The sequence below is a fragment of the Hyperoodon ampullatus genome (genome assembly GCF_949752795.1).
Source record: "Hyperoodon ampullatus genome assembly, chromosome: 14".
Taxonomy (NCBI): domain Eukaryota; kingdom Metazoa; phylum Chordata; class Mammalia; order Artiodactyla; family Ziphiidae; genus Hyperoodon; species Hyperoodon ampullatus.
The window spans coordinates 55,390,956-55,445,816 of NC_136927.1; the positions used below are offsets into that span (position 1 = coordinate 55,390,956).

A 54,861-nucleotide genomic window follows, 5' to 3' on the forward strand; every position below is an offset into this window, starting at 1 on the left:
TTCACATTCTAGGTTTAAGCAAGGGAGAGAAAAAATATAGGTACTTGGTGAATGTATAGAGTTGGAAATTGAGGTACCTGATTATGAAACGAAATATCAGATTTTCAGAGGGCATGAAATAGAATGACAAGATCTAATCAAATACTTCATTGAAGATTTTATAATTAAAAATTGTTGGCATGTTCAGATTAGCACAACAGTAAATATCCCAAGGAAATTATTACAAAGTTAAAAAAGTGTTGCTTTTGTATTGGGGTGATTTGTTGGAAAATTAACCTAGCCGTTTTTAATTGTTTTCAAAGATCCAATGGTAGAATAAGTAGATTACTTTTCTTACCTTATGAAACAAATGTATGCTTTTCTCATCTTTTACAGAGGTGAACAATGACCCTAGTTGACAAAGCTTCTGAATCTTCAGACTCATCAACCTGTCAGAACCAGCCTGGCAGTTCTGAGGCAGTCCCACCTGGAGACATGGATGCAGGTTCTGCCAGCTGGGGTGCTGTGTCTTCATTAAATGATGTTTCAAATCACACGCTTTCTTTAGGACCAGTACCTGGTGCTGTAGTTTATTCAAGTTCATCTGTACATGAAAAATCAAAACCATCACCACAAAAGGATCAAGGTACTACTTTCTAAAAGAATCACTACAAGAAACTCCTGTATAAATGCTGTTAGTGGGTTGGTAGTTTCAGAGAGGGGCTTATTTAGCAAGATACACTGCCACCTGAATGGCCAGCAGAGTTACATTATTTGACAGGCTTCATTTTCCTCTGCTGCTTGTTCATGATTAACATATGTATCATATAGCAAGGTAAGATTATTTTTAGTTACTATGAATTTATTTGTAGTTGAATTCCTAATTTTTTGAAGGATAAACTTTGTCTTGGTGAGAATTGAGATGGGCAAGCATTTCATTAACTTGTCAGTTAACTATAGTGCCCTAAGTAAATGTCTACCTTTTAAAAATTTAAAGATTTTTTTTTAAGATTTTTTTTTTTTTTTTGCGGTACGTGGGCCTCTCACTGTTGTGGCCTCTCCCATTGCGGAGCACAGGCTCTGGACGTGCAGGCCCAGCGGCCATGGCTCACGGGCCCAGCCGTTCGGTGGCATGCGGGATCCTCCCAGACTGGGGCACGAACCCGTGTCCCCTGCATCGGCAGGCGGACTCTCAACCACTGCGCCACCAGGGAAGCCCCTAAGATGTTTTTAAAAATGGTTGCCTTTTGACAAATGAGCTCCACCCAACTTTGTTTTTGTTTGTTTAGTTTTTGCCAGTTAGAGTCGTCTGTAGAAATAAAGCTCTTTGAAAGCGAGCAGATCATGTAAATGTTACATTATGTATAAAGCCAGGTTAATGTGGTTTATTTGTTAAAACCCATCCTGATAACTAAGACACTGACACTTTAGTTGGTACTCCTGAGACTTTCGGATTTGGAAGCTTTGAAACCTTAAGAGATTAGTTCCCACTCAGAACGTTGTTTGGTTTAGAATAATTTGGCTCTCATGTTGTTTTGAGTCTTCCTAGTGCGTGTGATATTGTGATGTGGAGGTGGGTGGTACGATTTGCTGAAGGTGTTTTGGGTGAGGGGACATTTACATCACAAATCAAACAACGTAACTGAATGTTATACAGAGAGGTTTAAAGACCTTTATAAGCAGGGCATTCCCACAGGACATCCTCTCACAGACTCCAGCCTCCTGTCACCTTGCTGGGGCTCCTCTCTCTTCCTCAAGATTTAGTTTGTATCACCCCACCTGGCTCTTTTGGGGGCCCTTGTCACGCTCTTTGAACATCCATTTCTCCTTTGCTGATTTTGCTCTCCCTTCTTCAGGAAGCTGAAGCCTGCCTTTTTGCATGCTTCAACACTCAATATTGCTATTAAAATAGAGAACCATCTATTGGGCATCTCAGTCTTTGGTAGTACTGAGGAACTGCCAAACTTTTGAAAACACAGTCTTGCTGTGGATGATTTTTGACCTTTCCTAAATAAATTGTTTTTGAGCCTCACCGGAGTATCATTAGCAATCTGTTTCTAAGTTTTAAAAATAGATAAGAAGGGCCTCCCTGGTGGCGCAGTGGTTGAGAGTCCGCCTGCCGATGCAGGGGATACGGGTTCGTGCCCCGGTCCGGGAGGATCCCATATGCCGCGGAGCGGCTGGGCCCGTGAGCCATGGCCACTGAGCCTGTGCATCCGGAGCCTGTGCTCCGCAACGGGAGAGGCCACAACAGTGAGAGGCCCGCGTACCGCAAAAAAAAAAAAAAAAAAAAAAAAAAGAAAAATTTTTAGACCCTGTAGACTATACTTATGAGTATGTATAGTGATGCCTAACAGCCTGTTTCCCTGCTGGTAAATTTGGGATGACATCACTACCAACCTTTAGAATTGAGAGTATCCGACAGCTAGTGGGGACTGAGTAGGTGAGATGATGGTGAGGATGACGTGCTGGTGGGGGTACAGAATATGAGCATCCGTAGCACATATTACAGGGAATCAACTTTCCTGCACTTTTATTGTGATGTAGTTTATTTATTTTTAAAACTATTTTAATGAAAAATTTTAAGTAGGTGCAGAAGAGAGAATAATTATAATGAAGTCTCACGTGCCCCTCAGCCAGCTTTGATGTTTATCAGCTCCTGGCCAATTATGCCTCCACCCATTTACTCCTCTCCCCACTCCCCATCATTTTAAAGCAAATCCAGGGCTTTATACTCCATCTATAAATAGTTCAGTGTGTATATTTAAAGAATTCATGTCTGAAAATTAAAAGCTTTTTATATTAAAAGTCCAGTCAATGTACAGATTTCCCTGGTAGTTGTATAATTTTTTTTTTTAACAGTTGGCTGTTGAAATCAACCTCCAAACAAGGTCTATGCTTTGCATTTCGTGAATATCTTTTAAGTTTTTTTTAATCTGTTAAATGTTGCTCCCCCCCCACCTTTTTTTGTCCTTGCAATTTGTTTATCAAAGAAACCAAATCATAGAGTTTCCCACATTCTGGGCTCTTTCTTTTAAAATGTCCCTTTCTCCCCTGTATTTCTGGTTAGCTGGTCATAAGAATCTTGATCAGATTCAGGTTTGATGTGTTGCTAGTTACTCAGCTTCGGAAGTATACAAAGCTTTCTTTTTAAATATTTGTTTATTTTCCTAGCCCTAGGTGATGGCATTGCTCCTCCACAAAAAATTCTTTTCCCATCTGAGAAGATTTGTCTTAAGTGGCAGCAAACTCATAGAGTAGGAGCTGGGCTCCAGAATTTGGGCAATACCTGTTTTGCCAACGCAGCGCTGCAGTGTTTAACTTACACACCACCTCTTGCCAACTACATGCTATCACACGAACACTCCAAGACATGTAAGTGTTCTCTATTGTGTTATGTGTGTAGTGTTATGGTATGCTAACCTACTTTCATTTTTTTTCTCTGAAATGAAAGTGAAGATTTAAGCCAAGAATTTGATCATCACTAAGGAGTTGGTTTCTTCTTTTAGAAATCATGGAGGAAGACTCTTAAAGATTTACATTCAGGTTGCATAAAAAACATTTTGCACATAATTTGACCTGTAGAATTATTTAAAAAGAAACATATTTTATCAGCATTTGGCATTTCTGAAGCCCCTGCTGGCTTTCTACACTTGCTAAAAAATGTGACATAAATGTCTACTGCCAACAGCTTGGGACAAGCAGGGCTAAGAATCCCACTTCTCCTGGCATCCATCCTTTGTTGAACGCTTGATTCATTTACAGGCTTTAAGCATTAATGGAGAGGAGCCTCTTGTCACTGGTCCTCACCTCCTGGAAATTCATGCAGGACTTTCCCTTTAGTGTGTGAGAGCTCGGTTTTCAACCCAGAGGGCAGGAAGTTAGTTAACACACGTTATGTCTTTAATTAGGTGAGAGCCAACTCCATGGTCAACTAGTGAAATTCAGAATTTAGAACATACCCGTTTTTTGAGGTCTTGACCTTCTGCATATAGTATTGTACATACTCTTCACCCTTAGAAGTGAAATCTCCCTCTTCTTTGATCTACATTAATGTGTGTGTGTGTATGTTAGGGTGCTAGTCCTTCATTATTAGGGTGAAAAAAAAAGCCCCTTGGTTTATTTTTGCATAGCTCTTTACTTTTTTGGTTTTTTTTTGCGGCTTGTGGGATCTTAGTTCCCCCACCAGGGATTGATTGATTGATTGATTGATTGATTGATTTGGCTGTGCCGGGTCTTCGTTGCAGCACGCGGGATCTTTGATCTTCATTGCGGCGTGCGGGTTCTTTAGTTGTGGCATGTGGGATCTTAAGTTGCAGCATGCGAACTCTTAGTTGCAGCATGCATGTGGGATCTAGTTCCCTGACCCGGGATCAAACGGGGCCCCCTGCATTGGCAGCGTGGAGCCTTAGCCACTGGACCACCAGGGAAGTCCCCCCACCGGGGATTGAACCTGGGCCCTCGGCAGTGAAGGTGCCGCGTCCTAACCACTGGACCACCAGGGAATTCCCGAATAGTTTTTACTTAATGGAGAATTTAGACCCACTCTTTTAAAACTTTATTCCCCCAAAGAGCAAAATAATGGTTTTAAAGAATTTGGAAAGTACAGAAAATTTTAAGGTAACCAAAAGAAAATCACCTAGAATCTCACCATCAAGAGGTGTTTCTTATGCCAGGGCTTCAAATTACAGAAGGAAGATTCTGTTTGCCCTCATTTTCTTCCTTTTTAAGTCCATAATTCATTCCCCACAGACAGCTTTCTTATCACTTTTGCACTTAATGAAAGTAGGATGTGGATGAAAACCCAGCACTGGCACCTGGACAGAGAGAGAGAGGATGGAGACGAAAATGCAGATGCTCGGGATGTCCAGAATTAGGTGTCTTGTCTTTTTTTTTTTTTTTTTTGCAGTACGCAGGCCTCTCACTGCCGTGGCCTCTCACGTTGCGGAGCACAGGCTCCGGACGCACAGGCTCAGTGGCCATGGGTCACGGGCCCAGCTGCTCCGTGGCATGTGGGATCTTCCCGGACCGGGGCACGAACCCGTGTCCCCTGCATTGGCAGGCGGACTCTCAACCACTGCGCCACCAAGGAAGCCCCAAAGGTGCCTTTTATAGGCCATTGGTAGTTTTCTCTTTCTCTCTGTTTTCTCAGCTTTATTGAGGTGTTGTTGATAAACAATAAATTGCACGTTTAAAATACACAATTTGATGCATTTTGACATTTGTGTATACCTGTGAAACGATCACCACAGTCTACATATGGACATATTCATCACCCCTCTAAAGAGTCTCAGTGCTCCTTTGAAATCAGTCCCTCCCACCCTTTCCTGTCCCTCATCCCCTCCACCCCAGGCAACCACTGATATGCTTTCTGTTTGCTACAGATCAGTTTGTATTTTCTAGAATGTCTTATATGTGGAATTACACAGTATATATTTTTATATTGCCTGGCTTCTTTCACTCAGCACAATTATTTCAGCATTATTCCATGTTGTTGCATGTATCAATAGTTATTTTTTATTGCTGAGTAGTATTCCATTGTATGGATAGATGTACGACAGTTTGGTTCTCCATTCACCTATTGATGGACATTTGGGTGATTTCCCATTTTGGGCCATCACAAATTAAGCTACTATGAGGACTTCCCTGGTGGCACAGTGGTTAAGAATCCACCTGCCAATGCAGGGGACACCGGTTCAATCCCTGGTCTGGGAAGATCCCACATGCCATGGAACAGCTAAGCCTGTGCGTCACAACTACTGAGTCTGCGCTCTAGAGTCCATGAGCCACAACTACTGAGCCCACGTGCTGCAACTGCTGAAGCCCGCGTGCCTAGTGCTCCGCAGCAAGAGAAGCCACCACAATGAGAAGCCCGTGCACCGCAACGACGAGTAGCCCCCGCTCGCCGCAACTAGAGAAAGCCTGCACGCAGCAATGGAGACCCAACACAGCCAAAAAACAAAACAAAACAAAACAACAAATTAAGCTACCTTGAAGTCTTTGTAAGGACATGTTTTCATTTCTTGTGGGTAAATATCTAGGAGAGGAATGGCTTGGTCCTATAGTATGTGTGTGCTTCACTTTAAGTTACTTCCAAACTGTCTCCCAAAGGGATTGTGATATTTTACATTCCCACCAGCAGTGAATGAAACTTCCATTTGCTCCCTATCTCCCCTAATACTTGGCGTGGTCAGTCTTTCCAATTTTAGCCACTCTAATAGGTGTGTAGTATGATAGTATGTTACTGTGGTTTTAATTTGCATTTCCGTAATGAATAAGGATGTTGAACATCTCTCCATATGGTTCTTTGCCATCTGTGTGTTTGCTTTGCTCAAGCGCCTGCTCATATCTTTTGCCTGATTTAAAATTGGGTAGTTTTCTTATCATTGAGTTTTGAGAGTTCTTTATGTATTCTGGATAGAAGCCCTTTATCAGATATGTAATTTGCAAATGTTTCCCAATCTGGAGAAAATAGTCTCCTCACACTGTCTTTCAAAGAGCATGTTTTTAGTTTTGAAGAATACTGCTTCATTATTTTTCCATTTTTATCATCTGTGCTTTAGGTGTTGTATTTAAGAAATCTGCCTAACCAGAGGTTGCAAAGATTTTCCCTTTATTTTTTAGCAGTTTTATACTTTTAGTTTTTATATTTAGGTCAGTGATACATTTTGAGTTAATTTTTATTTGTGGTGTGAAGAATGGATTAAAGTTCATGTTTTTCAATATGGATATCCAGTTGTTCCAGCACTATTTGTTCAAAACATAGCCCTTTCTCTACTGAATTATTTTTGTACCTTTGTCAAAAATCAGTTGATCTGGGCTTCCCTGGTGGCGCAGTGGTTGGGGGCCCACCTGCCGAAGCAGGGGACGCAGGTTCGTGCCCCGGTCCGGGAGGCTCCCACGTGCTGCGGAGCGGCTGGGCCTGTGAGCCATGACCGCTGGGCCTGCACGTCCGGAGCCTGTGCTCCGCAACGGGAGAGGCGCAGCAGTGAGAGGCCCACGTGCCGCAAGAAGAAACCTCCCCCCGCAAAAAAAAAAATCAATTGCTCATATACATAGGGATCTATTTCTGGACTCTGTTTTGTTACACTGATCCACTATCTGTCTTGACACCATAACACAGTGCCTTGTTACTATATATTTAAAAGTTTTGAAGTCAGGTAACTTTTCCAACTTTGTTCTCCTTTTTCAAAGTTGTTTTGGCCATTCTTGGTCCTTTGCATTTCCAAATTAATTTTGAAATCAGTTTGTCAATTTCTACAAAAAAGCTTCCTGAGATTTTGATTAGGATTGTGTTGAATCTGTAAATCAGTTTGGAACGAATGACATCCAAACAGTATTGTTTTCTGACCCACAAACTAGGTATTTATTTAGGTTATCTTCAGTTTTTCTTAGCTGTGTTGCATAGTTTTCAGTATACAAGTACAATTTGTACATTTTTTAATCCGATTTATCCCTAAGCATTTCATATTTTTGAAAGCTATTATAAATGGTAATAGTTTTTGAATTTCGATTTTTGATTGTTCATTGCTAGAATATAGAAATGCAGTTGAACTTCGTTTATTGATCTTGTATCCTACAACTTTGCTAAGCTCCTTAATTCTAGTAGTTTTTTTAATACAGTTATTTGATTGATTGCCCTTATTATTTAGAGGCATGTTTTTAGTTGCGAGATGATTGGGGAGTTTTCGGAAATTGTCCTGTTACTACTTTAATTCCATTGTGGTCAGAGAAGATACTTTTATTGTTTGAATCCTTTGAAACTTGAGACTTGTTTTATGCACCAGAACGTGGTCTGGCTTGTTAAATATTCCACGTGTACTTAATAAGGATGTGTATTCTGCTGTGTTGGTTGGAGTTTCTATAAATGCTGATTATGTTTAGTTACTTGATAATGTTGTTGAGGTTGTCTTTTATGTCCTTTTACTGCTTTTCTGTCTACTTGTTCTATCGAATTTTGAGAGAGGTATGTTGAAATAAAATAAATTTTTGAATTTGTTTCTTCATTCTGTTCTATCAGTTTTGCTTCATGTACTGTGAAACTCTGTCACTTAAGGTTATTATGACCTCTTGGTGAGCTGACCTATTTATAACTTATGAAATGACCCTCTTTATCCCAAATAATATGCTTTACTCTGAAATCTGTTTTGTCTGAAATAGAGCCACTCCAGTTTTCTTATTAATGTTAGCATGGTATATCTTTTTCCATCTTTTAACTTCTAACCTATTTGTGTTTATATTTAAAGTGGATTTCTTGTAAACAGCCTATAGTTTGTTCTTGTTTTTTAATCCAGTCTTACAGTCTCTGCCTTTTAAAATATAAATCATTTATATTTAATGAGAGTATTGATATGATTGGTTTTACATTTACCATCTTGCTATTTGTTTTCTAATTGTCCCGTATTCTTTGTTCCCTTTTTCATTGTTTTCTGCCTTCTTTTGGAATGAGTAATTTTATATTTCTTCTCCTTTATTGGCATATTTTCTCTAACTTTGGTTTCTCTTTTTAGTGGTTGCTTTAGGGTTTAGCATACATTTTTAACTTACCATAGCTTACATTGAGATACTATTCCATTTCTTGTGTAGTATAAGGACTTTATGACAATATACTTTCATGGTCTCTCTCTAGACATTTGTGCTATTGTTGTCAAACATTTTATTTTTACTTAATTTGTATCCACATAATATATTGTATTATTTTGCTTTAAATAAAATTTAAAAGTTTTATTTTAAGTAGTTTGTTAAGGTTTCTTTACCAGTCTTTTATATTTACTTACTCTTTTATCATTTCCACTGCTTTTAATGCCTTTGTGTAGATCCAGACATCCATCTGGTATTTTTTCATATGCCCCCACCTCCTCCTTAATCCCTGGCAACTACTAGTTATCACTTCTATTATTTTGTCATTTCAAGAATGTTACATATATTGAATTATATAGTAGGGATTGGCTTTTTCACTCAGCATAAGTCTCTGGATATTCATTCACTTTGTTGTGTATATTAATAATTTGTTCCTTTTTATTGCTGATTAGTATTCCATGGTATGGATGGACCACAGTTTGTTTAACCACTCATCCATTAAAGGACATCTGGGTTGTTTCCAGTTTCTGGATATTATGAATAGAGCTGCTGTAAACATTAGTGTGTAGAGCATGTGTGTGAACACAAGTCTTTATTTCTCTGGAATAAATGCCCAGAACTACAGTTGCTGGGTCATAAGGTAGTTGCATGTTTAGTTTTGTAAGAAACTGCCAAATAGTTTTCCATAGTGGCTGACCAGTTTACATTTCCACCAGCAGTGTATTGAGTTCCAGTTGCTCTGCATTGTTGCCAGCATTTGGTGTTTCACTATTGTTCATTTTAGCCATACGGTAATGATGAGTATAATGATATCTCATTGTAGTTTTAATTTGCATTTCCCTAATGCCTAAAGGTCTTGAACTTCTCTCCATGTGTTTATTTACCATCTGTATATATCCCCTTTGGAAAATATCTCTTTGTGTCTTTTGTTCATTTTCTATTGTGTTCTTTGTTTTTATATTGTTGTTTTGTTCTTTATATATTCTAGATATTAGGTCTTTCGGATGTGTATTTCCAACATTTCCTGCCAGTTTGAAGCTTGTCTTTTCATCCCCTTAACAGGGTCTTTCACAGAGCAAAAGTTTTAAATTTTGGTGAAGTCCGATTTTTCCTTTTATGGATTGTGCTTTTGCTGTCAAGTATAAGATCTCTTTGCATAGCCCTTGATCCTAAAGATTTTCTCCTATTTTTTTTTCCTACAAGTTTTATAGTTTTACATTTAGGTATGTGATCCATTTTACGTTAATTTTTGTATAGCATGAGGTTTAGTTTTTCTGTCTGGATGTCCAGTTGCTCTAGCACCATTTGTTTCAAAGGCTGTCTTTCCTTCATTAATTGCTTTTGCACTTTTGTAAAAAATCACTTGGGTGTATTTGTGTGGGTCTATCTCTGGGTCCCCTATTCTGTTCTGTTAAGGTATGTAACTGTCCCACAACACGGTTGGTCTTTGTTATTGTAGCTATATAATAAATCTTGATATCAGGTAGAGTGAGTCCATCCACGTATTCTTTTTCAAAATTGTTTTTTTCTATTCTGGTTCCTTTGTCTTTCCATATAAATTACAGAATAATCTTGTCTATATGTACAAAAAATATTTTTGGGATTTTGATAGAAATTTTGTTAAACCTGTATCTCAGTTTGGGGAGAATTGATGTCTTTACTATGCTGACATTTCCAGTCTGTGGATGTGGTATGTCTCTGCATTTACTTAGATCTTCTTTACTTTGTTTCATCAGTGTTGTGTAGTTATCAGCATGTTTGTTTTGTGAGATATACACCTAATCCTTTTATTTTTTGAGGAATTATAAGCATCATTATATTTTTAATTTTGGTGTTCACATTTTTATTGCTGGTATATAAAAGTACATTTGATTTTTGTATATTGACCTTACTGACTTCACTTAATATTTCTAGGCTTTTTTTTTCTTTTGGGAGCCCTTGTATTTTTCTACGTAGAGAATCATGTCATATGCAGATAGGGACATTTTTACTTACTCCTTACTGATGTGTATCCTTTATTCCCTTTTCTTGCCTTATTTCACTGGCTAGAACTTCTAGCAATATGTTGAATAAGAGTGATCAGAGCTGCCATCCTTGCCTCATTTCTGATCTTAGGGGAAAAGCATTCAGTTTGATGTTAGCTGTAGGTTTTTGGTATATCCTTTTTATCAAGTCAAGGGAGTTCCCCTCTATTTCTTTCTTTTTTTTTTTTCCTCTTGTTTTTCTGTTTTACTGATTCCCGCTTTTTATCTTGAATGAGTGTTGATTTTTGTCAGTAGGTTTTTCTGTGTCAAATTGATATGATCATGTGAATTTCTTCTTCAGCTTAATATAGTGGATTATACTGGTAGATTTTCCAATACTGAGTCATCTTTGTATCTCTGGAATAAACTCCGTTTGGTCATGATGTTTATTTTTATATTTTGCTGAATTTTTGTTAAGGATTTTTACATGTGTTCATGAGATATGTCGGTCTGTAATCTTCTGTTTTTGTACCACCTTTGTTTGGTTTTGCTATCAGGGTAATACTAGCTTTATAAAATGAATTTGGGATATGTTAACTCCTGTTTTTCGGAAGAGGTTGTGTAGAATTGATGTAAATTCTTATTTAGTGTAGAATCCATCAGTGAAACTATCTTGGCCTGGAGATTTCTTTTCTGGGAGTTTTAAAATTGAAAATTTAATTCCCTTAATAAGTATAGCACTATTCCAATTATTTTATATTGGGTGGGTTGTAGTAGTTCACTTCTTTTGAGGAATTGGTCCATTTTTCCAAAGTTGTCAAATTTATGTGTGTGAAGTTATTTATAGTATTCCCTTGTTATCCTTTTGATGTCTGCAGGGTTGATATCCTTGTTTTTGCTTCTGATATTGGTATTACTGTAAATTTCCCTTTCAACACTGCTTTAGCTGTGTCCCAAAACTTTTTTTAAATTAATTAATTTAGTTATTTATTTATGGCTGTGTTGGTTCTTCGTTGCTGCACACAGGCTTTCTCTAGTTGTGGTGAGTGGGGGCTACTCTTTGTTGTCGTGTGTGGACTTCTCATTGCAGTGGCTTGTGTTTTTTGCAGATCACAGGCTCTAGGCACATGGGCTTCAGTAGTTGTAGCATGCAGGCTCAGTAGTTGTGGCTCGTGGGCTCTAGAGCGCAAGCTCAGTAGTTGTGGCACACAGGCTTAGTTGTTCCACAGCATGTGGGATCTTCCCAGACCAGGGCTCAAACCCATGTCCCCTGCATTGGCAGGCGGAGTCTTAACTGCTGCACCACCAGGGAAGTCCCTGTGTCTCCAAACTTTTGATATATTGTCTTTTTATTTTCATTCAGTTCAGTATATTTTTTAGTTTCCCTTGAGACTTACCCTTTGACCCATGGGTTATTTAGAAGTGTGTTACTTAGTTTCCAGGTATTTATAGACTTTCTTGTTATCTCTCTCTCACTGATTTCTGGTGTTTTCCATTGTGGTCAGAGAACACACTTATTATGATTTCAGTTGTCTTATTTTTTGAGGTTTGTTTGTGGCCCAGGATATAGTCTATTTTGGTATATGTGCTGTGAGCACTTGAAACAAATGTGTTGTTGGGTGGAGTGTTCTATAAATGTTGATCAGATCTCATTGGCTGTTGGTGTTGTTGACTTCTTCTGTATCCTTGCTGATTTTCTGTTTAATTGTTCAATCAATTGTTGACAGAAGGATGTTGAGGTTTCCAGCTCTAGTTGTGGATTTCTCTATGTCTGTTTTCAGTCCTATCAGAGTTCAATTCATGTATTTTGCAGCTTTGTTGTTTGGTACAAACACATTTGAGATTGCTTTGTCTTTTTGATGGACTGATCCTTTATATAATCTCACTTTCTCTGGTAGTTTTCTTTGCTCTGAAGTCTACTTTATCTGCTACTAATATAACCATTCCTGCTTTCTTTGGGTTAATGTTTGCATGACATATGTTTTTCCATCATTTTTCTTTCAGCCTGCTTGTATCATTACATTTGAAGTGAGTTTCTTATAGGCAGCATATAGTTGAATCATGTTTTTAAAGCTGCTTTGTTAATTTAAGTCTTTTAATTGGTGTAATGTTTATTGATATTTAAGGTGGTTGTTGATATATTAGGACTTAAGTTTGTCATTTTGTTTTTGTTTTCTGTTCTGTTTTTCATTTCTGTTTTCTTATCTCTGCCTTCCTGTGGGTTATTTGAATATTTAAAAATTTGTTTTTTTTAATGTTTTTGAGTGTATCTCTTTATACAGTGTTCTTAGAGGTTGCTCTAGGTTTGCATTATTTATACATAACTTTTCACAGTCTACTGATGTTGTTATTTTACCAATTCAAGGGAAGTGTAGAAACTTTCCCTTCTATCTCCTTTACTCTTCCCTAGTTATCATGTAATTAAATATTTCCTCACATACATTTGGAACCACATCAGACAGTGTTATGATTTTTATTTCAACTTTCACATAATTTAGAAAACTCAAGAGAAGGAAAGCCTATTGTATTTGTCTGTATTTTTGATTACCATGTTTTCTTCTTCCTTCTTGATGTTCCAGGGTTCCTTTTTTAAAAAAATTACTTCCTTTTTGTTTAGAGAACTTCCTTAAGTCATTCTTTTAGGGTAAGTCTACTGGCAACAAATTCTCCTTGTTTTGCTGCATCTGAGAATGTCTTAATTTCACCTTGATTCCTGAAGGACATTTTCACTGGGTATAGGATTCCAGGTTGACAGTCCTTTTCTTTCAGCAGTTGAAAATTATTCTGCTACTTCCTTTGTCTTCCATAGTTTTTGATGTGAAATCCACTGCCATTCAAATAGTTTTTCTCTTATAGGTAAGGTGTTGTTTTTTTTTTCCACTGCTTCCAAGATTTTTTCGATGTCTTTAGTTTTCATAAGTTTAATTATGATGTGTCTTGGCATAAATATCTTTGTTCTTTTTCCTGTTTGATGTTTGCTGTGCTTCCTGAATCTATAGAATCATATCTTTTGCCAAATTTGGGAAAATTTCAGCCTTCATTTCTTATAATACTTTCAACCCAGCCTTCTCTCTCCTCTCCTTCTGGGATTCTGATAGCATGTGTTAGATATTTTGTTAAAGTCCTAAAGGTCCCTGAGGCTCTGTTCATTTTTCTTTCCCAGTCTGTTCTTTCTGTATTGTTCAGAGTAGGTAATTTCTGTTGTTCTGTGTTCATGTTTATTGATTCTTTCCTCTGTCAGTTCCATTCTTCTACTTAGCTTATCCACTGAGCTGCTTACTTCAGTTACTGTGTTTTTCATTTCTAAAATTTCCATTTGGTTCTTTATATCTTCTATTTGTTGAGTTTTTCTATATTGTTTTATTTGTTTCTAGTATGTTCGTAACTACCTGTTGAGGCATTTTTATCATGGCTGCTTTAAAATTTCTGTTAGGTAATTCTAACATATCTCCTATCTTAGTGTTGGCATCTATTCATTCATTGTCTTTTTTCACTGAGTGAGAAATTCTTGGTTCTTAGTATGATGAGTGATGTTCAGTTGAAACCTGGACATTTTTGTGTTATGTTATAAGGTATTGGATCTTATCTAATATGTGTTTTAGCTGGCTTTCTCTGACACCATTCTGGCAAAGGAAGAAATATGAGGTGGAGATAGAAGTCCACGTTCCCCATGCAGTCTGTTGACACCCAGGGTGGGGTTTGGGGCTCCATGTTCTTCCTGGGTGGGGGTAGGAGTTTCTTCTCCCCACATGATGTCCACTGACACAGCAGTGGCTTTTTACCACTGGGTGATAGTGAAAGTCCTGATTCTGACGCTACCCACTGGGGAGTTCGAGGGTTGCTTCTTTCTTTCTTTTCTCTTTCTTTCTTCCTTTCTTTCTTTTTCTTGCTCTCTCTCTCTCGAGGTATAATTGATTTACAGTATGATATGTTACAGGTGTACAGTATAGTGATTCACAATTTTTAAAGGTTATGCTCCATTTATGATTATTATAAAATACTGGCTATATTCCCTGTGTTGTATACTATATCCTTGTAGCTTATTTTATACATAATAGTTTGTACTTCTTAATCCCCTACTCCTATCATGCCCCTCCCCCTTCTCTATCCCCACTGATAACCACCAACTTGTTCTCTGCATCTGTTACTTTTTTGTTATATTCACTAGTTTGTTGTATTTTTTAGATTTCACGTGTAAGTGTTATCATACAGCATTTGTCTTTCTCTGTTTGATTTATTTAACTTAACATAATAAGGAGGGATGCTTCTTTATTACTGGGTTTGTGGGTGGAAATCCAGGCTCTTCATTTGATCTTCACTGACATTGTGGGACGGGGGTGTGGTTTGTTATCACTCAGCATGGATGAAAGTTCCCATTCCTAATTTACCTTTTCTAACACTACCCCAGTGGGTAGGTTGGGATGTAAGTGGAAGACTAGGCTCCTCACTTGGCCATGGGTAGGTGTGGCACCACAGTTTTTCTGTGTGTTTGACTAGGGTAAAGCAGTTTTTGTAAGTTTTCTGCCTTGCTAGGCTGCCCCTTTCCTGGTCCTTTGGCTAGAGATAGCAGGCTTTCATTGTGGCTTTGTTCCCTCCATTTGTTGGTGTTTCTAGGTCGGTGGCTTCTTCAGCTCCAAGTCCTGGAATATATGAAGCAGAAAGAAATCCCAGGGAACTCATTGCCATGTCATTCCTTGGGTTCTGAAATTGCTAGCTTGTCTTTCACAGCTTATGTTTGCTTCATATACAATGTCCAGGATTTTTTGTTGTACTTAGTGGGAGGAGTAGGGAAAAGTAGCACTAATCCATCTTCCAAGAAGTGGAAGGTCTCGTCTTTGGTTTTGAAAGATGTTTTCATGGGGTATGGAATTCTCTGTTGACAGTTTTCTTTTAATACTTGACAGATGTTACTCCACTGTCTTCTGTCTTGCATTGTTTCTGACAAGAAGTCTGTTGTCAGTTTTACCTTTGTTCCTATATACATAATGTTTTATTTCTAACTGCTTTAAAATTTTTCTTTTTATCACTGTTTTAAGTAGTCTTTTGTTTGGGGTTTGTTGAGGTTGTTAGATCTGTAAATTTACTGTTTCAGATTTGTATAACTTTCAGTCATTTAAAAAAACTTCTATTGTTATAATTAACATAAAGTTAATTTCCTTAGTGTACAGTCCTATTAATTTTTGGGGGGTCAGTTTTACGAATTTTAATACAGGTATAGGTTCATATAAACCACCACCTCAGTCAGAATACTGTTTCGTCACTCTAAAAAAACTTCCTTGTGCTATCCCTTTGTATACAATCATTATTTCTTAAAATATTTGTTCTGTCTTTTCACCTTCAGACTCCAATTACATGTACATTAGGGACAACTGGACGTAGTCCCACAGGTCACTGATATGCTTAATTTTTGTTGTTATTTTGAGAGGTTTTTTTTTTTTTTTTTAGGTTTGTGTGTGTGTGTTTCATTACAGATAACTTCTGTTGCTAAGTCTTCAAGTTCACTAATCTTTTCTTTTGTTTCTAATCTGTTATTAATTTCACCTGGTGTGTTTTTCATCTCAGAGATTCTACTTTTCCGCTTGGCTCTATTTCCATATCTCTCCTTAACATGCTCTTTTTTCTACCTCGAGCATAGAAATTATATATATATTAAAAAAATGTCTTTTTTAATGTCCTTATTTTTGAGTCTTATATCTGTGTTATTTTCAGGTCTGTTTCTGTTTATTTGCTCCTTGTTATTGGTCATTTCTGATCTTTCTGTGCCTCATCTTTGAGTATATAACTCAGTTGTACTCTTCAATTAGAATTTTATGTTGTTGCGTGCTGGATTTTCTTTTTACTCCTATAAATATTTTTGAGCTTTATTCTGGGGCACAGTTATGTTAATGGGAAATAGTCTAGAACTTTCCCGGTGGTGCAGTGGTTAAGAATCCACCTGCCAATGCAGGGGACATGGGTTTGAACCCTGGCCCAGGAAGATCCCACATGCCACAGAACAACTAATCCTGTGCGCCACAACTACTGGGCCTGCGCTCTAGAGCCCGCGAGCCACAACTACTGAGCCCACATGCTGCAACTACTGAAGCCCGCGTTCCTAGAGCTTGTGCTCCGCAACAAGAGAAGCCACCGCAATGAGAAGCCCGTGCACTGCAAAAAAGAGCAGTCCCCACTCGCCGCAACTAGAGAAAGCCCACGCGCAGTAACGAAGACTCAATGCAGCCTAATAAATAAATACATTTTTTTTTTTTTAAAAAAAATGAGGGCTTCCCTGGTGGCGCAGTGGTTAAGAATCTGCCTGCCAATGCAGGGGACACGGGTTCAAGCCCTGGTCTGGGAAGATCCCACATGCTGCGGAGCAACTAAGCCCATGATCCACAGCTACTGAGCCTGCGCTCTAGAGCCTGTGAGCCACAACTACTGAAACCCACACATCTGGAGCCCATGCTCTGCAACAAGAGAAGCCACCGCAATGAGAAGCCTGTACACTGCAATGAAGAGTAGCCCCTGTTCGCCACAACTAGTGAAAGCCCGTGTGCAGCAACAAACACCCGACATGGCCAAAAATAAGTAAAAATAAAATAAATAAATAAAATTTTAAAAAAGGAAATAGTCTGGACCTTTTGAGGCTTTTAAAGCTTTGTTAGGCAGGTCTGAGCAGCCTTTAGTTTTAGGCAGTTTCTTGACTTCGGTGTAATTGACATTTAGGACCAGGTAATTCTTTATTGTAGGGGCTGTCCTGTGTTTATTGTAGGATGTTGAGCAGCATTTGTGGGCTCTACCCACAAGATGGCAGGAGCACCATTTAGTCATGAGCTAAGAGTGGTTTTCATTTTTTTTAAAAGTTGTTAAAAAAAATGCAACAGAGACCACTGTATGTGGCCAAGAAAGTCAGAATACTTACAGAGATTTTGAACCCCTTGTACAGGAGACATTCCTTTACTGTTTGAGACAAATGGTAGTATAAGAAAAAAAATTCTTATTTTTTCAGTATAGACAATAGTTAAGAGCACCGGCTTTGAAATTAGAAGGGTATGATTTGAGTCCAATTATGTGTCTGCCCCTTAATAACTATTTGACTTTGGGCAAATTTTTAACTCTCTGAGCCTTATTTTCCTTTCTTGTAAAGTAGAGCCAGTATATACTTATCACTTAGGTTTGTTGGAGAATTAAACGAAAATGAATAAAAGTATATAGCTCAATACATGACACATAGTAACTGTTATTCTTTTTTTTTTTTAATATTTATTTATTTGGTTGCACTGGGTCTTAGTTGCAGCTTGCCAGCTCCTTAGTTGCAGCTTGAACGCTCTTTAGTTGAGGATCGAGGGCTCCTTAGTTGCGGCCAGCAGGCTCCTTAGTTGTGGCATGCGAACTCTTAGTTGTGGCATGCAAACTCTTAGTTGCGGCATGCAGGTGGGATCTAGTTCCCTGACCAGGGATCAAACCCAGGCCCCCCGTATTGGGAGTGTGGAGTCTTAACCACTGCGCTACCAGGGAAGTCCTGTAACTGTTATTCTTATTTCAGGAGTGTGCCCGTTATTTATAATACCCCTTGATGTATATATAGAATCATATTTTGCTAATTTGGAGGATTATCATCTGTTATCTTTCAGGTCATGCAGAAGGATTTTGTATGATGTGTACAATGCAAGCTCATATTACCCAGGCGCTCAGTAATCCTGGGGATGTTATTAAACCGATGTTTGTCATTAATGAGATGCGGCGTAAGTATCCTCTATAGTAGTTTATATTAGTATTTGTTAGCTAATTGGTCTTAATGGTCTAACTGGTAAATGATGAGCTCCTTGTGTATTACAACAAACAGTTTATTGTATATGTATATGTATTTAATGAATAACAGGTTTTTAGTAATCTATTTACTATATAAACACATTTTGAAACCTAAAGTAAAAGATGACAATATAGTAAAGAAGGTGGTATTCAGTTTAATATATAAACACATTAAAAATTTAAAAAAATTCAATTTATTAATAAAATCATTGATAAGTTTTACAGTGTTTTTCTCAGTTATTTGGATTTCTATGCTAATACTAACTCTAATATTGCCCCACAGGTTTCTTTAGTTTTCAATTAGTTTTAATTCAGTGAATGAGTATTACACTATACATAGCTGATGGGAATTATCAAAATAAAGTTAATTATTCTTTTAAAGAAAATTTTATACTCATAACTTAGCAAATTTGTGGATAGATTTCAGTTTTTCTATACAATTTTTAAATGACTTTAAAATTTCCTCTTGAATTGTAATGATCCTGATAGGTCGCATGAAATATTTTTATGTATGTACTTTCTGTATGTTTTTTGCAATAAGCTTTTACATCATCTTAATTAGCTGAGCTGGAATAAAAAATGCTTGCAAATAAAACAAAAACCTAACTCTTAATCTGGTATCTAGCTGGGTAATTATAGGGGTGGATAATTACACAGTGACAATTTATAATCTTTTTGCCTAAAAAGCTGCTGAAGATAAAGAGGTATTATATTGGCCCTTGGTACTATTAACAGGCCAGATTAGACAATGCAAAAATTTTTTAAACATTGTAGGATCCTGGCACAATTTTAGCCAGGGGTGATTTTGTTTGTTTAATTACGTGTATATATTACACACACACACACACACACACACACACACATATGGCAGGCATGTCTAATATTTTTAAACTTAGTCTTTAAGAGAATGTCACTGTGTGTATATACATACATCCATGAACATACACCGCCTGCTAACTCCAAACATATATGGTTGAATAATGAAATTGTCATTTTTGTAGGTCAGAACTGGTAGAATATTGGCAATTTCATATGATTCAAGTTAATATATATTTATATATATTCATACACATTAAAATTCTATGTATATTGTTTATACTTTTGTGTTGTTTTTCATTATTATGTAATTTTGTCTTGCGGCTGTTTAGTCAATTAGAAATAGGACCAAGATGATACTCAGTGGAGAATATAGTATGTTCTCTAGGTTATTGGGATAGAATTTAGATAGGTTCACACGTTTATGTTTTACATGGATTCTCTCAGGGAGATCTAGGGCCAGATTTAAGATGTGTGCACTGACATAACATTTGGGACAAAATTTTGAAACAGTGAAGCCAAAGTTGAATTTACTCAGGTATCATTTTATTGCTGAAGACATAGAGTCTCTGGGCTCTCAGAAACTCTAGCCCATGTGGACTTTTAATGGTCTAAAGGGCCTGTCCTAGCTGTTCTCAGGGGAGCTTATTAATGCTGTTTCCTCATAAAATAATTATCGGGTATTTTCTAACCAACGTATTGACATAAGATGTAACTTTGGGGGGAGTACAGCCTGGCCTGTCACGTGATGATAAAGCTTTGTCTTTACTCGAACTTTATAGGCATAGCTAGGCACTTCCGCTTTGGAAGCCAAGAAGATGCCCATGAATTCCTTCAGCACACTGTTGATGCTATGCAAAAAGCATGCTTGAATGGCAGCAACAAGTGAGTACAACACAGCATCGGTCAACCCCCATTCCCACCCCCTGCCCACCTCACTGGCTCACCAGAACTCAGTCTAGCCTTTTACGATGGGTGTGCAGAGCTCTCTTTTGGCCTTAACTTTTGACTTTGCGCTGCCTCTTCCTCAGGTGATTGGCATTATTTTCAAATGGTTGAAATTTTAAAAGGTGTGCTTACTATAATAATTTGGATTTAATTACAGATGTCAGGACATGAATATTGGTCTTGACATTATTTAATTTCTGAGTATCATCATCCCTCTGCAGGTCAAAACTAACCAGTTCTCCTTTCTTGTGTGCCAACGTTTTCTGAGTTGATGTCTAGGCTTTGAAATCTGTATTTGTTCCCTGTGTCTTTCTCACTCTGGTCAGTTACCAGTTTCTGCAGTTTCTTCTTTAAAATCTAAATGTGGGCTCAAGAGGAAGATTGGAGAAACAATTAGATAACAAGTCCTAACCCACTTGCTATTGCCTCAACACACCCAGCAAGTCTCCCATTCCCTTCCCACTGCCACCAGCACTGCCTTGGCCAGGCTTTCCTTGTCTGGATGACAGTAGGCTGCAGAACAGGGGGAAATGCTCTATGTTCCCTGCCTTCACTGGCAAGTCCTCACACTCGGTGTCACAGTCCTGCTTTAGGGTGACTTCCTCTTACTACTTGCTTCAGGGCCAGATTCCTGACTTAATTTTGAAGTCCCTTCTTAATACCATGCTACCTCTTTTCCTGCCTCACCCCAAACCCTCACTGTGTTCTGATGAGGCAAGGCTATTCTCTGGCTGTCACACATACTGTGCAGCTCTGCTGTTTGAATTCTCATTCTTTTATAGATGTACATGCTTTTAAAATCTGGTTATAGCCTCTGTCATTTTTGTAGAACTCTTCTCTCATTTTACTGTTTGACTTTTTCAGATTAGACAGACACACCCAGGCTACCACACTGGTTTGTCAGATATTTGGAGGATACCTAAGATCTAGAGGTAAACTCTGTTTAAAGTTTGATAAGTGTGATACAGTATGTGGTTTAAAAAATGCAAAGGATAGGTAACGGTTAATAATGGCAAGTGTATCTCCCTTCCAGCCCAGACTCCCATCCCCCATCCTCAAAGGCAGCCCCTGTCCAGTTTGTGGTTATCCTTCCAATAGTTTCCTGTGCATGAGCAGACTGGCTTCTTTTCACATTGGAAACCTTTTTACATTTCAGCACATATAGGTCTAACAGAGTCTTTCACAGTCGCAGCAGTATTCCATTTATTTTAGTTCCCTATCAGGGAATTTTTAGATTGTTTCTAATTTTTGTTGTTGTTACCATCAGTGCTTCATTGAACGTCCTTGTATACACATGCCTTTACGTCCATGTAAAAGTGTACATACACAGGATAATTTGTTAGAATCTCCTTATCAAAGGGTGTGTTTATTTTAAACTTCGACTCTGCCATGTCACTCTTCCAAGAGCTGATGCCAGTTTACACTCCAGCCAGCGGTGAACATGCATCACATTTGTGCCTCTCACTGTGTAGTAGTAAAATTGTTTGCCCAATGTGATAGAAGAAAAAAGTACCTTGTGTTTTTTATTTTGTGATAGTATTTATATGTTCTGTCATTTCAGTAGTTGGTATTGCCATACTGATTATACTTTACTATACTTATACTATACTGATTATACTGATTATCCTTTGCATTTTCTTTTTATTTCAGTCAAATGTTTAAATTGCAAAGGTGTGTCAGATACTTTTGATCCATATCTCGATATAACATTGGAGATAAAGGTAAGTTTGATAGTTGTTGTGGTGGTGAAGTTAAAAAAAGTCAGTCATACTTTATGTATTTATAGTTCACTTATAATTTAGACTACACTTGTTAGAGAATATAAATTGAAAAATTTAATATGCTAGGACTTTATTTAGAGGAGATTATTTAAGCTTTGTATTAGGCATCATAAAAAACTTAAAACGTTTAATAATTTTATTACCCTTTGACTTAATCTTAATAAAACCAGATTCTGATGCCTATATTAGCCAAATTTAGGTGGTTGTTATTCTTTAGATACTGTTTTGCTTCTTGCATTTTCTAAACTCCTATTTTTTTGTTGTCTTAAGCTTTTGTTTTTCTGATTACAAGTGTAATACATACTAATGATAAAAATGAGAAACATTGGGCTTCCCTGGTGGCGCAGTGGTTGAGAGTCCGCCTGCCGATGCAGGGGACGCGGGTTCGTGCCCCAGTCCGGGAGGATCCCACATGCCGCGGAGCGGCTGGGCCTGTGAGCCATGGCCGCTGAGCCTGCGCGTCCGGAGCCTGTGCTCCGCAATGGGAGAGGCCACAACGGTGAGAGGCCCGCATACCGCAAAAAAACCCCAAAAAAACAAAAAAAAAAACATTGCAGAGACGCGTGGGATCCTGTCCCTCAGGATGTACTCTTGTTAACAGTTTGATATAAACTGCTTCCAGAGTATTCGTTTACTGTTTATAAAAATGAGTTTATACCTTCAGTCTGTTTGGCCACTTCCTATCTTCATTGCATTTTGCTTGGGCCTTCTGTGTGTTGTGCTTCAGCCAATTTACATGCCTGATTCCTTGCTGGTAGATACTTCATTTGTTTCCAGTTTTATACTATTTTAAATAATGCTGCAGCAAGCAGCCTCTTCACATATTTTTGCTGACTTTAATCTGCTCTTTTTTTTAATGGGAGGGGAAATAGCTTGGTGTGTACATGTATTAATATAAAACTGAACATCATAATGAAAGAAGATTTTCTTTTTACATAAAAATTCACATTTGCTTTTATACTTTCGAGTCGTCTTTTTTCTTTTTCCTAACAAGCGGCAATGAGTGGTAATGTGGTGTTGGTGCTGCTCTGTTCCCAGGCTGCTCAGAGCGTTAACAAGGCATTGGAGCAGTTTGTGAAGCCGGAACAGCTCGATGGAGAAAACTCGTACAAGTGCAGCAAGTATGATGGGTGATGCTGGAGGCCGCATGGGGGGTGGGGAGGCTTGGTTTGAAAGGGTTCGGTGTGTCTGCGTAACCCAGGGCTAGATTCCCGTTACCGTCAGGGAAGACTCTGGGTCTCTCTTCCCCAGGGGCCAGGGCACGCTGTGTCTCCATGTTTACACTCTTCAGAGAAGTGCACTGAAGAATGGGAGATGGGGCCTCGCTCCTGGGGAGGTGGGTGGGAATGGAGAGGTAAGGAGGTAAGGTCATCCACTCACCACAGGCTAGCGCTGCTGCGTGTGAAGCTTGGCCGTGGCGGCGTGTGTGTCGAGCAGCACTTACATGGACTCCCCTGTGTGAAAGGGTTGGGGTGGGTGGGGAGTGACTTTCTCCCAGAGCAGTTCAGGGTCTCTTAACTGCTGGCTGTCTCCCAGGATTAGGGGCAGTATCTGCTAGAAACCTCGAATTTAAGTTATTCTTTAATGTTTCCCCATCGAGTCAAGAGAGCCTATTTTTTTTTAAAGGGGGGCAGTGTCTTTCTTCCTTCCTTCCTTCCTTCCTTCCTCCCTCCCTCCCTTCCTTCCTCCCTCCCTCCCTTCCTTCCTCCCTTCTTTCTTTCCTTCTTTCTTTCCTCCCTTCCTCCCTTGTTTTCCTTCTTTCTTTCTTTCAAGATTTATTCATTATTTATTTATTTAATTTATTTTTGGCTGTGTTGGGTCTTAGTTGTGGCATGCAGGATCTTTCATTGCGGCTCACAGGCTTCTCTCTAGTTGTGGCGTGTGGGTTTTCTCTAGCTGTGGCACACAGGCTGCAGGGCACGTGGGCTCCGTAGTTGTGGCGTGCAGGTTCCAGAGTGTATGGACTCTGTAGTTTGTGGCACGCGGGCTTTCTAGTTGAGACGTGCGAGCTCAGTAGTTGTGGCGCACGGGCCTAGTTGCCCTGCGGCATGTGGGATCTTAGTTCCCTGGCCAGGGATCGAACCCGCGTCCCCTGCATTGTAAGGCGGATTCTTTACCACTGGACCACCAGGGAAGTCCCAAGAGAGCCTATTTTAAGAAAGCCCTGTTTCATATGTTTTAAGTAGATTTTCATTTTAAGTCAGGTAATACAGCTAAGCGTTGTTATTGAATATAGGCAGACTTCAGGGATATCGCGGGTTTGGTTCCAGACCACCACAATAAAGCAAATCTTACAATAAAGTGAATCACATGAATTTTTTCGTTTCCCAGTGCATAGAAAAGTGATGTCTATGCTGTACTGTAGTCTAAGTGTGCAATAACATTATGTCTAAAAAACAATGTACAGACCTTCACTTAAAAATACTGTTAAAATATGCCAAAATAACTAGAATAGGAACATCAAAGATCACTGATCAGGCTTCCCTGGTGGCGCAGTGGTTGAGAGTCCACCTGCCGATGCAGGGGACATGGGTTCGTGCCCCGGTCCGGGAAGATCCCACATGCCGCGGAGCAGCTGGGCCCGTGAGCCATGGCTGCTGAGCCTGCGTGTCCGGAGCCTGTGCTCCGCAACGGGAGAGGCCACAACAGTGAGAGGCCCGTGTACCGCAAAAAAAAAAAAAAAAAAAAAAAAAAAATCACTGATCACAGGTCACCATAACAAATATAATAATAATGAAAAAGCTTGAAATATTTCGAGAATTACCGAAATGTGACACAGGGACACGAAGGAAGCAAATGCTTTTGGAAAACGGTGCCAGTAGACTTGCTCCATGCAGGGTTGCCACTGACCTTCAATTTGTGAAAAATGGAATATCTGCAAAGGGTAATAACATGAGGTGTGCCTGGGTTCATTTTGTGGGGGGGGGAGAAGGCTCCCTTTCCTCCCAAGACCATAGGGATTTCTCCTTTGTTTTAAACTTCAAGGACATTTCTAGTCTTTACTTTCTTCCTTTTGTATCTGGGCTTAGTTTTCACAGTATCATACCAGTGAGTTTTTCAGTTTGTTTTCCATTGAGAGAAACTTATATTAATCTAATTTTGAAAATATCAGTGACCTGTCATACCTGACATTTCAGAACTGTCCTTTTTCTTTCATGCTAATTAAGCAGTTTCCCCCGTACTTTAAATTTTAATATTTTCACTGTTGGTTGAAAAAGGTGGTATTTCTCATCTCATAGCCTTCTTTTGGAAACTTAATTTAGAATGTTTCAGAGGAATAACAAGGGAAAGATGAAGAAAAACCCATATTAATCTTCTTAAACATCTGTTTCTGTTTTTTTCCAAGGTGTAAAAAGATGGTTCCAGCTTCGAAGAGGTTCACTATACACAGATCTTCTAACGTTCTTACACTTTCTCTGAAACGTTTTGCAAATTTTACTGGTGGAAAAATTGCTAAGGTATGTAGATAACATTATTAATAACCGTTTATGCTGAGCCTTTCAAGGCTTAAGTGTCAGCAACTAAATTGAACAGTTTTATTATTTGATTTTCTAACTTCTTCCAGCACTTGGTAGTAGAAAAAAATGTCAAAGAATTGAGCTAGTAGTTTGGTATGTGTGTTTATGAGTGTATGTGTTTTTTTCTATATCCTTTATCTGGCTAGACTTTCTGAAGATAAATTATCTTCATTTGGGCTTCATAGTCAGTGCAGGTGACGAGTGGCTACAGGGAGTGAGCTTGTGTCATTTGAATCCAAAGAGGGTTCCCAGTCAGATCTTGCCATTCTTTCATCAGAGCTTATTTTGTTTATTCATTTGTTTTCTGACTGGTAGTATACTGAATTTTCCCATTTTCTTCCCACTTTCTGGAGATTGAAAGTGGTCAGAAATCCAGTAACATGCAAAAGAAATCTGTTCCTGAATTGTTAAAAATAAAAATAAGACTGTCTGGGGGCTTCCCTGGTGATGCAGTGGTTGAGAGTCCACCTGCCGATGCAGGGGACATGGGTTCATGCCCCGGTCCGGGAAGATGCCACATGCCACGGAGCGGCTGGGCCCGTGAGCCATGGCCGCTGAGCCTGCGTGTCCGGAGCCTGTGCTCCGCAACGGGAGAGGCCACAACAGTGAGAGGCCCGCGTACCACAAAAAAAAAAAAAAAAAAAAAAAAAAAAAGACTGTCTGGACTCTCAAATCCAGAGTTGTGATTGTTACTGTCTCCTTTGATGGATTTGGAGAATTCACTTACTGTGGATCCTTATTTGTTTAAAGGAAATAAAGAATACAGTGGGATTGCATTAAACACACTTAGGTTCAGGTGTGCTCCAGGTTGATTCTGTCTTTTGAAACGAGGTTCAGTGTGCTGGTTTTCTGCCAGAACATAGGGTGCAGTGCTCTGGGGTCTCCTGTGCCCGTGCACATGGGATGACCTGCACCTTCAGAAATGACGTTCCTTTTTCCTCTTTCCATTCCTTTGTAGGATGTGAAATACCCTGAATATCTTGATATTCGACCATATATGTCTCAGCCAAACGGAGAACCGATCATTTATGATTTGTATGCAGTACTGGTACACACTGGTTTTAATTGCCATGCTGGACATTACTTCTGCTACATAAAAGTAAGCTCTGTGGATTTTGCTAATAGCTATTTTCACAATACACTGTAAGATAGCCCTGGCATTTTTGGGAGGAAAGGTGGGGCTTTTACGGTTAAAATATGAAAGCCCATTTTTCTTACGTCTCTGGATTGGTGTTCCCTATTTACCTAATTGTATCTAATATCTCTTTTATTGGCTGTTTTGCAGGCTAGCAATGGCTTCTGGTACCAAATGAATGACTCCATCGTATCTATCAGTGATATTAGATCGGTACTCAGTCAACAAGCTTATGTTCTCTTTTATATCAGGTATTGTCAGGAAAGCAAATTTTCATCTTTTCTGTCATGTCATCTCTCTTCCTCTCATCAACATATTTAAATTCAGTATTGTCTGTTTAAGCAGCATCTCGATGGTGGTGGTGTTCAGTGCGGATCATGAGTTTGCTTTAGCTCCCAGCTCTTCGGCAGGTTAATAAAGAAATGTGCAGAAGAAAGGGAAGGCCGTAGTCTCAGAGGGTGGGCTGCTGCTGCTGGTGGCAAACCGGGTGGGCCAGGGGGCCTGGGAGGCAGTGAGCGGAGGCCTGGAGAAGGGGACTCTTTGAGTACCTGGGTGTGGTCACCTCTCAACCACTGAGCACAGGCAGCCAGCCACCTCCCTGGGCCAGGCCTGGGCCAGCACCAGCACCCCTGCTGCTGCTGCATATTCTGACTCGCTAATTCCATTTCTGGAAATGTAGGGCCTTGGAGCAATCTGATGTGTGCTCCAGTGTATTCATTTGTAGTAGCTGGAAATTAAGAACATCATGAAATTTCCATCAATGACAGAAGATCATGTAAATTGTAGCATATCCATATGATGAAATACAATGCAGCTGTTAAAAGTGATTTTTATAAAGCTTTTTAAAATGATATGAGAGAGTGCTCCATATGTGGAGGAAAAGCAGTTTGAAGTTTTACACACTGATACTGAAGAAATCAGTACAGGCTAAAGCCTGGAGGAAAATCCACTAAATCTGAATAGTAGACGCCTCGAAGCAGTGAGGGGAAGCACAGTGTTTTTGTTTGTTTCTAACTTTTCAGGATATTACAGATTTTTCTACAATGGTATGTATTTATAATTAGAAAAATAGAAATAGAAAAGAAAAATAGCTTTCAAAAAATTAAAAAGTAAAGAACAGTAGCTTTCAGATAGTGGCATCCTCAGAATACACAGTTCAAAATACCGTTTGCCCAGTGACCCTGTTATCATCTCCCGATCTGAGCACCTGGCGTTGGCCTGGACTTGATGGGAACCCTGCGTATAGCTCTGCGCATCGTGTCACCTGTTACCTGAGGGTGGGGTGTACATGAATCTCTTCTGGGGAGATGTCCCATATCACCTTGAGCACTGTCACTCTCTGTCCCCAGGTCCCACGATGTGAAAAATGGAGGTGAACTTACTCATTCCGCCCATAGCCCTGGCCAGTCCTCTCCCCAACCGGTGATCAGCCAGCGGGTTGTCAGCAACACACAGGCAGCATCCGGGTTTATCGGACCACAGCTTCCTTCTCACCTGGTGAAGGTAACGTTCCACGGGTAGAATGTCATCCTGATGTTCATCTTTCCAGCCCTCTAGTCAACATTGCAGTAGTTGTCATGACCTCATCTACAACTGAATTTCTTGTCCAAAAAGTTTATTCAAGCTGTTTATTATATTTCAAATATACAGAAAATCTCTGAGTATGAACATAATGATCAAGAAGAAAGTCTGGTGTAAGTCTCTTTAAACGCTAGAGATTTTAGCTCCCACCTTGGACTTCCATTCACTTAATGGATTAAATATTTGGGGATTCTTGATTAATGCTGGCCTCCAGGAAAGTGATGCTTTTACAAAAAGAACACTTTAGTCGTATCCGTTTAGCCCTTTCAGGAGTGTGGCATTTTCTCTCTGCCGTCCGGCCAGGTCTGATCACGCTCCCTCGTGGCTTCTCAAGGGGAATGGAAGGTATGCCTGGTTTGTGTGAAGCTCCGAGTCCTCAGTGGAGGCCTGGCTTTTGCTTGACGTAGGTGTTGAGATTGTGGACATGTTGGACTTGTTGGAATAGCCTGTATACACCTTGGAATAATCCTTTCACCTGTGCCATAGTGTCATAACAGCCTTCAGTTTGATAGGGAGTCGCAGATTCAGTGCCTTAGGGAGCTGGACAGGCAGCAGGTCCTGCACTGGGCTCTGCCTGAGTGAGACCTCAGGACACAGCCAACTGGAGAGCACATGCCCTGTGTGGAGGGGCCACTGCTGTTGCTTTTTCAAGAGGTTTTTTTGTTTTTGTTTTTGTAACTATGAAGCCTTCCAGTGTTAAGATAGCACCTAATTCAGATATTTAAGAAAACATTTTGAAGACCAAACAATTTATCTGTGAGTCAGAATTCACCCATGACTACCAGTTTGCAACTTCTGGGTTATAGCAGCAAAAGTTGGGATCTGGAGCAAAATAACTGCTGAAGTAGGAGTCGGAGATGATGGGGGCAGGGGTGGCTTAGTGTGTCTGTCCACGTGTGTGTCTCCCTCACTCCCTTGGCCCATGGGAGTTCCCTGTGGCTGGCACTCCCTTCTGCCCGGACTGCAGTGGGCTCCCAGGAAACCATCCAAGGAGAACCTGTGTGACTCTATGCCCAAAGGGACCCGCTTCTTTCTGTCAAATTGGAGCAGGAAGAATTTGGTCTGGGTATTGTTCTCTGACAAAAAGAGTGGTCCCTGTTCACCAGAAATTCATTCTCAGAAAACTGTGCCCTGTGAAAGGTCTGTGGTGGGCAGGCCCACAGGAGAGGGGGAGGGCTTTCTAGGTGCATGAAACTTGTTATTCACAAAAGAAAAAGATAACCAAAATGGGAGAGGCCTATGGCCTCAGGTTTCTGAGTCTGCGACTATTTCTGGAGCTCTCACCTGGCTGTGGTCTGCTTGTTTCCAGAACCCACCTCATCTAAACGGGACGGGACCCTTGAAGGAAACGCCGAGCAGCTCCATGTCAAGTCCTAACGGGAATTCCAGTGTCGGTAGGACTGGCCCTGTTAACGCCTCAACAGTTCTAACGCCAGTTCAGAACTGGTCGGTTAACAGGCCCTCATTTATTCCAGAACATCGCAAGAAAGAGAAAATCACCATCAATATTCACAAGTTACCTGTGCGCCAAGTTCAGTCTCAGCCTGCCCGTCACAGCAATTCCCTGGAGAGCCCTAACAAGCCTGCCCCCTCGTCTACCATCACCACTTCAGCACAGTCTACCTCGAGTGCCCCCATGATGCCCGCGTCGGGTAAGATAACAAAGAAGATCACCCTGAGGGCGTCCGGCCCTCAGCCTGTGATGAACAGCAGGTCCAGGCTGAGCTCCGGCGTGCTGGTCCCCTACGGCGCCGAGTCGTCCGAAGAGTCCGACGAGGAGGCGAAGGGCCTCGGCAAGGAGAACGGTCTCGGCCCCGCCGAGAGCGCACGCGCCCCTGCTCCGGTTGCCGAAGATGTCGGGGCCTCTCCGCACGAGCTCCGAGAGCCTGTGGCTCTAAACAGTGCTAACAGTACGGACGGCGACCCGAAAGAAAATGGCCTGCCCTCGGGTGCTGCCCCCTGCCAAGTCCAGCCTGGTCTACTCTCAGAAAACCCCTTTTCTAAGGCAAACGGTCTCCCTGGGAAGGTGAGCGTGCCTCAGGCGGGGCTGGGGCGGCCTTTGCTTCCACCCTCGTGTCCGGAGGGTCACGTGGCTGGGTTTCAGGTGGCCCCCGGAGCTGAAATCTCTCTGTTTTTTTTTTTTTGGTAGTTGATGCCTGCTCCTTTGCCACCTCTCCCAGAAGACAAAATCTTAGACACCTTCAAACTCAGCCGCAAAGGGAAAGGCTCCACAGATGAGATGAGGTAAGATACCGTCCCAAGGCCGTGGGACGTGGGCTGGGGAGTCACAGCAGGGCCTGTGGGTACGGCTGCTCGTGGAAGTCTCAGGGTGAACCTTTTGGACCCTGGAATGATTTGAATAACGATCTGTCGAACTCGTTCATGTTCCTTTTAAGAAAGTAAACACGTACAGGGTCTGTTAGTCCAGCTGACGCCCCCCCTCCTGCAGCGCCCCTCCTCTCTGGGACCCCTCCTCTCGGGGGCTCCTCCTCAGCCCCCGGCTGGGCCGGCACCGTCCCACTCAGCCCCCCGCGTGACAGGCACCTGAGGAGGTGTGAAGGGGTGGCGCAGGGCTTCTCGACTGTCCAGTAGCGAAGACTTTGTTTTGCTCCCTTCAGAATTCTGAAATTAAATTCCTAGTTAAGATAGTCTGTCTCCACACTTAAAAAAAAAAAAAAAAAGTCAGTGCGTTGACCTCAGCGTCATGTAATGGGAGTAGAAGGAAGGGTCAGAAGGCAGTGGCGTGTCGCCATGTGAACAGCCCGGGAGACGGTGCCACTGCAGGATGCGGGGTGGGCCAGCAGCTTGGCGCCACGCACAGGTCACATCACTCATGTCAGCGCCGTGACATCCTCCTGGTAGATGACTTATGGCCAAGCTCTGACCAACCTGAGATCAACACCCTAGTGGTGTCTGTCAAACGGCCAGTAATAGAGCCGGGGTTTTCACCCACATGAACGTTGGGACATGGGCTGTTCTGTAGGACCGCCTGCCTCGCCCCCGCCCACTGGTGCTTCTGAGGCTCCCCCATCGTGGGACTAACCCAAAAATGCACCCCACGTTTCAGAAGGGCCCTGCGGGGGGCATGCCCTCACCAAGAACTACTGTTAGGAATGCTCACTTAGAAAAAAGGGGGCACTTGAACACTCAGTCCCTGGCAGGATGGCTGTCCTCCTTTCTCTATCCTTGTCCGGCTTAGTTGGTCTTCAAATGTAACGTGCGTGAGAATTACGACAGGTGATTGTATAAGCAGTCAGTGCCCAGCTACGCACGTTTCCTAACCTCACGTGCGGCCTTGAACACGTCACTGCCACGCTGTAGATCACACGTGTCTTCTCTCTCCCAGATATTTTCCCGCTGCAAAGCGGGCCCGCTTTAGGGTTTTTCTTGCTTTCTGGCAGCTTTCATTAACTTCGAGACTCCATCAAAAGCAAGGCAGAGTTCTTTTACTACAGAAAGTGTTTCTAATGCCTCAGTGATTCCTCACAATTTGTTGGTAATTCAGGGAGCTCTTGGCTCTGTCTGGAGGTAGCTGCTTCAGCTCCAAGCCTCCAGGAAAATTCAGAGAAAAGGGATCCAGAGGAAAAGTAAGAGCCCCATCATTATTTGACTTTTTTGATGGCCCGGACTTAGTTATTAAGAAGAATTAGAAGTATATCTGAAAACAGAAGGCGCCTAGAATTGCGGAATTATTATTGCTGAAAAATGGGGTAGGCTTGATACAAATTTTTACATTTTTATTTAGTGAGAAAATTTGAAGTTTCCAAAAATGATAAGCCCAGTTTTAGGTTTAAACCAGATGTAGTAAAGCCATAAAATATTTAGTAAACAAACGATTTGAAGTGTTTGTCCCTGTAAGCCAGAAAGCAAACAAGTAAATGGCTGATTTCTTTCTTTCTTTCGGTGGGGCTGCAGTACAACTGGGACAGAGGAGAGGCCTCTGCAGGACCCTGAGGCTGAGCTGGAGGCTGGAAGCTGCGCTCCCGATTCCCTTGAGAACCTGGAGCTGATCACGAGCAAATTCAAGAAGCTTTTGTTACCCTCGGACCCCAGCATCAAACCTACCCAAGAAGTCGTCTCTGAAAACATTTTGGCAAAACCCGAGGAGGCTTTGCCGAGCATGAACACCTTTTATAACACCAACAAGGATACCCTGGGGGATGATCAGCTTCCTAAACCGTGTGACCCTGGGACCGATCAGAGCAAACCGTCCCAGGACGTGAAAGGGGCATTACCAGAGCGTCCCCAGGACCCGGCGGCAGCAGAAGCAGCGGGGAGGCTGAGCCCGAGCCCCTTATCACGTACCGAGGGCGACTGTGAGCCTGAGCCCTTGGGTCACAGCAGTCGGGACAGAGGCACGGATGTGGAGGGTCCCCCTAAAAGCACAGGAGTGTCCGCAGATGGGGTGCCCTCTCCACAATTAGGCTGGATTGCAGAAAACCGTCCAGAGGGGGTCCCCGAGCAAAGTAACGGTGAGAGAGGTGAAGACAGTAAGGCCGGGCAGAAGGTCCAGGAGGCTTGTTCAGTGCAGGAAAAAATCAGCAGCCTCAGAAAGGTTGACCGAGGACATTACCGCAGCCGAAGAGACCGATCATCCAGCAGCGAGCACGCGCAGGACAGCAGGAGCTGGACGGAGGAGAAGCCTCGCCGGAAGCGGCCCCACCACGAGTGGGAGCGGTCCCGGTCCGAGCGGCCCCAGCCCGAGCCCTGCACCGCGGCCCCGCATGCCCCCTGCCCCGGATCCCTGGCCAGGTCTGGCCACCTGCACTCCCGGAGCATGGGGGCCCCCGACCAGGAGTGGGGCCGCTACCACCACGCTGAGGCCGAGCACGCCTGGACCCGGGAGAAGTACTACCCGGATGGGATGCGCTGGGGGCGGTGTGGGTACCACCACAACAGGTACGCCCTGTACCCGGCCCGCGAGCCGTGGGAGTGGAGGCCTTTCCACGCCGAGCGAGAGTACGACCGAGCCGGGCCCTACGGTGGCCGGCCCCACAAGGACCACTACAGAGGCCGGAAGGGCTACGAGCCGGCGGCCAAAGAGAGGGACCGGCACCGTGTCAGCAGCCCCCGGACGGTCCTGGCCCACGCGCCCCCTCCGCACCCTGCTGACAAGTACGCCCACGACAAGGCTGCACTGGGGGCTGAAGCCAGAAGCTGCGACCTTGCCGGTCAGTTTCAAGAACACAAAAACGTCAAGTCACGAAAACGGAGGTACAGTGGTGCAGAGGATAATGACAGCCATGTAGAAAAGAAAGCCTGGAGAAGCTTACAAAAGGCTCCTTTAGAGGAGCCTAAAGTGAAGAGGCACAAAAAATCAAAGAAGAAAAAGAAATCCAAAGGCAAACACCGAGACCGGGATTCCAGGTGAGGGTGTATGTGCTTGGTGACAGGTGAAGGGCTGTGTCCTGTGTATGTGACTCTGATTTGTACTTTTTATCTCTGTGCGTTTTGGACTTCCCTGTTTTTCTAGATTCCTAAAACTTAGCTCTGTGTTAAGCTGAGTTTTACTTCATGGTATTTTAAAATGCCCGAAAACCATCTTTTAAGATGATGTTGCCGTTTTCAGTTAGTGCTTTTTAACTTCTAGGAGTAAGTGTGCAGTGTTTGGTAGATAGATAAAACTTGGGATTCTTTGACTTCACAGTGATTGTTAATATATTTATTCACAGATGTAGTTATATTTTCACATTTGCTGATATTTCCTTCAACCTCAGAGACTGCTGCCGCGTGGCAGGAAATGGGAGGCCGCCGTCCAGTTGAATGTGCCTGTGACCCAAAGGGCTGAGACACATCATTTGTTGCATTTGCCTCTGTCTAGTTTTCTGTCTCCATTTCTCAGTTTGAAATCTCACTGGGACATTTGTATTTTTAAAAAGCTAAATTGGTCAGTAGTTTTCTTGAAAATGACTTCTCCACGATGAGAGGGATGAGCACAAACACAGTTACTGCGCATTGTGTACTACACATTGGTGTCTCTTACAATCGAAACCCTGGGAAAAGGTTACCAGAAGGCATAGGTAAATAGTGGTTACTTGAAGGTAAAGGAAATCAAACCTCCTTCCCTCCTATGTGCCTGAGACACCTGGCAAAAATATTTTTTCCTTCAGCCGCTAGTTTCAGGAAAAATTGACGAAATCCTTCCTCTGGTGTTTTGGCCATAGCTCCCCTCCCAAACAAAGCTGAAGGGCATCGGTGGGGAAAGGTTGAAATTGGTGAACTTATGACCCCAGACTTAAAAAATTACTACAGTGAAGACAACGCATTTTTCATTATATAAGGGTTTACCTGTGTTCACGTAATGAGTGTCAACAGTAGTGAGTATAAATCAAAGTCAAAGACCAGTTCTCTTTGGGGTGGTTTGCTTTTCCGGTGGTTTGAGTTCTGGCTTTTTCTTCCGCAGGCATCAGCAGGACTCAGACCTTTCGGTAGCGCACTCTAATGGTGACCTCCACAGACACAAGAAGAAAAAGAAGAAGAAGAAGAGGCACTCAAGGAAATCAGAGGACTCGGTTAGAGATTCAGAGCCACACTTGCCCAAGGCTGCCAGCTGTGAGACTGTGGACCATTTCCAGAGAGCGGTCAGCGCTTTCCCCCTCACAGACAGCCAGCCTCTGGACGGTGTGGGACCTTGCCGTGAGAAAACAAAACATTTCTGGATGGAAACCAGGGATGACAAGTGTCATCTGTCTGAGTGTGACCAGGGTAAGAGGACATACTTGGAACTGCGAATATAGAAACTCTTTTCTTTGGAAAGGGTGGTTAACACAGGGAAGGAGCCTCAAAGGGCGTAGAAGGTGTAAGTCCCCTCTGAGCTCCCCGCCCTGTGTCCTCTGCCCGACGGCTGGCCCGAGGCTGCTGTGGCCGGTCTCGACGGTTAACCGTGCTGCCGCAGCGCTTACTGGAGACCTGAGTCATGTGGAACCGGGAACCTCTGGAATTGATGGCTCTGAGTGTCTGATTGTGGACCAGAACTTCTGTTTTTAAGCCATTTTTGATAGAAATGTTGTGGTACATTCTTTCTCTCCAGAATCCTTAAGCCTTTGGCATTGTGAGTAGAACCTAGAACTCAGTTTGGTGACTGGCTCGCTGGACGTCATGCTTCAGGCCTGGGTTGGTGAAGCTCAGGTCCCTGACGGGGTTCCCTGGGTCACTGCAGGCCTCTGGGCTCTGGGATTCTTGTCTGCTTTGCACAGTTCTGCCTTCCCTTGTAACTTCCCAGCCTTTTCTACTCTGATTGTTCTGAAAGCAGAGCCCCCCTTGCTTCCTCATCTGTTCCGATGACCTTCGACCCTGGAAGGAGTGCTGAGCGTTTTTGAGGGGGCCGGGGGCCTAGGACAGGGCTGGACTGGCCGCCGCCTTTGCGCGGCCTGACGGTAAGGAAGGATTTGACGTTTTTAAATGGTTGGAAGAGTTAAAAGAAGAATATTTCATTTCACATGAAAATCGTGTGAAATTGAGGTGTCAGTAGAGCCGCAAGGAACCCAGCCCAGCCCGCCCGTCTGCTCGTCCACGGGGACAGGTTTGCTGGCCTCGCCCTGGACCCCTGAGGCGCACCCTCGCGACCCTGTCCGCTGTCCTAGATGCCCAGGGGCCACAGGGTTCTCGACTGCATCCTGGACCCGGGTGAGGTATCGTTTGTTCGGGGGCAGCCCTGTCCCTTCCAGTGGCCCAGTCCCATGATGGGGGAGGAGGGACAGATGGCCGCACAGTGCACTGGCGTCTGGGAGGGGCCGAGGGCAGAAGGGGGGGTGTTCCTGAGTGGCGGGGGGAATGCTGGGGCGTGCGGAGTGGGTGAGGAGTCGTAGGGACGGCAGGAAAGGGAAGCTACCGGTGGGTTTGCTCTGTGTGTGTGTTAAGGGGAATTATTTGCATTTCCGCATTGGTTTCCCATGAACAGTTCAGTGATTCGGGGAAGGCGCTTGGTGGGGATGAGTCCCTTCTGATGTCTGCTTGGTGCTTGGGGTGAAGCGGAGACGGGCTGTTCGTGTGCATTCTGCGGAGGTCCGCAGGGATTCTACGTTTTTGCCAGAATCTTCCCCTTCCGGCTGCAGGTCTCCACCTCCACAGCTGGAGGCCGCCAGTGCACCCGCAGAGCTGGCTCGGGGGACAGTAGGTGGTGTGCAAAGCCCAGTAGTGGGCATGTGGTGGCCCAGACGCGCGTCTCCAGAGGCTGCAGGCGGGGTGGGGGGGCGGTGTGGCCCCTTTCCTGTCCTCGATCTGATGGCGCCCAATGACTGGTGTGCTCCTGGCTTGGGTGCCCATCCCGTCCTGACCTCCTGGGAAGGGCCACCTGCTCGGGCCCAGGCCAAGCATCACTGTTGGCTGGTGGAGGCCGGACCTCTTGGCCTGCGTGTGTCTTTCCTGGTGCCTTGACCACTGACCTCTCTTCCAGACTCCTGTCCTCTGGCGTCATCAAGCTCTTGATTTCTTTGGCCTAAGATCTGTTCTCACCTAATGTTGAAATGCTGATGGGTTTACTGAGGTCAGAGTGGACTGTTGCCGAGGGGACGTGACCCTCAGTTATCACCTCAACTCTTGTTTTCAGTGAAACGCTTGGAGGCACAGCTTGTGTAGGACTGATTTCAGGCAGCAGACATTAAGCTACTGAGGACTGCTTTTGAGTGTAATCACGTAACGCACACAGAGCATAGGCACTAAAATTTTTGCAAAACCATCATTAAAATGTTTCCTAACCTTTGCTTTCTAGGTGATTGAAAACGTGGCCTCAAAACAAAAAATTCACTAGTTACGGTAAGCTCTTTTCGTCTCTGTATGTTCTTCCTGTTTGTAGAGCCGCTGAGGGGCCCTGAGGAGGGAGCTTTGGGCCTCGGCTTCGGGGGTAGCAGGTGGAGAGTCAGTCCTTGTGGGGGGAATTTGGGCCCCGTAAGTCAGAGAGTTGCTCTGCTCCCTCCCTCCCTCGTAAGAAAGTGAGGCCAGGTCAGAAGCTTCAGAATCAAGTCATTTGGTAAACATTTGAAAGATGGAGAAGCCATGTCCTCTCGCAGCCCCACCTGAGGGGCCGAGAGAGGGGAGCCCTTCCCGTGCCCGCCGCCCGCCCCGCACACCGAAAGGGCTCGGGCTTGGTTTGATCGGAATGGGTTTTGGGTGCTTTTTTACAGCAAATCAAAACCTGGAGTGTCATTTCCTCCTGGCCTTGTACTCAGTGGCCCCGGGAGGTGGGGTTGGTGTCCTGGGCGCGCTGCACCTGCGGGGTTGCTCTCCGGAGGGAATTTCGTCCAAACGTGTAACTTCTGGTAGTCGGCAAGGGGGGTTTAAGAGAACTGTCTGCAGGAGATTAACTTGCAGTTGATTAACACGCTTTACAGCGTGTCCTCAAATGGGAAGACCGGAGCTGCATTAAGGAATTAGCCTCTTCCTACCTAGAGCAAGGGAATCACCAGGTTGCGGTGGCTCCACGGCGGCCGGGCTGGCGGGACCGCGCCCAGCAGAGGGCGCCCTCCCCACGGGCCTCCGCGCCACCGCCGGCTCCCTCACCGCCCGCGGGGAAGCAGGCGGGCTCCCCGCAGAGACCTGGGGGCGCCTGCTAAGGGGAGGGCATGAATGAAGAAGAGAAGCCCCGCCCGGGGCTCACAGGGCTCTGGGCTCCCACTTCCTGCCTCTGGACCAACTAACGCCCGCTGCCTCTTGTCTTTCAGGTTCAACGTGTTCAACAGAAGCCATCCCCAACCCAGATTAAATCCTGATTAAATTATAAATATAGAGAAAATAACTGTTCAAATCTGCGTGGTGCTTCTTTAGTAAATACTGTACAGATTTTACCATGGAGGACTTTTTTTTTTAGTTTTTACCTTTTCTTAATTACCCTTATTCCAAATGGATGGACACTTTCTACAACTGCTGACCATTGTAAAATACTGTGTATATAAATCACATTGAAAATAACGCCCTGGACTAGAACATCTCAAATGCTGCTTAATCACAGACTCAGGTTGATCACTCGTATTCCATGTAATGCTCCTCCAAGTTAGACATCCGGTGCAAGACCGACCGGGAAACCATGGAATTATTAAAAGTACAAACTGACAGCGTGTATATTTAATTTAAAAACTTATTTAAAGATTCACAAGCTCTCAACTAGACTTTTGAGAGCAGTCTGTTTTCTGTAATGTCTGATACTAGAAACTAATTTGCTTCATATTTTAGTTGTATTCAAGATTTGAAGATTTTATAGACAAGTTCTGTTTTTGAACTTTGTGGAACTATTCCAATCAATTTACCAGTTATGATGAGTATTTACATTATGAATGTATAATCCGAACATTATTTGTAAGGCCTACAGTATGTTTTTATTACATAACACTTTTTTATACAGTGTCTCTTGTCTTGACTATGATATTGGAGTCTGAGTTGTCAGCTTGGTCCCTTAAAGTTTCTAGTTACAGACAAAAATCATACTGTGATTTTATTTTTAATATGGATATGCTATCAAACTGTGATACACTTATAATTCACTGGTCCTGCATCAGGAGTTGGAGTGGGGAAAACTGTATTTAATACAGTTTGTATCTGAATAATCTGTATGGTTTATACAGTTTGTGTTGTTCAGAGACGTCTAAAGTTTGATCTTTGTTTTTTTAAAGATTAAAAAAGCACTTGCCCCACTGTAAATATACAGCATGTAAAATTTATATAGTATATAAATGGCAGCAAATTAAACCTTTTGTGTGTTATTTTTTACTGCTGTTTTCCCCATTTGCTTACAGACACTTCTCATGGACTTCTTTCTCTTTGCATTCACTTTCCTAAAACCTCTAAAGCTCAAGCCACGGGCTCTCAGTCCCAGACTGAGAGGTGCAGACCCCAAATGGGTGAGGGAGAGTCAGGTGTGGGCTGCTGGACCCGACAGTCTCCCTACTTTAAAGAACCCAGTCACGGGCAATCTTGTTTTAACGGTGCGTTTTTTATTTAACCAACACAGTATTTGCAATTTGACAGCCATACACTCTCCAACTTCACCATCCACTTTACAACAAAATATCAATAGATATAGGGTATTTCTTCATGCAAGTTGGAGTATATACACTGAATAACACTCCAGAAGTCATATTATATATGTACATTATTTACATATTAACTCTATTTACTGTAAATAGAAATGTTTTCTAAGAAAAAAAACAAGAAATCACAATGTGTGGTTTCTGGTCTACAACAGACGTAACTTCTCAGCAACTCTCCAAATTGATCTACAGGTTTGACACAATACCTATCAAAACTCCAGCTGGATTCTTCAGAGAAGTTGACATGCTGATCCTAAAATTCATGTGAAAATTCAAGGGATCCAGAATAGCTAAAACAACCTTGGGGAAGAAAAAGTTGGAAGACTCATACTTCCTGCTTTCAAAACTTAATGTAAAGCTACAGTAATGAAAACAGTGTGGTACTAGCATTTGGACATACAGATCAATGGAACAGAATTGAAAATCCAGAAGTAAACCTTTATATTTATGATGAATTTGTTTTTGAGAAAGATGCCAAAACAATTCAATAGGGAACAGATAGTGTTGCTGAGCCCAAACTTGTTCTCTTTGCCACAGGACAGGCCAATAAATCAGGAGATGAGCTGTTGGAACAGGAATAATGCTTTTAATCAGGAAGCTTAGCAGACCAAGAAGATGGCCGACTAGCCTCTCAAAGAACCATCTTACCTCAGTCTGAATTTGGGCTCCTTTTATATACAAGAGGGGGAGGGGCCACTGTGGCACCGACCAATGGCTGAGCAGGGCTGTTATAGCTCACGCCTGCCTCGCTGCTATTGCACCCTGAGTAGAAAGGTGCGACACCAGAAAGCAGCCAGGTCTGAAGAAGTACCAGGCTGCCAGCAACATAGTCCTCCAGCTTGCGGTGGAGCAAGGCCCACAAGCGGCAGTAACTGCAGTGGCCACGTGGAGGCAGTTGATGCGTGCGTTACTGGGATCACCATCTGAGGCAGGGGTTCCCTGGGATCAACCTGTCCCTGGCTTCACTGGTCAGTTCGTGACCCATGAGGTGGCCTGGGAGCTGGTGTCCCAGAGCAGAGCTTCAGTGGGTGGGCGGCAGGCACCGGGCCAGTCTAGTGGGCTAGGTGCGGCCAAGCAGGGAGAGGAGAGGCGAGCGACCCCTGCCTTAACCGTGCGCGGGCCAGCACCAGGGAGGGAGGAGAGAAGGGCCCATCATGCTTCAGGTTCAGGCTGAGGAGGCTGCTATTACAATAGTCTTTTCAACAAATCGTGCTGGGACCACCGGATAGCCACCAGTAAAATATAAATTTGTACCCCTATTTCATACCATATACAAGAATTAATTCAAAATGAATCAAAGACTTAACTATAAAACTTTTAGAAGAAAAATTGGAATAAAATTCTGTGACCTTGGATCAGGCTATGATTTCTTAGCTATGATGCTAAAAGCACAAGCAACTAAAGAAAAAATAATGGACTTCATCAAAATTAAAAATTCTGTGCTTCAAGGGACACCACCGAGAAAGTGAAAAGTGAAAAGACAGCTCACAAAATGGGAGTAAATATTTGCAAATTATATATCTCATAAGATAATTTATCTAGAATACATAAATGACTCTTACAACTCGACTTAAAAATCCCAAACTCCAACTAAAATATGAGTAAAAAATTTGGATAGACATTTCTCCAATAGCCAATAAGCACATGAAAAGATGCGCAACACCGTTAGTCACTAGGGAAATGCAAATTGAGAGCACAATAAGATTCCACTCCACTAAGATGAATGATACCGCTACACTAGGATGGCTGTAGCTAAAAAGACAGACAGAAAGTGTCAGGATGGGGGAAAAGGAATGCTTGTAGATTGCTGGTGAGAATCTAAAATGGTGCAGGCACTTTATAAAACTGTTGGGTGTTTCCTCAAAATGTTGAACATAGAGTTACACTTTGACCGAGAAATTCCACTTCTAAACGTATACTCAAGAGAAATGAAAACCTACATCCACACATAAACTTTACATGAATGCTCATAGCAGCTTTCATAATAGACAAAGGGTGGAAACAGTCCAAATGCCCATCCATTTATTTATGGATAAATAAAATGTGGTTTATACATAAGATGGACTATTTTTCAGCAATAAAGGAATGAAGTTCTGATATGATTCAATAAGAACAAACTTTGAAAACACACTAAATGAAAGAAGTTAATGTAGAAGAGAAGATAGTATAGAAGAGACCACATGTATGATTCCATTTATAAGAAATGTTCAAGTTGGCAAATCTATAGAGACAGTAGATTACCTTGATAGTAGTTGTTTAGGACTGGGGGCATCTTGGTGAATAGAAATGACTGCTAAGGGGTACAGTTTTTCTTTGGAGTGGTAAAGAAGTTTGAAAATTATATTGTGATGGATGCACAACTCTGTGAATATACTAAAAACCAGTGTACATTTTAAATGGATGATTATATGGTATGTGAATTATATCTCAATAAATCTGTAAAAATACAAAAAAGAGAAGAAGAAAGAAAAGTGACCAAAGAGGCTATGGATGACCCCTAGGCATTCCCCATCCAGGCCCCCTCTCCTGCCTGATGTCCATCTGTCTGTCAGCCCCTCCAGGATCCCAGGGTCCATCCATCTGACAGGCAGCTGGTAACACTGACAGGCAGCAGTTGGCCATTCAATTGGTCAGGTGGGCTGCATGGCTCAGCCAATCAGGATCATCCAGCATTTAGTTCCTTAGAGACAGAATCAGTTAAAGTGACAAAGCCTCCATCAGACTCCTCAGTGAGTCAGGACTATTTGTTGGTCTAGGCTCAGTCAGGAGTGTAGTTGAGGAATGTCTGTGGCCAGAGAGGCAGTGGAAGGTGAGGCAGTGCAGGGACAGAGTGGGAGCATACCCTGGGCCCAGAGAAGGGCAGACACCTGGCTGCGTGTGGGCAGGCAGAGGAGCTTCCAGGAAGGAGAGTCCCCATCTGCCTGGTAGGAGGTGACAGCACACAGCAGGGATGGGGCAGGATGAGTGCCCCTCCCAGAGCAGGCTGTCTCCCAGGGCTGGACTCCCTCCTGTAACCTGAAGGAGGACAGGCCTCCTTTGGAGCAGGCTGGGGACAGGCTGGGACCTGGGAAGAAGTGGGAGGAGGAGTTCTGGGCACGGGGATTAGGACAGGATCCTGGGATCTGAGCTGTTGCGGTTGAGGGGGGGCTGCCTGGCCCCTGGGGAATGAGAAGAGCACCCACCGTTGCTGTTGGGGATCACGGTCTGAACCTTGATTTTGGTTTTACCAGATTCCTCCTGGTGGACACAGGTAAAGGTGCCACAGGAACCGTGGCCTGAATGAGGTGGGACCCCTGGTGCTGAGTGCAAATTCAGCCTTAAGTGCCCATCCTGTTGTCCTCCTTGGAGAGTGGGCTGCAGGGACCTGAGTACACCTGGATTGCATCTGAGTTCTGTCATGACCACAAGGCCAACCTGTGCAAGTGATGTCACCTCTTTGTGCTTCTGTTTCCTCATATTTAAATGCCAGGAACAGCCCCTCCCTCGGGGGATCACATGCAGTCAGGACAGTCCCATTCTGAGCAGCCAAGCCTCATCCTCCTGTAGGGGCTGCCCCAGGGCAGGGACAACCTTGGGGCCCCAGGGCTGGTGTGTGGTGCCCAGGATGACACCGCCTCTTCCCTGAGAACCCGAGACACCGCGTCACTGCAGCCCCGGGAGTCTAGTAAGACAAGTGGGTGGACCCTCAGGCAGGTCACCCAGGGCTGCTTCCTGTTCCTCTTCTGGCTGTCAGACAGACACCTGATTCCGGTTTGTTTTTGCCAGAGAAAGACACATAATATAGAAAACACTGTCACTTTGGTCGTTTCTTTCAACTGGAAGAAAAACAGACCCAGTTGGTTTTTCCAACTCCAGGAACTCCAGTGACCAGAGAGGCCAGATTGCAGAATCTCTAGGTTAAGAATTAGGTCTGAAAATGCGGGAAGGAGATGAAGGTGACATTGGGGCCAAGATCTGCATCCTAGATGCCTTTGTCCCCTCATCCAAGTCACCCAACTGATCTGAGGTAAAGACAGGGCCCGAATGAGCTGGCCCGGCACTTGGAATGGCTTCCATGGTCCGCACAGAGGAGAAGGGAACCAGCTCTGCGTTAGACGGCTGGGTTCCAACACCAGCTCCCCCATTAGAGACCCCCGGGCCTGGAGCATTCATATCACTTCTCTGTGCTTCCATTTCCTCATCTGTAAAGTGGGAGCGATGACAGTGTTTCTGCATGGGAGTGAGTCGAGGATCTGGAGTTAGTCAATGGAATGGGTTTAGAGCACTACCGGGCCCTGGGAAGCACCCCACGCATGTCAGCAGATGATGTAAAGGAAGGAAGCAGGCACAGAGCATCCTGTGGGCAGGACAGATGCATGTTGCTCAGAGGTGATGTGGGAGCCATCCCTGGACATGGAGCTACTGGCCTCTGTACTCTGTGTGGAAAGATGCTGTGTGGAATGACTTGGGGCAGAAGGTGAGCAGAGAGAGCACAGCCACAGGCAGGCCGGTGGGGCCCTGGGACAGTGGGCAAGGTAGGCACAGTCCAGGGCCACAGAACTTAACGGGCCCGCAAGGATGGTTTCCTGAGCTGATGAGAAGAATCAGCTGGGCACTCAGCTAAGAGGTGGTTTGCTGAGCCTGTGCCCACAAACCACAGAAACGTGAACACGTGCACGCCGATAGCAGACACACACAGACATGGTCACAGTCAGGCACACCCCTGCTCTCCTCCCTGCAGCCCAAGAGCAGAAGGAGGCCACTGGAATGGCTGATGTGTTCCCCTGGGATGAGGACAGGGGACCAGTGCCCTCCCCAAGAACCTCTCAGATCTGCATAGACTGGGACAGAGGTGCAACTCCACATCTGCTGAAAGGCCACTCCTGCCATCTAGGGGCCCATTTTCCCACATGAAATACCTGATTTCTGCCATCCCAGGTGGCCATAGGATGCAAGCCTCCCCACCACCCACCTGGGCCTGGGCCCTGCAGTTTAGAAAACGGGAATATGGTCACTGCTTTCCTGACCCTTAGGGGACCAGAGTCATGGAAACAAAATGAAACTTTTGTTCACCTGCTGGTTGTGATGTTATTTTTTTAGAATCCTCCTATGTCTGAAAAACCTAATGCTCAGGAAACAGGGAAGGATTTGCAAATGTAACAGTCAGCAGGCAGGCCTCAGACTGACCTTGTTCTTGCTGATTCTGCTCCGGCTGGTGCTCGATGGTGTTGCATGCATCAGGTGGTCAGACTCCAAGAGGGACGGTCAGAGAGGGTTGTCCCAGACACTGGACCCAGGTGACTCCTGCCTGAGCAAGTGACTCTGGCCACTCTGCCTGGGAGAGGAGGGAACACAGGACTGGTCCTGAGATCTGCTCTCTCCACTACCTGCCCTGTTCATCTTAGCCTCTCATTTTGACAGAAAATGAGGAAGGCAGGGAAAGACCCATGGATGGAACCAGCAGAGACTTGGTAGGGGCAGACTCGGGCCTTTCACACTCTCCTCTTGCCAATTCACAGGTGTTGAACCAGTTTGGATGCTGAGGCAGCTGATGGTGGCTGCATGGCTGGCTCCCTCCTCCCAGAAGGGGGATCCATGCCCCTCCTGGGGCCTCAGGTTCAGGCTCCCACGCTGAGGGAGGCCGTGGGTCCCCAGATGCTGCCTCCCACCTGGGTTTGGCTGACCCCGGGGAGATTCTGCACCTTCTGGCTTCCCCTGGAAATTTCTGCCCAGCAGGACTCCCCTCTGCTGCCACCCTGGCCTTAGCCCTCATGTCCACAAGGAAAGGACCTGGACTCAGAGAGAAATCTGGATTTTGGATGCAGCCCCTGCTGGGCCTGCTGGGTCCATTTCTGAGCTCTCAGACCTCAGCCTTCTCCTCCTCCTCCTTCTCTGAGTCGTGAGCCCAGGGACAGTCTGAGAGTGGGACAGAGAGCTGGCAGGGCAAGGAGTCTGAAGAACCAGCATTTTCCAGATGCTGCTCATCAGATGCTGACTTCAAAGGCTGGCTGGGCCACTCGCTGGCTGTGTGCCCTTGGGCAAGTTTAACTAACCTCATTGTACCTTTATTCTCCTCCCCAGAAGGGTAATAATAAGAGAACTGACTCCACTGATGTGCTGGGGGGTCTATACTGATCTCCATGCAAAGACCCTGGGCAACACCGGGGGCTCTGGGTGAGCTTTACTCCTCATTGCACCTTGCTGCCAGTAGGGACTTGGGGCAGGATGACTTCTCAGAGCTTGGCCACAGTTGTACAGCTTGTGAGGTCAAATGAGGTAAAGGTCAAGTACCTTCTTCAACAGCCACCCAGCCGGGCAAGTGTTATTCCTCCAGACTCTCCAAGTCAGAGTACTTTGGATGTAACCAGTGGGTCCATTTCCCAAGTGAGAATCACCAGGCAAAGTTATTGGTGTGCTTGTTCAGGTTTGTTTTAATTACACGAAACAAAATATGTGAATGTATTTGACGTACGATTACGTTGTAATCGAGTTATAATCACCTGGACATGAAGTGACGCCCACCTTCAAACCGAAGTTACCTTCTAAGCCCATCTCTCTCATTAAAAGGGGAGAAGGTCATTGCAGGTGGCACAGGATGGAGCAGGGGACCTTGCCAGTGTCTGTCTTTGGCCCAAACGGTGACTTTGGGTTTGAGGACCTCTCTGGAAGGGTTTCATGACCAGATCGTCCTGGAGATGTTATCACAGGTTTTGGTCTTTGAAATATTTCTCTTGCTGGACCACGACTTTCATTCTCTGCCCTCTTCCATTCCCATTGTCTTCGGAGCTCATTTGCTGGTTGTCCACAGGGTCTTACAGAGTAATTATTTTCCAGTGGCTCACCTCCCTGGAGAGCTTATGCTCACCTCCTACCATTCTTTTCTGGAATCTGCTTTTTTGCATGAGCCATGGTGATCTTTTCAAAAGGTTCCTTACTGGTTTGTCTTTTTTTCATAATCTGATAAGATCTTAATCCCTTTTTGTATTTTGTGGTGACATTTTTGAGCTTCTACTAAATCCATTGTTGATCCCCTGCTATTATTGTCCATTTATGGAATTTACCAAAAGAAAAAAATGGTCACTGTAGGCTCTCCTGAGACTTCAAACAAAGTTGGCCCAGGTCTGTGAGCCAACAGCCACCCAATCTTACCCTCTCCATCTGCAGATTTCCAATGAGAAGCCTTCCAGGTTTAAGGTGAAGCTTTGGTGTTTTTGGCTCTAATGTGATCAAATACGTCTGAGCTCTAGGCACTTCCCCCTGAAGACTCATGTTCTCGTGTCCTCTCATATTTCTCCATGAGTGAGAGACCTCATTTAGTTCACTTACTGATGTTTCCATCCTTTCTTCTCCATGTCTTGGTGATTAGGGAGTGTCACTAAGTAGTTGTCATCCAAGGTCCAAGGCGTGGCCAGGGGAACAAGACACCCTGAAGAGGGCATGGACCTGCTGTATTGAGCTTCACACTGAGGCGCCGCCTGATGCCCTACTCATCCCCATGGCTTCTCATCTTCTTGAAGCAGCCGTTCTCACCCTGGCTACCCAGGCCTCCCAGCACCCTGGTCACCCCAGGTGGACTCAACAGCAGAGTCACATTTGTAGGGTGTTGGGAAGAAATGTGTTAGAAGGAGTGTAAAGGCTGGAGAGAATCTCTGTGCCCAGACTTCTCTCTGCCTTGTCCCAGGGTCTGGCATGAGCCTTTTATCTCCTCTTAATGACTGCCTGGCCACAGGCAGCTCCTGCTCTGATTGGGTCTCACTGAGACCTTTGCACCCATTCCTCCCTCTGTGACTCATCCACAGACATCTCCCTGGATCTGCTTGCTCTCTAAGTCCGTGCCACCGAATGAAACATCCCGACAATGTTCCTTGTTTCTTCCACCTGGGCCTGTCTCTCACTCCATCCCACCTGCCCACTGTTTCCTATGGAGTCAGGAAATGTCCCATGCTTTAGAGGTAAAAAACAATTGGACTCAGAGAGGATGGCCTTCTCAAGATCACATGGAGTTAGTGCGGTAAGCCCTTGAAACCAGGGCTCAATAACACAGGGGGCTTTCTCCCAGGGATTCTTAATGTCCAAGAGCACTCCCAGTGAGCTGGGATGAGCACGGGGCTTGAGGAGGGCTGTCTAACGCTGCCACCTAAGCCACACCCAGTGCCCATGGCCTGAAGCTTCCATGGTGATGGTAAACAAACGTCACCTACTGCCTCTTCCATTACTGCCATGTCCCCTCTCATCCTGGTCCATGTTGAATGTCCAGATATGAGCAACAGAATCAAGGGAGAATGGAGCCTTGAGGTTACAGGGCAGACCCGGGGTGGTGGCACTGGAGTCAGAACAGGAGCTGGGGCCTCTGAGCTCTGGGGCTTCAAACCTTGGGAGCAGAACAGCAGTGCCCAGGGGAACCAAGTTTATACTGGGAAAGAAGAATACAGGCATGGTTTGGAGAACCCTGATGTTCCTGTGGCCTGGGCATGCAGAGCTAGGACTGGCTGGAGGAAAGACAGGGAGCTAGAAGGTTGTCTGAGAACAAGGCAGACACCTGGATCAGTGTGGGGTCTCCCAGGCATGGGGGCCCAAACACTGTTGCAGGGATAGTGCCAAGGGGACTCAAACATGGGGTGGGGGTAGGGAAGGTGCATTTTATCATTTTCCAAAACCCAAGTGACAAATTCCCATGCTTTTAAGATGCAAATAGCTCTACATGGCACACAAAGAACTTCCTCTTTTCCCCCAGCTGTCTGCTCTTAGACTAAAGTATTGTTAGTAATTTGATCTTTTCCTATTAAAAAAAAAACTCCTTCAGCTCTCTTTTCATCTCATCCTTTACCCCTAATATTTCTTCCCTAGTCTCAAATATCTCTACATTTGCCTCTTTTAGTATTAATTGCTTCATAAACTCTGTAATTTGAAAGTATTTGGTCATATTTTCTTGCCTTGTGGCAACATTTTTTTAAAAAAATGATTTTCCTGTCCTCCTTTTTCAGGTCTTATTAAATTTTGGGCTCAACCTTTTGTGATAACTCATATTTGAATGAATTGAGTTTACCTGTGCTAAATTTTTTAAAAATTTCATGTGGGCTGTGTCTCAGGTCCTAATATACTTCACTGTAATTCAAGGTTTTGTGTGTGGTTTCCATGTGAAGGAAAATGAAATATATAGTATATATGAGAGGTCTTATAATATATATAGTAAGCTACAGTGACTAATAAGTCAAACTGTGTGCCCACCTCTCAGATTAAGAAAGAAACCACCATTATCCTTGAGATCCTCTGTGCCCCCACACATCATAGCTCCCTCACATGTAGGGTAACCACTATCTAGAACTTTATGTTTATTAATCATTTGCTTTGCTTTGTAGTTTTGCTACATTTTTTGGTATATTCACAGAATTCATTAACTGTGTTTGCATGTCCTAGAACATTACATATCAATGATTTTAGTCTGTATGTCTGTCTTAGGTAGTTAGTTCAATAATGCTGCATAACAAACCATCCCAAATCCCAGTGGGATGCCACAATGAACAAAGTAAATTTATTCAATGGCTGTGTAACTGAGAGGTCAGGGGGCTCATCTGGGCTGGGGTTCAGGATCCAGGCTGTGTCCAGAGTTGGTCCACATGTCTCTGATCTATTTGAATCTATGGCTCCTCAAGGCAAGCTCTTTGGGTGGCACAAGAGAACAAGACCAAACATGCAAGGTCATTTTAGCTTATGTTTGTGTCATATCCACTAATTACATTGGACAAAGCAAGACATATTGCATAATAAAAAGTCAAATAATGTCAAAATTACATTGAGGAATTATGCCATATTGGAATATGTAGATGTATTTATTCCTTTTCATTGATGTATTGCTCTCTTAACATTTCAGTAGTTTCTAGATTTTGCTAATGAAGATAATGCTGTTTTGAACAATCTTGCAAATGTATCCAAATGTGTCCAAATAAGGCAGGTGTGCAAGAATTGCTATGGATTATGTGACTATTTAGCATAACTATCCAAAAATTTGAAGTAAAATAAGAAGATGATTGTGTGACATTTAATTAAGCCTCTTCATAGGTCATCTGACTCTCATGGAATGAAACTTTGTTGACTTACTTTTGCAGTTGGTTAGGGCTCTAATGTTAAAGGTGAACTTTGTAGAAAACTGGTCAGGTGTATTTTTAAAGTATTTAATAAAGGAGATAATAACACAAAGCGTTAAAATATTATTGCCTTGTAGGCCAGTAATCAATTTGGTATAGAATTTAGCAATTTTATTTCAGCAGTTCTTTTTCAATAGATTATATAAATACTAGTTCTCATGTCCTTGTTGAATTAATTTTGCATTATGCTGCTTCCTTCATTAATGGGTTAAATAACATTATGACATATACTTACCATTTATTTATATGAGAATTGTTTTTAGCAATTTGAGAATGACCCTTTATATATCTAGGAACAGAATTGCTGGTTCACAGGAAAGATCCACATTTAATTTTACACCCCCAACCCCAGAGTAACAGACCTTGCTAATAGTGACAGGCAGCTGTAGGCCTGTTCACAAGAATAAGCTGACTCCCTTTTCTCCATCAAGCAAACTACTTCCCACCAATATCACTGTCTCTGGAGCCTCACGGGGCTCTCTCTCCTCTGCTGCTGGGTGCCAAGTGAAGGGAAGTACTTACAGGACCTGTGTACCCCATGCCCCATCTTACAAGGAAGCGGTTTGGTTTTACAGCTCAGGATGCCTCCCTCGTCTTGGAGGGATACACCTTGCAAGCTCCTGCATCCTTGAGCATCTTCAGTGCTCAGTTCTACAGTTTTGGCTCCTCTTCCACTTATTCTATGGTTCAGCATTTCCATTTGAAAATGGAAAAGTAGGTGGATCAGAGCCCTTGGCTGGTATCTTCAGTGACAAGGCAGAGAGTCACACCTGTGGGCTGGCTGTTGTTTGGGGTGGGGTGGGGTGAATGGAAGAGGTTTCTGATTCACTTGTGTGCTTTCTGCCTTTGACATTCCCCAGTCCACTTGCCACAGGCTGCTGCATTCCTCTCCACTCCCGTGCCCCAAGACCTGCCCTGTGTTGTCCTCTTCCTTAGATGTTTAGTTCACTTCTATTCCATCTTGTCTTATCCTGTTCTTTTCCCATTCTATTCTATCCAAGACACATCAGCAAATATTTAGAGGGCATTAACCAAATTCCAGTTGTGAGTGAGCTCTGAGTCCTGCCCTCAGCAACCTCCCACTCCCTGGAGGTGATGTGGCCTTCCATTCCTGCTCCATGCCTCCAACCCAACCCATGTCCAGCCTTCCCTCAGGCTCAGCTCCACTGGACCCTCACCACCTCAAACACCATCCATGGCTCCTTTGCCTTTAGTCAGAGTATAAACCAGCTCTAAAATTCTTGCTGTTGGCAAAGGATGCTTGAAGCCAGAAGTTTGATCAATAAGATCATGATTCCTAATCTCCATCTGGTCATTAATCCTTCTGCCCTTAGTCCCCTTCCACCTATATGGCTGTACTGGCTCTCTGAGCACTGAACATTGTGCCAACTTGTATCCAAGAATCTGTGCAGAAAATGGAACTAGAGATGTGATAGTAGGAAGGAGGATTCTTTAGTAGTTCTCATTCTTTTCCTGGTTGAAAATGTAGGACATTCCAGCTTGGATTTTGATCACCCAGCAAACATCCAGGTACCATTCCTCTTACAGTTGGTATGGTGTTCAAGTTGGCATTATAATATCAAGTTCAATGAAATATTAAGAAGATATATATTTTAAAAAGTATTAAAAATATAAAGTGGGGTCTTCCTCCATCTTGGCTGCTCAATGGTGGCATAAAAGAGACTTTGGATTAATGTATAGATTTAGAATCATAGACGAGGATCCTTACCTACACACTAATGGCTCCCAGATTTCTACTTCCAGCCCTGACTTCTCTCTTAATCCTACTTGAGCCAACTGTCTACTTGAGAGCTCCACTTGGTTGTCAAATATGTATCTCACATTTTTCAGTTTATCCTTCATCAAGTTACTAGATGTCAATGGACATCAGTTTTCTCATTCAAAAATGAGACCCACAGAACCACCTACATCATAGGGTTACAGGGACAAATAAGGAAATGCCTGTAACATACTTACAAAGGGGCTAAGCACATAATAAATGTTTATGGCAGTCTGGGTCCAATCAGACAGAAACCACAGAATGATTTAAATAAGGGAAGTTTAATATAGGAACTTCCTTTATTTAATAAGGGAAGAGAGAATAATTAAGCTATGATAAATGATAAGATGAAAGAAAACTCTATAGGGTAGAGCTGAGGGACTGTACCCAAGGAAGGACACACCCACACCAGTGACCAGTTACTGCCAGAGCCAGCATGAGAAGTCCCTTCTTCCTGCAACGCTCATCCAGCACCCTCTATTAATAAACCTAACATTGTGCTTCCTATATGAGAATTGCTGAAATGAATCCCAACCACTATCACACAGCAGGTATGGAAGTGTGAATTGGGAACTGAGAGGCAATATATTGATAACTGGCAAAAGGCTCAATAAATATTCACTTTCTGATGTGGGATATTAATTTTAAGGGGAAGGACAATATCTTATTCTGTATCTCTGACAACGAATGATAGCTGCCTTCATATTGCCACTCCTGGCCCACAACTGAGTACTGGCTCAAAGCTTGCAGGTTCTTAAGAGTCTGCCAGTTGAGCATCAATGAGGATAGAGCTCAAATCCATCACAGCTGATGGCAACAATGCAAAGTGAGAGTTAGAAACCCCCTCAGACACAACTGAGTAGGCAAAGACATGAAACTTTAAGGTCGTGAGACAAGAAGGGGTCCACAACACCAGAGCTTCCAGAATGTTCCAGTTGTGGTCGACAAGTCACCTCATACTCTTACTCTTATGGGGCCTTAGGTGGATGGACAAGCCTTTGACCTGGCCCAGAGCATCCTTATTATTTTGTAGAGCAAATGACATTCAAAATATTTTATTAGCTCTGATGACAGTCCATTTAGGACTTAATTATGCAATTATCAATTTTTTTTACTGGTGTTTATTTGAAATATCAACTTTTATTTATTTATGATTTATTTAGAAAATATTTTATTACCTCCCACCCATAAGATACCATCCCTGGAGCTATGGGTATCACAATAAATTAAGATAGACAACAGACTTGCCCGGTAAGCAACAGAGATTTTCCCTTCTTAAAAAGAATTGGCTTCTTTCACCTTAATACATGCACATATAAAGAATAAATCATCATTGACCCATCAGCAAATACTCAGTGTGTAACACTCCGTGCTGCTGGAAGAGACATAGAGATAATGTTTTGTTCTTGTCCTTAAGGATTCACAACCATCTTGAGAAGGTAAGAAGAGAGACATAATGCATAGGCAGAAAAAAGGAAATGTTCTCAGTAGTCACATATAATTTTTAAAATCTGAGACTAGAAAAGATGAGGTCACAAAAGAATGAAATATAAGTTTTTCCAAAACATGACTACAACCTTAATTTACATCTGAAATAATTCCACAATTACACGCTGGGTGTCTGGGATGTTCTCTACACCGTACTGAGGAGAGAGGAGAAACCAATCTGAGCCAGGCACTGTAGAGAGGGAAACCAGAGAGAAAGACTCTCACCATGCCTCTTAGCACTTCTTTACCTCTTGTCCTTAAAATTAAAGTTCCCGAATTATTCACAAGTGATAGGACATTATAACAAGCTTCTTTCATGTCTTGAGCTGAAATATAGTGGCTTCAGTATAAAACCATCCCTTTTATTAAATTTCATAGTGTTAAAAAGTATAGTTAGAGCAAACCCCACTTATGTGTGCTTCTACTAAATTGGATTTTTTTGGGTATCAGAAGTCTATTTTCTCAATTTGAAACAAATGAGGTACCATGAAATAAAACTTATTCAGAAATAATATGGGTCTTTCCCATACTGGAGAGTGAGAAAAACTGTTCTAAGTCTTCTAGTATCAGCCTAAACAGACAGCGGCTTAGAACAGTGATATGGCTACAGGGCAAAACTCAAAGAAAGTGAAAGAATGTAAATTACAGTCAGACCGTGCAGAGAGTGGAAAAATGAGAACTCTAATCTGACCCCCGCTTCTTTTTTTCTCCTTATTCTAAAGGAAGAAGAATTTCATACTTTTCGATAAAATAAAGCAAGTCAACCATTCCAACTTTCCAAGGTTGAGATGTATCTTATCAGTGTTTTACCATAAGAAATATCAATTCCTAAGAAAGTCAGCAGGATTTTCTGGTGACACAGTAGTTAAGAATCTGCCTGCCAATGCAGGGGACATGGGTTCGAGCCCTGGTCCAGGAAGGCCCCACATGCCGTGGAGCAACTAAGCCCACAACTAAGTAGTTGTGCACCACAAGTGCTGAGCCTGTGCTCTAGAGCCTGCAAGCCACAACTACTGAAGACCACGCCTAGAGCCCGTGCTCCACAACAAGAGAAGCCACTGCAATGAGAAGCCTGTGCACCACAATGAAGAGTAGACCCCGTTCACTGCAACTAGAGAAAGCCCACTCACAACAACGAAGATCCAATGTAGCCATAAATAAATAAATAAATAAATAAATAAATAAATTAATTAAAAAAAGAAAATTAGCAATATAAGTGAAAATTAGTCTCACTTAATTCGCTATGAAAAGGTATACACACAGAAAACTGGATTAAGTGTCAAGACTGTGGCCAATAAATTGTTGCAACAAATGACCAATGCAGCAATCATTCATGGACCTAAGGGTTCGCAGAATAAGGGGTAGCCAGCGCTTTCCTCCCACCCTCAAGGTAGACAGTGTAGGAGAAGACTTCTGTGGCTCAGCTCACAGAGAAGAAAATGGCTTCCGTGGGGACTGGAAATTAGGAAAGAGGTACAGAGCTGCTATTTTCTGAAACAAAGCCCCTTAGATATTTGACACATCATTCTTTGGTTCCAAGTGAATGTATAACCGATTTTTTTTAATTAAATAAAAAAAACCTCTTTCTTGACTATCACTCAGCTCAGGCCCCACCTGCCTGCTCCCTTTTAAGACTATCCCACCAGCAAGGTCTTCTAGTTCTTCCTAGAACTGGAACTTCCCAGAACTGCAGTGGGTGTTCTCTTGGCTGGTCTTAGCTTTGGACTCTGGAGGCCTAGGAACCTCTGGGCTCTCTCAGCCTCACTTTCTTCTGCAGTTTCCAGTTTCCATACCTGAGACCCTGTGGCCCACCTCCCACTGTTGGAGTAGAATTGACTGCGCTCTGAATCCACCCGGGGATTTGCATCAAGCCACACCACCTGGCCAGCTCTCTTCCAGAGTGTGGGGGGATCCCAAATCCGACTCCCTGCCAGGAAAATTCTTTGTTGACTGGCTTTGTTTCAAAGACTCCCAAAAGCTCTGCCAAACTTTCCTTTGATTCACCCGGGGGCTGGGGAACTCCCATTGTCTTCCCTTCTGTGCCTGTTGGGGATAAGACTCTCATCGTGGTTTGACAGCTCTCCTAGCCTTTTGCAGCTCCCATATCATTTTCTTTTCATACAGTTGTGTCCTCTAATCAAAATCCTTGCAAGTTTAGTCTGTTCTTGGCATCTGCTTCTCACAGGAGCTGGAGAACAGAGACCCCCCCCAACCCCCTGTTCTCTCAATCAGTGCTGCCCAGTGTCCTGGTTGAGAGTCACCAACCACAGAGCCACATCTCTCCCCTTCCCAAGGCCAGGCCCCCACATTAGGGCTGAACTTCTCTACCTCCCTGCACATAACATCTACACGTCT

General features: G+C 43.3%; 1 protein-coding gene and 1 pseudogene across 2 annotated transcripts in view; both read left to right on the plus strand.

Moving 5' to 3' along the window:
* Window positions 1–384: 384 nt before the first annotated feature.
* On the plus strand, window positions 385–37,840 carry USP42 (ubiquitin specific peptidase 42; the record flags this gene model as incomplete). Its single annotated transcript, XM_079718557.1, has 17 exons — window positions 385–625; window positions 3,154–3,354; window positions 18,137–18,247; window positions 19,913–20,015; window positions 20,943–21,010; window positions 21,729–21,799; window positions 22,898–22,980; window positions 25,206–25,317; window positions 26,336–26,476; window positions 26,663–26,763; window positions 27,862–28,015; window positions 29,403–30,119; window positions 30,243–30,337; window positions 32,009–33,460; window positions 34,497–34,798; window positions 36,804–36,847; window positions 37,753–37,840. The coding sequence occupies 16 exons, from the start codon at window positions 385–387 to the stop codon at window positions 36,809–36,811; spliced, it is 3,960 nt and encodes a 1,319-aa protein (XP_079574683.1). The 3' UTR covers window positions 36,812–36,847; window positions 37,753–37,840.
* A 7,478-nt stretch (window positions 37,841–45,318) lies between these two features.
* LOC307063086 (mitochondrial nicotinamide adenine dinucleotide transporter SLC25A51-like) overlaps window positions 45,319–54,861 on the plus strand; it is a 24,784-nt pseudogene continuing 15,241 nt past the window's right edge. The window contains exon 1 of the transcript in view: window positions 45,319–45,460. The product of the transcript in view is annotated as a mitochondrial nicotinamide adenine dinucleotide transporter SLC25A51-like (transcript). The remainder of the gene's footprint in view (window positions 45,461–54,861) is intronic.